At 54.0% G+C, this 53,327-nt stretch overlaps 2 protein-coding genes across 7 annotated transcripts; one reads left to right on the top strand and one right to left on the bottom strand.

Moving 5' to 3' along the window:
- Positions 1-20,761: 20,761 nt before the first annotated feature.
- EGFL7 (EGF like domain multiple 7) lies at positions 20,762-40,981 on the top strand. Of its 6 annotated transcripts, none has more exons than XR_008452978.1 (10): positions 20,762-20,916; positions 25,633-25,704; positions 31,099-31,284; positions 32,936-33,058; positions 33,289-33,401; positions 34,098-34,193; positions 35,534-35,698; positions 36,565-36,629; positions 36,725-36,834; positions 36,951-37,090. XR_008452978.1 is itself a non-coding variant. In XM_054083939.1 (10 exons), the coding sequence occupies exons 3-10, from the start codon at positions 31,205-31,207 to the stop codon at positions 38,840-38,842; spliced, it is 828 nt and encodes a 275-aa protein (XP_053939914.1). In that variant the 5' UTR covers positions 20,764-20,916; positions 25,633-25,704; positions 31,099-31,204; the 3' UTR covers positions 38,843-40,981. The 6 variants fall into 6 exon arrangements, 5 of the variants coding, with proteins under 5 accessions (XP_053939918.1, XP_053939914.1, XP_053939915.1 ...); XM_054083939.1 differs by lacking the exon at positions 36,725-36,834 and adding an exon at positions 38,820-40,981 and having other exon boundaries at positions 20,764-20,916; positions 36,951-37,113; XM_054083940.1 differs by lacking the exon at positions 36,725-36,834 and adding an exon at positions 38,820-40,981 and having other exon boundaries at positions 20,768-20,916; positions 25,636-25,704; positions 36,951-37,113.
- Positions 40,982-41,122: 141 nt separating this feature from the next.
- AGPAT2 (1-acylglycerol-3-phosphate O-acyltransferase 2) lies at positions 41,123-52,161 on the bottom strand. Its single transcript, XM_054083944.1, has 6 exons — positions 51,910-52,161; positions 46,143-46,276; positions 45,435-45,610; positions 45,144-45,239; positions 43,244-43,316; positions 41,123-42,364 (listed from the first exon to the last, which is right to left on the bottom strand). Exons 1-6 carry the CDS (start codon positions 52,095-52,097, stop codon positions 42,213-42,215), a joined length of 819 nt encoding a protein of 272 aa, XP_053939919.1. The 5' UTR covers positions 52,098-52,161; the 3' UTR covers positions 41,123-42,212.
- Between the last annotated feature and the right edge of the window lie 1,166 nt (positions 52,162-53,327).

Genomic DNA, 53,327 nt, shown 5'->3' on the forward strand with positions numbered 1-53,327 from the left:
ACTGGGTCACGCAATCAGCCCGGAGCTGCAATGACAAACTGGCTCAAGGATTAAGTGTGTTGTAACTGGAGATGTGAGCCCAGCGTACTGGGAGGGAGAGACTTTTATCTGGCTGTGATTGCAAAGCGGGAGCAGGGGTGATCTCTGCTGACCTGTGCTTTGCAAAGCACTCAGCCATGTGTGGTTGGAAGGCATCTCAGAGGATTGGCCAGAGCACCGGAGGCAGCGTGTCCTCATGAGCACTGCGTGAGAGCTGAGCCCTTTTGCAGAGCTGTCTCTGAAGGATGGCCTGGAGTTGCCAGGTGGTTGCCCCGAGCTCTGTTGGGTTAAGAGGAGATCTGTGTTTGCAAAGCCACCCTTCAGCCCCAAGAGAAATCTTTGTCACAGTCCCTCTTTGCAAGACTGGTCGCAAGCGCTAGGTCTGCTTGGTACTGGCTGAAGACTGGTACCCACTGCCCTCCTGGCTCCCTTTCGCCAGAGTCCTGCTTACGTTTCTTGTTCTCTGGCTTGTCCTCATTGCAGTAATGTGTGTGGGGAGTTTCCTGTTCTGAAGTTGACTGAGGAAGAATTGTCTGTGGATTTCTGACTCTTGACACTCCTGTAGTAGATGGGAAATGAAACCCAGCACTGAAATGGCATGTCAACCAAGAAAAAGAGAGTGAAAACCACATCACTACCAGTTGATCAACATTCACTTTACACTTTGAAGTCTTCAAAAGTTACAATAGCATAATTTCAGTGGAGGATTATGTGCTAGAAAGAGAGCTTGGAGCCAGTAGTGGAGAAAGCTCTTCCATTTGTATAGGGACAGCAACAAGCCCTGAACTTTGGACAATCTGGCTCTGTATGCTAGAGCCAAGCAGGAGATCTAGAATCATTGCAGTTGGAAAAGACCTCTAAGATCATCGAGTCCAACTGTCACCCCAACACCACCATGCCTACTAAACCATGTCCTGAAGAGCCATATCTACATGTCTTTGAACCCCTCCAGGGATGGAGACTCCACCACTGCCCTGGGCAACCTCTGTCAGTGCTTTACCACTCTTTTGGTAAATATCTCTTTCCTAATATTCAATCTAAACCTGCCCTTGCACAATCTGAGGCCATTTCCTCTCGTGCTATCACTTGTTACTTTTGAGAAGAGACCAGCACCCACCTCGCTATAACGTCCTTTCAGTGAGCTGCAGAGAGCGGTAAGCTCTCCCCTCAGCCTCCTCTTCTCCAGGCTAAACCAACCCAGTTGTCTCAGACTCTCCTCATAAGTCTTGTTCTGCAGACCCTTCCCCAGCTCCCTTGCCCTCCTCTGGACATGGCCCAGCAACTCTAACTGCAGTCATGGGGAAGTGCAAGTAAAGAAGGCAACACTGTTGTCTTGCTCAAAGAGGGTAAAAATAGGGCTTGAATCAAAGGCTCAGGTTTGCTTTTCTGTGCTGGCCTTTGCTTTGTTCTGTGGCTCTGCTTTTCCCCCTGGGCTATCAGATCCCCTCCCCAGAGGAAGCTGGCAGCCATGCCTGCTCCGGAGGCATCACACGGCAATTGTGTCTGCACAGATGGACAAACAAACAGGCTATGGGCTTGGGGTACATGGGGCAGCCCCCCAGCCCTGCCCTGCATGCCTAAGGCTGGGGGGGCAGTTTGTCACATCCTTTCTAGCACCCGTTCCCGGGGTCAAGGACTGCAGGGAATCGTGATCCGTTAAAGCAGGAAAACAGGAAACAGCACTGGTGGCAGGAATTTGTTTCGTTTAGCGTTTCATGTCCCAGGGAAGCGTGAGGCTGAGGCTCATTGCATCACGCTGCTGGAGGCTGGGTCTTGAGCAGCCACGTGCCGGGCAGCCCTTATCCTCCTTCATTAGCTAAGGTGTCTTTGCAGGTGTCCTCACACCCCATGCAGGACTTGGTGACATGGGGTCCGCCATCACCCCAACACGCCTGCGTCCCGCTCTGATGGGGGCACTGTGGATGCCACCAAGGAATGGGTTAGAATATATCCAAGTGGGAAATAATGCCCACTGCATGTACTGCTCCTCCGACTCCAAAATAAACATATCCTGCTGGTGCTGATACCCCAGGGCTGGTGCATGACGCTCCATGCTGTGCCCCTAGCTGCCCGGTGGTCCCTGGGCACCCAAGCTCTCCACGGGGATGGGGTGCTGCTGGTCTGGATGCCCCATGCAGTGCAGATTGGTTCCTTGCAGTGTGTGCCAAAGGAGAAAGGGTCGGGAATTATTCCTGTGGCCAGTGGCCACAGTGCTGCGATGGGGAGCAGCGCGTGGCTGGGTCCAGGAGGATGCCTTGTGTTATCTGTGCTCAAACATCTGTGCCGCACTGTTACACCAGTGTTCACTCTGTAAAGACACACTGTGACAGCCGCAGGGTTTGTTCCAGGATGTCTTCCTGCATGGCAGGCGCTTGAAATCCCTGCTGCTGCCAGGCTGTTGCAGTGGGAAGCGCCAGGGCTGGATTTCTGATTCCAGGCTCTGAATTGCTGCCTGTGGATGCATCAGCTGCTCGCGTCCTGCCAAGCTGCACCTGGGGGTGCGGTGCCCACCAGGAGAACCACCTGGGCCCGTGTAGCACCTCAGATGTTAGCCCTGGCCCTGCTGCACACACAGAGCATCTGTGGCTTCACTGGGGCTGCCGGGCAGCCACTGCCCCAAGGCCCGGAAAACCCTGCCTTCATTTGCTGATAATCTGCCAAACTTCCAAGTGGCCCTTGTATAAACCATATTTTGTGTTCCCAGGGAAACAATGCTGCTTGCTTTATTTAGGGCTGAAATAGTGTCCTGGAGAGCCTTGGAGCCCTTGGAAAGCTCTGGCTTTCTATAAATATAGAGAAGAAGCTGGGAAGGGGTAATGAGCTTGAGACAGTTGGTAAAAGGAAGTTTTCTGTCCACCTCCAGGTTGTGTCATACGTGCTTGTGGTCCGGGGTTACCTGGATCGCAGGGAGCCATGGCCAAGTGCCAGCTTAGCATCCTTTGCATGCGACCAGACCTGGGCGAGCCAAGAAAGGGCTGTACCTGCCTGGGAAGAGCTTTGTGGGGTTCCCGGTTTCAACCTGTATGCTTCCCCGTGTGCACACAGCAGCGGTCACATGCACACGCGCCCCGCTCCTGGCCCCGCTTGCACAGGCTCCCGTTTCCTCCCTGAGGCAGCCGCAGCAGGCGGGATTAGTGATTTATTAATGAAGCGGAGTGACTGTGCTGCTGGGGCGTGCCAGGCGGAAATGTCTGCTCGGAGAGATTGGATAACCCTCTGGCCTGTTTTCCTTCGCAGCCTTCAAACGGCCGCAGCTCCCAGAAGCACCATATCCTTTTCCTCTTGCTGCCAGCTCCCTCCCTCCCTGGGGCAACCTGGCTGCTGCCGAAGGCAGACAGGGGATGCAGTGACATCTTTACTCAGCCCAGGATGGCGAAAACCCCACGGTGGGAGCTGCTCAGAAAAAAGACAGCTCCATCAGCTCCTTTTGGAAGTGATGTGCAGGGTGGTTTGAGCCCTCTCTAATGCACCCATAGACTATGAGGGTCCCATTGCCTCCAGCAGCCTCTCTGGGTACAGTGTTTGTCCCAGGGTCATCCAGACTTGGGGAAATATAGGGGATGTGGGGAGTGACTTTGCTGCTGGGCTGGGTGGCAGCTAATTCAGGCTTACAGGTAGGGTTTCAGAAGGAAAGATGCAAACTGCAGTACTTTTGATAGAATTTCTTGGGGAAATAATTTCATTTATTGTGTCCTGTGCATTGCATGTCTGCCTTGGGGTCACAAGCATTTGCAAAAACAGTCCAAAACCACTCAAACCCAAACTGTACAGACAATTTTTGCTGCCCTCCAGCCTAGGAGACCTGAGTTTTGCTTTGCACCCACAAAACTCAAACCTCAAACACCAGGCTCTGAGCAAGGTGTTCAGAAGGTGGTCAAATGCTCCCTGAAGCCCTTGTCTGAATGTTCAGCCCTGACCCATACAGAGGGGGCAGGACCCGTGCTCTCTTGAGTGTAGTGTCTGACCAGTGTCACCAGTTACAGGATGATTTTTTGTTATTTGCTTGCCACAGGATCCATAATTGTTTATTATAATAAGTGATGATAATAGATATCGCCATTCCAGTTGCTCTAGGAATAAAGCTGCCTTTAACTCTGGGGAACTCTAAAAGTCAAAAAGCAGGGAAGAATTCACTCTGTAAGCAATTGCTCTTGAGCTGAAACCTTGCCTGAGAAATCTTCAGCCAGGAGCAAATATTTATGGCTGAACTGTAAATGTCTGTGAGGAAAGGTTTTAAAGCAGGAGCCACTGGCGTCCAAGCACACACTCTTCACCCACGCCAGGCAGACTCTGGGCTGTGTACACCAGGAGCTGTCTGCAAGGTGCTTGGGCCTCCACTTTATGATAAACACTAGAAAAAGTCTTTTTCCAACAAAGATCCATCACATTTCAGGCATGGAGAGCGGGTGGTCAGAAGCAGTGCAGCATGCTCCCCTCGCAGCTGTAACCCCGGGGCCACTGAATGTGGAAGGAATGTGTGTGCATCCACGCACATGCATGCAGCAGCTACGCTACAGCCCACAGCCGGCTCCTGCTCACCTCTGTCAGCACCAACTGCTTCCAGGAAACGGGCTGGGAGAGGAAACAAGCACTAATGAAGGATTCCTTGATGAAAAATATGTTTCTACGACCGTTATTTTGTCCTTGAAAGGTGGGGGAGGATGATAATAAAACAGCTTCTCTGCATTCCAGCCTTGGCTTTAGGAACACTGATGCTGTGCTGTCTGTCTGGGGGTGCCCCATTGCCCCCTTGTTCCTATCAAGGCCTCTCTTGTCTCAAGCTGCTGTGGGAACAGAAGTATTGCTGTGGGGTTGCTCTTCTGCAACTGCAGCCACCCTGCCTCATCCTGGCTTTGCGAAATGGGACTCCCATCTCATCCCCAACACGCAGCATCCCTGGCAGGTTCATCCTGCCTGGTCCTTGGCTCACAGCAGATGCAGCACTGGCTCCATGACTGGCAGCGGCCCTGAGCTGAGCGATCAGTCGATTGATGTTATCCTGCACTGGGGAGGAAGGGGCATTGACTTAGGTCCTTACGGAACAGAAACAGAGGTAGTCATAAGGTGAGTTGCATCCAAAGAGCCAAACATAGAGCCTCCTTTGAGAAGGATCCTGGGGAAAAATATAGCCTAGTGCTCCCTCCTTTCAGATCAGAAGGGTTCCTCCTGAATTTCTGCAGGGGATGTGTGTTGCCTGCCAGGGATGGGGGTTCCTGGGGGTTACCCCAGGCTCAGCGGCTGCCAGGCCAGGGACAGGCAAGCGTCAGGGACTGCCACAGCCATGAAATGCCCTGTGGGCACCCTCTAGCCACGGGCTGGAGTGTTTGCTGAGTCTGGCAGGGATCTGTGTTGTCCCAGTTGAACGCACGTGTAGGACAGTACTCAACAATGAGGCTGTCCCGGGTTCCTGAGTGGCATTTTCCCCGTCTGCCTTTCATCTCCTGCACCCTGGAGTGACCCAGGCCAGGAAACCGAAGGTCACGGCAGCCTTTTTCCACTATGTTGGGGTGGCTTAAATGCCTTCCTCAGGCTCCCATGGAAGGTCCTAGCCTGGGACTGCTGGACGCTTGGCACTCCGCGGTGCCCAGGGCACCCACGCCCCAGCTGAGCTGGCAGCGAGTCGCAGGCAGTGCAGCCACCGTGTCTTTAATGGGTGGCCAGTGGCAACGACATTCCTTTGGAGATGGGACGTTTCTGCTCAGGAAGGCCTGAAAAAAGCCAGGGACAAAGGGGGGAAGTGATGGCAGCCGTGTCTGGAGTTATCTTGCCGCTGCACTTGCAGGGGCCGCTGAGTGACAGCGCTTTTCTGTTTCGTTCCTGAGAGGCAGGAAACACTCATCTCCGCTGGCTCCCTTCCTGCCCTGCCTCACCCCATGCTGCCGTTCGGCTGCCTCGGGAGAGGGGACAGAGCCTGGCCATTTCTCCTGGTGGTGCCCAACATCAGTGGGCACTGCTGAGTTAGCCCTGTGGGTCCTCATGGTCAGTACATCCTAAATCTCCTAAGCTACAGCTGAGTGGACTTCTTGTATGTGGAGCAGCTCATCAGCCAGGGTGGCAACGGAGCATAAATGCCTTTTACCCAAACCAGCTTGCTCCAGCGGGTGGGAGATTGGTCACACAGCTCCAGAGAGGTTAAAGAGTCCCAAACCAGCTGCTTTTCACGATTTCCTTACTCTATTTTCTTGTTTAAATCATATAATTTCTCTGATTCAGTTTCTCAGCAGAGTGTCCGGTGAGGAAAGCTGGTAGCGGGGCAACAGCGAGGGCAGGAAAAGGCAGGGCATTGTGCATGGGACAAACTAACCTGGCCATGCCACAGAGCTGCAAGAAGCCAGCACATCGCAGGGCTGCAGGAGAGAGACACAGCCCCGCTCCTGCAGCCAAACGGCCCCTGGGGGGACCCGGGATGACTGCGAAGGGAGGGGATCCCCCAGCACAGCTTTAGTGCACAGCGCAGGACCATTGAGTCATCTTGCCTGAAATGGGAAGTGAAAGAGTAGCAGTAAAAGGATGTTTAGCTTAACCCTGTCTGCTTTGGACTGTCCTGTGCTTCTATGTTGCTTCACAGCTTCTTCCAGAGGCTGCTCTGCTATGGATGCCAGTGATGCACCTGGGACTTCAACAGAAACAAAAGAATCTGTTTTCTCTCCCTTTAAGTGTGGAAGAATCACAATAATATTTCCAGTAGGAAGGACTGAGTTTTTTTCCACTGTGAAAAAAAGTATTTTCTCTTTGCTAATAATACTTAGCATTTCTTGAGCCAAAACCAGCCCCAAAGGTGTTGACTGGACTGAGCGATGGCTTTTCCTGCTCTCTTGCTGCCTGTTTCAGCAAAGCACAGTCTGCCCAGCCTGGTGTTGTAGGGTACCAGTGGTGGGACGGGAATGAGGATTTCTCCTGCCCATGTGCTCAGAGCCAACACACAAACCCCAGGTCTTGCTGAGGAGACCTGAAGGAATGATTTTATACATCATAACAAAACACACTGGGAACCAGGTTTATCACTTGAGCCAGGTTTCAGTGCTTGCCCAGGCTGTCCTGGTGCTTGAGGTGCCTTTCAGTATCCCTTCAATATGGTTGTTTTATAGCTCACTTGTCAGCCAGGTTCTTTGCTGGCGCTGCCCTGGCCTGGAGCTCCCACAGGGCCCTGGTGTGGTTTCAGCCTTCCTTTGATTACTTTTACAACCCTGTTTGGTCTAATTCACTTTGCTGTTGCAAACAGCAGGTTTGACAAGGCACAATTTGCAGCACCTTCTCCAACACGTGGGACTGATAAGGAGCAGAGGTGATAGCTGCGAGACCTGCGAGAACTGAGCCACCAACTCTGAGCGAAGGGAAGAGCAGCCGTTAAGAAACTAGCAGGAAAGCTGCTGGTGGTTTCTGTCACGGCTGCTGCGTGTCTTGGCTCAGCATGAAACTGCAGCGGCCACAGGGGTGAGGGAGCCCTGGGAAGCTGTGTCAGCGTGTCCCCAGGCTGAGCAGGACAGGGTGGAACACTGTGTGTGCTACACCACTCTTCCCACGGTGATTTTTAGGGGTCTCCATTCCCGGGGCAAGTTCAACCAGAGGGTCTGTATTTGAACACACAATGTTCAATAGATTCAGAAATGTGGGTGTTGTGTTTTCAGTGCTACTGTGGACATCAGCAGGTTACCGTGTTTCGGGTCCAAAATGAAGACTGGGATGCACAGAGCACTGTTAACCCTTCTGTGTCTGGGGTCCGGTCTCCTCTGCTGCTCCCAGATGACCACCTTGCTTTGAGCTGAAATCTGCTCCCTGTGATGGAAGTGGCTGCAAACCTGTCCCAGTCTCTGGGCTGAGCAGTTCTTCACTAATAACAGATTTTTCTAGGGCCAAGTTCCTGAAGTCCTGCAAAAACAGGGCTTTGTCATGGAAATGCTGAGATGACATTAATGGCAGTGTCCCGAACACAACTCTAATTAAAGAGAGGAAGGAGAACTGAAGCAGGATGTCCTGTTTGGCTGCCCAGGATGGAAAGCTTGTCACAAATAAAGTGCATTCTCGTACTTTGTCTCCGTCCCTCTGCACAAGGCTTTCCCAGATTCTGCAAACATTCGTTTTCTTATCTCTCCTGGATTCTTGTTTCTTTTCTTTTGAAATAGCTCCACACAAGAATGTTTTTTTCTCTGCTGTATTCCCCACCGAGCTCTCAAACACACCAATCAAACAAATGTCATCTCCTCCAACACGAAGTGAATGTGCTTTTTATTCCTTGAACAAAATCACTTGGGCACAATAGCTGGTTGGCTCTGTGCAAAGAAACTTTCCTATTAACATCACAGAATAAGCTCTGGCAAGCGAGCAGGGACAGGCAAATCAGAGCTGGGAGCAAGATGGCAAATGTTTCCCTTTGAAAGCAGGCTTTCCACTGAATTAGCCCAGGGTATGTCACAACCAGTCTCCGAGCTGCTTCCTATGATAGCAGAAAAATAAATCAAAATCAAAACAAAGCAAATAAAAAAAAGGGAAAGAAACAAATTCAGAAATAACAGACAAGTAATTTAGTTCAGTGTTTGCCAGAGGAATCCTGATCCAACTGATTTTTGTGTTCATATAGAACCTGGCAAGCATGAGTGGCTTTGTACCTGGAACCTGTCTCTGTAAAGCTCAGGTTTCAGGCTGATCCTTGATCTCAAGGCACTGTCCCAGCGGCGCTGTGCTGCAAATCTGGGATGCAAAAATCTGTATGTTTATGGAGAATAAGACCCATGATCCAAACTGAAGTGCAGCAGGAGGAACTGGGCACGTGACAACGTCCTGCTCCAATGACTTGATTTCTCTGCTGCAATCTGGCTGATGTAGATGTTATCACTCCTGCTGTGACATTAGCTGTGGTGCCTTTGCTGACCTGCTTGTTTGTTCGGAGCACAGACACCTTCTGGGCTGGTGCCAGGGAGGCAGCAGCTGCAGCGCTGGTGTGCAGGGTGGGTTTCGGTAAATAAAGCAGCTGAAGGCTCCCTGCAGTGTGCCGGGCTGCCATGTCCTCCAGCAGTCTCACTGGGCCCTGGATCCTCCTGGAATACAGGGCAAGTGCCCCTTTGCCGCTCAGTGAAAGCTGGATAGGTCCCTGTATTTCTGCTAGATGTGTTTTCTCCTCTTTGTTGAGGCACTTGGGTGACACTCATGTGCTTCATGTGTCACACGTGACACTCATGTGGGGCAGAGTCCTGATGTCTGCACACAGCCCTGGGTGGAATTGATTTCTGCTGCCTTCCGACGGGCAAAGCAAGGAGTGGATGTGAAATGAGCTTAGTCCGCCAGTCCCAGACTTTGCAGCCCTGCAGGTGATGTGGAGCTCAGTGCTCCTTTCATTGCACCTCCAGCTCTGCCATGTCTCTGGCCTTGCACAAGCATTCATGATGCTGTCACAATGTGCCCTACCTTGATATTCATGGGGTACAGCATGCCTAGTCCCACCACTGTGGCGCTTTTCCTCCCAGTCTGCTCTGGAGTTCCAAACCCAGTGCTGTGACTCCACTAAACCCATCCTTCCCGTGAAGAGGAAGAAAATACTTCTTGGTACTCAGCCTTATGCATCGAACTCCACCAATGCCAGCTCCATGGCTCCTCAAATAACCCACCGTGGTCTTTATGCTGCAAACCAGTGGTGCCTCCACGTCACCAGCCTGATATTATGCAGCACTTTCTCTTGACCGATGGGGATTGCCCCATGGGGGAAATCCAGCAGGTATGAGTTGGGTTGAACTTGGATTTGCGTTGTCCTTTCCCTCACCATGACCTGGGGGTGCCTACGGGGTCTTGGACTTTGTGCCTTTGCCTTGTCTATCCGCAGCCCTTCCTCTTGCCGAGCCCCTGCTCCGAGGTTACATTCCTGCAGAGCTATGAACACATTCCCTGCATTGCTGGCACTGGGAGCCTGTCCCCGACGCACCGGCATGACTGAGCTGGTGCACTGACTAGAGGAAAGTTTAGACCTCCTCGTTCTTGCAGGTTAATGAATTACCTTTATGCACCGAGGTGCTGGCTGGGACCTCAAGGGGAACAGAAATAAGAATAGAAAATCACAGAGCTGGCAAACTCCTATCTATGTGTTGCACTGTAATCCTTGCCGGCTCCATACACCACTCACACCCTTCTTCTACTGTCGAGTCGCCTTCCCTGGAGGTGTTTAAGGAACGGGTGGATGAAGTGCTTAGGGACATGGTTTAGGGAGTGTTAGGAATGGTTGGACTCGATGATCCAATGGGTCCTTTCCAACCTTGTGATTCTGTGATTCTGTGATTCTGTGATTCTGTGATGGGTTTGCCCAGCTTGGTTCCCTCGATAGCAACAGACCCATATGCTGACCCTGAGTTACACTCAGGCTTGAGCAGGGGGGGGGCTTGGTCTGAAAGTTTTGGTGGTAAAAGGTAAAAATGCGTGTTGGAGCTGGCAACAGTGGTGGAAGTGAGGGGCAGCCCTGCTGCAGAGAGCTGGCAGGTGACAACATTTCCTCTTGCCATAAGTCACCACAGCCACGATGTTCCCAGATGCACCTTTGCTTAGTGCCAGGCTCTGCGGATGAATGACCTTAGCGGAGAAGATGTCCCTCTGGCTCTCTGTTGACTCCGGTTTCGTCCCTCTGAGTGCTGGCAGGGGCATCCCTCCAGCTGCACGCATTGAGGCCGGACAGCTTCAGAGAAGAAAAGTGGAAGCCTGCCAAGATATATTTGGAGAACTGCAGCTTTAGTGTCGAGAGGTGACTTCATCTGAGCCCAGCTGTGAGGTGTCTGTGAAGTGCTGTCAGGGAGCTCCGTGGCCGGGTTGCTTTGCCCCAGGATCAGTCACCGGAGCCAGACGAGTTGCCAGGCAGGCAGAATCACTCCGGCCGAAATCAGTGAAGCTGCCTGCCTGCATAAAACCGGGACAGGGGCAACAAGAGAGCAGAAACTAATCTATTTAACCATTAGGCCACATTCATCCTTCCTGCAGTGATTGCAGAGGGGCTCCCCTTGGAGAAATTTGGCCCATTTTGTCTAATTAGTTTCTCTCCTGCTGACGCTTGCTGACATTTGCTGCTGACATTGCCCAGCCGCAGCTTCATGTTCTGAGCAAATATTTTGCTTGGATGGGAGAAAAACTGCTCTGAGGAGCTTGTGTGAGTGTGTGGGAACCCAAACCGGAGCTGGATCCCTTGTTTATTACCTGCATCCCTGGAGGGAAACAGGCCTGGGAAGGTGATGCTCTGCTGCAGGGTGCACAATGTGAGCTGTGAGCCTGAGCTCTGGTTTTAGACAGAAACCCCTCCACTGGCTCATGTTGGGTTGCAGCAGGGGTTTAACAAATGTCTGATGGGTGCTGTGAAAAGCACTGAGATAGAGGGAAGGGTGATAAGTCCCTGTGGCTGCTGCAGTTTATTAGTTAATGCTTCTCACCCAGGATTGCTCTGGCGAAGTGCTGGGTACCACAGGGAGGTCCCAACTACAGCACTGACCTTGCTGGTGCTGGGGCTGATTGCCTCAAATGTCCTAAAATGTTTAGTGCCCTTGGAGACAGGATGCTTAAGCATCTTTTAAGGTCTCAGTTCCTGCGTTCTCCAGCGCTGGAGCTTGCTTGTGAACCTGCCTTGCATGGCAGATAGAAAGAGAGGAAAAAATGCAGATATTCAGGACCCACTAAAATAAAGACTCATAGTGAGGACTAAAATGGTTAGGGCTCACAGACGAGGCCACACAGATAATGTTTTGACACTTAGTCAAGCCCCTGAGACCTCAGTTCACATCGTTTTCCCAGGGAAGGTGGGAGAAGGTTTTGTGGTTGACCAAAAAGGGACCGAAAATGGTGGGGCCAATGTGAGGTCTTGACCACCTAACAGGGTGAGTGAGTTGATGCCCAGCCTGCTTGTACAGAGAGCTATAAATAGGACTTTGGGGGAGAAAGACAAGGGGATCCACTCAATCCTATCCACCAAATCTCATCCAAGCCAATAGACTGGCAGTGCCTGGGAGGAATAGAGAGAAAATAGTGAGTATGTTGTGGAAAACCCCAGGGACTGTCCCTCCTAGCCAGGAACTTCTGACAGGTCTTGGTGACGCCCTTCACCTAGGATTGCTAAGACAGGCGCACGCAGGGCAGCGTTCACAGTCAGACCCTGCGGCTGAAGGACGGCACAAGTGGCTGCAGGAGCCCTTTGTCAGGAAAAAGCCTTTATGACTATATTTGTGCAGGCAGCTCTAAATGCTCAGACCTTTATTCTTTCAGGCTTTTAAACTAAAGGTCATTTTCTCTTCCCTTCCAGAAAGAAAAAAAAAAAAAAAAGTGAATTCCTCTTGACGCAGATCCCCTTCCCCTCTGGATGGGAGTTCAATTGTTCTTGCAAGCAAACTCCAAATCTGCCCCTTGCATTCACTTCCTTTTTCCTGCCCAAAAGGAAACAGAGATTTCTGACTGTGTGAACTGGTCCTTATTTAAGGATACAAGAAAATAGCTAACTGCTAATTCAGTGGAGCGCTGTGCACTTTAGCATGCGGCACGGCAAAACAAAAGAAAAACACCGCCCCGCCCTTCCCAGCTGAATTGTAAACTGCGCACTGATTTGAGTATAATGGGTATTTATGAAAGTTATACTAAAACATTTAGCGGAGTCCAACGCAAACCAAAAGCCTTTAGTCAGGAAGCTTTCAGCTACCAAAAATAATCACCAGGCCCTGGTTAATATTTTTAACGATCATGCATTCTTGGGAATTTCCTCTTCCCTCCATGGAGATAAGTGATTAAAGAAAGTAAAGGCAGTGGCCATTTCAATACACTGCAACGTGTCAGCGAAGAGACAGATCAACAGTTCTTCTTTTGGATCTTTTTCCTAAGCCTTGACTTCTGCATTCACTGTCTGACTTTTAGGCTGAATTCCACTTCTCTATTATGGTGCTGAAGTCCAGTGAAGTCAGCAGAAAATGCAGTAGAGTTTCCTGGTAGGACTTTTAAGCCAAGGAACCAGATCCACTAATGGGGAGAGAGTTATCTATTACGTGCCTTATTAAGTTTATAAAATGACATTGAGCTCTACTCAGCTGCATGTTACTTGGCTTAATCATTCCCACAGAACACCGTTAGCGCAACGTCCTGTCCTTTCTTCAGGTCTTCTCCTTGGAGACCTCCTCTGGACTTGGTCCCTCACAATGAGATCAGAACCAGCCCGCTGAGTGCATTTTTCAATACAAATATTTTTGACGTAGAAAACTTTGAATCGGTTGCAAGCGCTCTGTTAGGCAACCAGGTGGTTTTACAATTTCCATTATTATTGTCTGTAAGGACCAGTAAGAGCTGCTGGGAAAGGGAGTGTCAGCTGCGGGCAGGGAGGAGGAGAGCGCTCAGCCCCCAGGATTTTGTTGGAGGATGGAGCAGCCCAGAAGTTGCCTCCCCAGCGTATAACACCATTTTGTGCCATGCAAATAGCTTTGTGGTGGCGAGAGGGAAGCAGTTCCCCTTTCAGTGCCTTCCCCCAGAAGCCGGCGTTGTGTGAGCTGGCATGAAGGTGCTGCTTCAGCCTCCAGCTTGACGTACTGGGTGGCTGATGCCTTTTGCACCACCCAAATCACACGACTGCTCTGGTGTGGTGCATGGCTCCTTCATCAGACCCTGCAAAGTGATGGCTTTTATTACTTATCCTCTATTTTCATGATTCCTTTCCCTCCCAGTCAGTCCTCGTGGTGCTATGTAAGGATTTCATAGAAATAAATGGTTGCTGAAGGTCTTCCAAACCAGGTCTCTTGTAGGGCTGCGCAGAGCACAAAGAGAAGAGCTGAACTCCCAGATGGTGATAGATCATCCTGGAGAAATCCAGCCCATCCTTTTCAAATATGCAAGTATGTCAGGGTCATTAAAGTGTGTGGCTTGTTGCAATAAGGCACAATTCTCACTGGCTCATTATAGCTCTCAAGATGTTTGTGTATCACCAAAGCAATCCATTAAGCTTTGAAACAGGGAAAGGACATTTTCTTTTTGCATCCTCAGGATGAAGTCAGGTCTGGGGTGATCCTCACTTGAATATTTGGTGTTACTTTGAGAGGATAATTCGAAATGCCTCTTTTGGCTTTTTGCTTAGAGAAAAGATCTGCGTTTAGGATTTGAACTCTCTTGTCAGAGGATCAGAAGAACAACTGTAAATGTATCTATCTGTACAGATGCTCCTGATGCAAGAAAGGGGCAGCTGGATTAACTGAGTGACATTTTGGCTACGGAAAAGGTTTTCTCACCTTTCTGCTCTGGTGGAAGTTGTCTCCAAGGCATACACCAGGGTCGTGTAGGGACTGCATCTCCTCACACCCCAGGAAATAGGGAGGGAACATTTCCCAGCCTAGCAAGGAGCCCAGGCACTCACATCCTTGTTCCATCTGTGATAATCCTTCTCCGTAGGGACTTGCAAGGAGAGAGGCCCTCACAGCCTGGTCCTACAAGCAGAGGAAACGTGATTTGTCCTTGCACTGATAAGGAGACACTGAAACCCCCGTAGCGTAGATCTAATCCATCCTGTGTGTCTTTCCATTGCATACGGGTTTCAAAAAGATATGGTCTTGCTCAAATATTTTCTGAATGCCTGATACCTTTCTGCAGCCAGGGGAGGTATCTGTAAGTGATGCAAAACTGCTCCGGCAGGACAACACTGAAACCTTATCTGACACCAAAGGGCAGATAAAGGAGCCCTTTACTGAGCTGGCTTGGCAAAAAAAAGAGGCTCTGGGCTTTTTTTCCTGTCTCTGTCCTTAATGCTATCACAATAGCAGCAGCAGGGCATGGCCATGTCCCTGACCTTGGGTACATTGGGGTCCCAGTGGTATCCCAGATTGCACTGCTGCAGAGCAGGGGTGGTCATCCCCCAGCCCAGGGTTTGCTGCCTGTGCACAAGACACCAACTCGTACGATATTAAGTTTCTGCTCCATGTCTCCCTCACTTCCACCCCCCTCTCTTATCAGGCTTTCCTTGAACTTTGTCAAGAGCAAGAAGAGTGAGAGGGGAGGTTAAGCCTGCGAGGTCATTCCAATGAAGCGCACCGGGGCTGGCGTGATGCTCCCCCTGCCTGCGTGGGAGCTGCCCACCACAGCTTTCACAGGAATGTACTCTGCATGGAAAATCACACACAAGCTCTCTTGGTAACCAGTATACAGTCCTTGGCAGCTACGTGTGTGGGAGTGATTCAGTAGTGTCTCGGAGCGGCTCTGATTGAGGGAAGCACAGGCGTACAAGGTGCTTTACGGTAAGGTCTGGCTGATCTTTTGATGCCAGACTTAATTTTGATGGAGTTGATTTATGAGTCTGGACAGGCTGACCTTGATGGTTTGAGCTCACTGGCGCTGAGGTCCCCCTGTGCCTCTGACACAGCACAGGGGTGCGTGCAGGGCTTTAAGCAGCACTCAGGTGCTGCTTGCAATAGAAACACTTCCCTGGCTGGGGGCTGTGTGTTGAGCTCCAGGCTGGTTGCTTGTGCACATAGCCTTTTCTCTGGGTTATTTTCACGTTAGAGATGTTGTGAAGAATCTGCCGGTCTTCTGTAGGAAGCAGTACTTAAAGTCAGCATTAAAGAGGTCAACCTCCAGCTTTCTGCCATCACAACCCCAACTCCTCGTGCAATGTGATGTTGACTATCCAGTTAACAAGTTGGTAGCAATTAGCCTGCAGTGTTAATGAGCAGCTATTAGTACCAGCGGAAGGGAGAGGAGGATTGTGAGTGTCAGGACACCCTGAAAATATCTTTATTGCACGAGTGGGGACTTTCGTGAGGAGTGAGAGAGCTGCACAAAGAGGAGGTCTTTGCCCGAACTGGGCCCAACTTGACTTCTCCGGGGGAGTTGCTCTCCAGGCTCTGCAGCTTCTGGTCCTGGCAGTGTCAGTGCTGGATCCAGCCATCCCGGGATGCTGCTGCATGGTGCTTCCCATGTGCTGAAAATCAGGAGCCTCTCTGACTCTTAATGTCAGAGGTAAAATAAGTATTTACTGTAAGATAAAAATTCTAGAGGCATAAAAAGCCTTGGGCAAGCTGAAACAACAGCGAAAGAGCTTGGAAGGAGCAGCATCTTTCCCTTACCTCTCTTTATAATATATTTTTTTAAAATTAAAAGTAAATAAAAAGACTAATAATCAAAGAGCTGAAGAAACAAATATTCCCCAAACAGCTCTCCAGTGCTGTTTCTCTGTGCCTGGTGAAAAGGTCCTGCTGGACACAGGCTACGCAGTGACCCAAAACCATCGGCCACCTCAGCTCCCCCCCTGCTTTGCCAGAATACTCTGCACGGTCTGTCCCGAACACCCATCGTGTGCCCCTCCTCACGGCCTTCCCGATACTTCACTGGCAAGGTTTTGTTTTAACAATAATGCTTTTTCTAACCCTCAAGGGAATTTCAGTGGGAAACAAACAATTTCAGCAGATCTTTCAAACTTCAGGTCTCTAAAGTTCAAAACTCAATTTTTTAACTTGGACGCACTGATAATTTCAGAAGAACTTTTCCCTGAATTCTGATTTCTCTGAAAACTTCAACGTGGATAAAATTCCTTTGCATAGATTTTCACCAGCAGAAAACAAATCTGTTTCCCAACCAGGCTGCGGTTGCCTGCCAGACTCTCAAGGCTCTGCCTGCACAGCGAGAAGCACTAACGAGGAATACAATCTCTGAACTTGATTAATTACGTCTGCACTAGTGGATATTCCCAAGGCACCCTCAAAACTTCTCTGTGCTGCCCCAGAGCAGGAGGTGCTCTGTAATCTCTGGGCTGGACTCTGCCCAGCGCTGTCTCCTATTGTTTTCACCAGCATCTTCACCTCAAGGACGGGCTGGAGAGTGGCCAAGTAGGGTTTAGAGGTGCCACTCCTCCCCAGGAACTCAGGAGACCTGGGCATGCAAGATTTGGTGCCTCACAAGGAATATCAGTGTGGGGATGAGTTGGGTGGAGTGCAGCTCATCCAGCGGATGGTGGGGTGCACAGGGTGTGTAAGGAAGGCTCCCGGTGCTCAAATCTGGCTGCTGGGGGTCTTGATGTGGCACTGGAGGCTCTAAGCCCCCAGGAAATGGCATGGGCACACTGCAGAGCGGTGCCAGGACCTGAATCCGTGTCCCCACAGATGCCCTGTGCATCCCATGTGCAGCATCTTCAGTGGCTGGTGAAATCTAAAGGTTGTTAAAGCATGAGGTCTGCAAGCTGAGTTCGGCAGAGGATGAGCAGTAAAAGGTTTTACTTTTACCTCCCTTGTTCCCTGAATAGATTGAGGTTTGAAAAACTGTTTCCTCTTTTGCCTTCAGGCTCAATTAAGCATCTGCATCTTCTGCTGGGAAGAGAATTAAACCCAGCGAAAAGTTCACACCACCTAAAATTAGGAGTTAAATTTACGTAGCAGGCTTCATGCAGGAATCTAAAAGCAGTTCAAGGGTGTTAGCTGAGCAAGCAGCACAACATCCCTGGAATGGGATTGGCACTTTTATTACCCACCAGTGAGAAAGCAGGCAAGGGATAGTAAATAGTTTTCTATAGAGAATACAGGTAGAGAGTGGAAAAAGAACTCAGGAAGCCTGGATCCCACACCCCAGCCTGATGGCATGGGATCATTCCCAGGTGGAGTGTGCACCCCAAGAAGCAGCTGTTGCTCGAGGATTTGGACTGACCCAAGCCCAGAAACACTTGGCATGGTGCCCCTAAACGCTACAAAGGTCTGAGCCAGCTCTGCAGGGGTGCAGCAGCAGCGCTTTCCTCTGGCTGAGGCTCTGATCCCAGTGCATTGCTGCCAGGAATGACCAGGCTGCCCTCAGCTCACGGTGCTGCCGAAAGCTGTACAAGCTGGTGGCGGAGTTCCTGCCATCTGATTTTGATTGCTGCTTGGTAATTGACTTTATTATTTAAAGTATCAAATGCTGCTGTGGGACACCATTTTCCCTGATACTCATTCACATGTTGATTAAATCCTGACTCATCAATCCAAAGAGCAGCACGCCAGCAGAAAGCTGCCCAAAAGGGCCAAGAAAACAAACCAGGCAGGACTTTAGCTTCTCAGGAGCCTCTGAGACTTGGAGGGAAAGCACACACTTAAAAGTTCCTGCAGCAAAACCATGGGCAAAACGCAGTCATAAACCAAATACAGCCTCAGACTTAAAGGGAACAGCGTGGGCAGGGGGTGTTCAACTGCAGCCACATCAGCTGACAGGCGAGCAGCATGCCACACTAATTGGCTAGGGCTAATGAGAGGCTAAAGCCCTCTCCTTGCCCCTACTCAATTCACGCCTGATGAGCCCTGAATGCTGCTGAGCCCTGGCAGAACGGTGGAGCGGGCTGCATGGCCTTTGGAAAAACACGTGTTCCAGCTCAGGGCATACTCTGCGTTTGGTGGGTTCCACTGCCACTTGCCACCATGGGCTACCAAAAAAGTCATCTTGTGGCAGGCTAGGGAGGGTGCCAGTGAGCCTGTGCCTCCGTTTGCGCCGGAGGGGACACCAGCAACAGATTTGGGGGCAACAGAAAGGTGCAGGCAGAGGTAGGGCTGCGGGCATGGCCACACGTGGCTGGTGAGTGGCACCAACACCCTGTGGCTCCCTGCCTCCTGCACACTGTAGCGGAGCCCTGGCTCACTTCCAGGTTTTCTCCAGCGCAGGAGAGCTGACGACGGCTTTGCAAGATGAAGTGTCATGATTTCAAATTTAAAAATACCCATTCATATGGCCCCCGCTGACGGCTTCCCACTCCAGCAGCTACTACTAAAGAGACTAAAGACTGGGTAAACAGGAAGCGTTTTCCACGCATCCCGTTTCACTCCCGAGGCCAGAGCGGTCCTTCTCCATGCTTGGCTCCACGTGCATGTGGAGGTGTGGGTGGCCGATGTCGCAGCCATGCACGGTGACCTGCGTCTACCCTGGGGCAGAGGACATGGGAGAGACAGCATAGGGCTGAGTGGGTGTTTGCTGCAGCAGATTCACTTTGTGTCTAGAGTTTTCCTGAATGTACACAAGCTTCAGTTTTGGAAGAGGTGGGGAGGGGTGTGAGGATATTGGGAGCTTTTGTGAAGGCTCTACATTGCTTGATTTACCCTGTGTGTCTGCTGATGGTGGGGAAAGCTGTCAGCTCTGGACCCGAGTTTTCAGTGTCCAGAATCTCTGATCAGAAAGGAGCATCCAGTGCTGCCTCTTCTCGCAGGCAGTGTGTGCCATCCATCCAAGCCCTCTAACTTTTCTCAGGGAGATGCTGCTTAAAACCCATCTCCTCACTGACCAGAAAACCAGACAGAGTCGTACCCTCCCTATAGGTTAACATAGGGTGCACACACGAACACACACAGCGTTTCATGCCCAGATGAGCAACAAACAGATGCCTTCCAGGGATTCCATCAGATGGCAATGACTGCAGCACGCAGTACAAAATCACCTACTGCTGGAGAGTGATGGGTGGCAGAAAACAGCCTTTCAAAATCTATCTGCCAAGGAAAATAAGCGAGGTCTTTCTTTAGCCATGCATTTATATAAATAAACACAGGAATATTTTGCAGCTCCCAGGAGAATTGCCCAGAGGAATAATTTGCTGAATAAGGGTGGGAGTAAGCAACTGCTCGCTGTAAGCCTGCGCACAAGCGCTCTGCACTGCTTGGACTGGGAGGACCCAGCGTGTGTGGTGCAAGCCGGGGATGTGGCTCTGCTTCAGAGGAGCCCCGGAAAACACACGTCCCCAGACCCGTGCTGCGCGCTCAGCTGAGACAGGAGGAAAATGCACTGGCTTTGGTAGGGATCTCAGTGTCCATAGCAGCAGGCAGCGATGGCCTGGCAGCCACGGGTCCACTCTTTTGGCAGCCTGACTCCATCCTCTGAGAGAGTCGAGAAATAATTACCACCTCCACAGCCCTCATGTTCCAGAACATCTCATTTCCTAGTGTAGAGTCTGGATCAAAGTTTCAAATTCCAATTAAAAGGTGTACTATTGCTCTTTCAACCACCCAGAACCAAGGTCATAGGTAGAGATCTATTTTATTTGAAAATATAATCAGCCTTGGACCAGAATGCCTTGAAAATTAGGGCACTAGGGCAGTTATTCCAACCCCCTCTTCACTGCCCATCTTTGCCGGGTGATGTCCAGCTGTACCTCGCTCTTTCCCGACTCAGAGACAGTGTGACAGAGGGAAAAGCCACCCAACAACCTGACCACTGCATTGCCACCCAGATTTCAGGGAGTCACAAATACTCCAGATTCAAATACCCCAGAACGAGCTACACATCAAGATAGCCTTGAGAAGATGTGCTCGAGAAGTTGTCCTCCAGCCTCGCTATGCTTGGCACGGGCTGAGAGGGAGACCCTGGCACGGTGGCAGTCCCCTCTGTCCCCCCATCGAAGGGGGAATTAGGGGTGGCTGTGGTGAAGGCTGCCAAAATGTGCCCCGTGTGAGTGAGGCAGGTGGACGGGGGGCAGCATCCGTCTTAGTCCTGGTGTGAGGTGCAGGCAGGGAGCCCAGCGGGTGTCTCTCCCTTTGTCCTTGTGTCCCCAGGGATGCACGGCTGCCTTGTCTCCATTTCAGCATCCCTCGGCTGTCCCCAGGGGGTATGGTGTGGGGGTGCCGCCCCGTGGCCCCTTCTCCCCCTTTGGGCACGGGGCGGCCGTGTTTTTTCTCTTCACAGCGCCCGTTATCAGTGCACAACACACACAGGAAGTCCTGTCTGGGATTGTCCATCCCCGGCCTGATTTATACAGGAAGAAAAGCATAAAAAGCCACCCTTCCACCTCTGCAGGCACCTCCTGCCTCTGCTCGGCCGGTGGCCGGACATGCCGGGGGTGCGAGGTGGGCGCACCGACTCACCAAAGCCGGGGTGGCTGCACGGGGATGGCTGCTGGGAGCCATCGGGGAGCACAGCCGTGGGGCTGCTGCCGGCGCGACGGGAGACAGCGGGGCGCCACAGGTACCGTATGGGCCATGGCCATCACCGCAGTGGGGATGGAGTGCATGGGAAGGGATGGGATGGGATGGGATGGGATGGGATGGGATGGGATGGGATGGGATGGGATGGGATGGGATGGGGAGCTAGTGCTGGGGCAGTGTGTCCTCGTCGTGTCAGACCTCATGGGCTCTGGGTGGGTTTTTGCCTTTGCTCAGGCAGAGATGATGCCTCAGTGCTGCTTCAACACAAAGGGCTGCTGGAGTAAAAGGATTTTTTAAAGCATCCTTCATCTGCCCCCAGCGAGGCTGGCTCTGCTGTCAGCCACATGTGTGCTGAGCCAAGGAGCATCTCCAGCGCTGGTTTGCTCGGAGCGGAGTCCAACCTGTAGCTCTCTTGCTTTTAATTCACCCCACTGGCACTCAGGCCGGTTTCCAGGGGTGGTGAACTCAGAGGGTAGATTTTACCTACTGTGCATGTAGCAGAAGGCTGCAAGCGCACAAATATCTGTGAGATAGCTGGAAATTTTTAGCAAATCCCCTTTCTTTCCATAACTCCTTCACTTTTTCCACCTGCCTGCCCTCTGAACACCTGATACATCGCTCCATTGTTCATCCTTCTGCCTGCACTCCCCCTCTCTGCTCTCGCTCCTGCGTGTGCAGCACGCAGTGATGCAGCGGGATGCTGAGCCGTGATGCTGCGCTGCTGATTCCAGGTTGCACCGCGCCAGAGTTAGGGGCTGGATGGGGCTGTGAGCAGAGATCATCCCTGCTTTCACGCAGACCTCAGGCTTGTATTGCCTAACCCCGAACCTGGAGCGTGCTGGTGTTTGCGTGCCAGGAGCTCAGCAAAGCCTCCCAAATTTATAAGCGTGGAACAGGGTGATTTGCTTGCTGCCTATTTTCAGCGCCCCGCAGAGCTGTGGGTCCTGCCATCCTAATCTCTGTGGCGTTACCCAGTGCAGGCAGGAGGCTTTTGGTGACGCACCTGTGGAATTTGGGGGTGAAAGGCTGGCTGCGGGTAGGAGCAGCTGGGATACCCAGGCACTGCTGCCTGTGCGAGAATAAGGAGCAGGACCGTGCCAGTGAGTGGCTCTCCCTAGAAATAACCAAGCATACTTTTTTCCCAGGGTCTAAAATTCATGGAATCAATTCACTGGGCAGAGAATCAAACATAAGACAAAATAACAAGGCTTTGTCAGCGATAAAACTAATTTAAAAGCGGATTAGGAAGCTCTGCCACTGCTTGGGCAGCTGTGTGAGACACAAGCCCAGATGCAGAGGCTGAACCCTGAGCCTCCTTTAAAATCCACCTCTCCTCTGGGCAGCGGCAGAAAACACCGAGTGTGCCCTGGCAGATTTTGAATGTCATTCCCTGTGATCAGGCGTTCATTCTGCCGATTGAGTTAGTCCTTTTCTATGCTGTTAAAGCACCAGCTCTGCACAACTTTCCCTAGAGGTAAGGAAGAGAAATTGAATCTGGGCTGCAGGCTCCTTTGAGCCATTTCCCAGACTCTATCACTGCAGATGGGGCTGGCTCTGGGGAGACAGATTTACAAACTGCAACAAATTAGAGTAAACGAACCTGACTCAGTCACATCAGCAGCAGAAGGGCACGGGGAAACACCAGGGAAGATTTTACTTGAGGTTTCAGACCAGACAGAGAAAGAAAAGGCTCTCTGCAAACAGAAGAGGGTGATCAGAAATGTCCTTTCACTCTCCATCCTCTCCTCCAAAGTTAACGCTTGGGATTCCCGTCCTGCCCATAGCCAAGGGGACTGCCGAGAGGAGCTCTGCTTAGTGTGGGTTTCTGCAATTGGAGACTTTGTCCTGATGTAGAACAAAAATCAGAGCAAAAAAATCAGTCTTGTTGGGCATGCCTTCTCGTGAAGCTGCTCATTGGGATGACCGGGATGAAGGGCCACGCATGCAACTCACAGCTATTCCCACCGCGCTCCTTGGGAAGTGATTCACTGGGAAAACACAGATGGGAATGGTGAGGCAGGGGACCATTCCCCACTGACCAATGCCACTTTTTGCCAGGGAAATTTCACAGAAAGCTGCAAAATTCAGTTTATTCCTGGGTGAGATGAATCACTTCCCAGTTTTTACGCAGCAACCATTACCTGCTTCTCTAAATATAAATAAGAACTCATCTGTGTGCACGTAAAGAACAAATAAACCTGGCTACAGGATGTTGACCTGCTCCTGCGTTTGTTTTTGCACAGCTACAGCCAGGCTGCTCCGTGTCCCTGTGGTCACATTAAGTTACACCAAACTGGTCCTGAGCCCCTTAATGCCTGCAAAGTCCTTAGTCAGGCAAAAGAAAATCACTTTGTGGGAATCAGATCTGGGTCATAATTGCATAGCACTGGGCAGCTGGTGACGGCAGACCAAGAGCTATGGGCCAAGCAGTTTTCTTGCTCTGACCTGCTTTGATCCTGCTGACATCAGTGGACTCCTCTACATTTCCACTGAGATAACTGGTCTGCAGCTGATGCAAATGAGAACAATATGGGACAAGACAGAGTGGTGGGAGGCCGTTTTCCTTAGGGTCCTGCAGAACAGGGGCTGCTCCAAAGTTTACAAACAACCTTAGAAAAAGCCTGAGCAAAAAAAATTTGTCCTAAACAAGGAAAAGCCATTCCGCCTTTTTTTTCAGAAGCACCAAAAATTTTTGATTTCTTTAGCGAGTTCTTCCAGCTCTGCGCCAGGGCCCCGCGGAGGCCAGCGAGAGCCCATTGTGTGCTGCAGGTATGGGGTCAGCCATGGCTTGTAGGAGCTGAAAAGCTTTGCATCTCTATGCGTGTCACTCTTCTGCCCTGTCTCCCCATCTATCTCCACCTGCCACTTCGGCATCTCTGTCCCCACTTTGGGGGAGCACTCGTGTGCTTGGGCAAGTCCTGTTTACTGCCATCGGTGGTAAGCACTCTTCTCTAAGAGATATATCCTGATGTGGGACCTCGGTGCTGGTCTTCTATTAAGTCTCCTCTGTTAATCATTCCTTTCTCACGCCTACAGAGACGAGGCAAAGCTGAGTCTCCCCACCCCAGCCCCAGACACCCTCACACCCTCCGAGCTCACCCGGCACACAGGGGACCAGCAGGAAGCCCACACCTCCAGCCCTCAATCCACCGCAGATGCTCTCAGGGTGATGTTGGAGCTGGCTGAGGCTCAGCTGGTCTGTGGGGTGGGCTCTAGGAAAAAGGGAGGTGGGTGAAAATCTCCCCTTCGCAGCCAGCCTAGAGACCTGCTGTGAGCCAGCGCTCAGCCTCGTGGCTCACACTGGTGGTAAAACCAGTAGGAGACAAGGAGATTTCAACATTGTTAAATCTAAGAGGGAGGCTGGGCAGAAACATTTCATTCTTGGCTCGGAGACAAGCATTAATATTAGATGTCGTGGGAGTACGCTTCTAGTGTGCAAGGGAGAAAGCTTTGGAGGAAATATGTAAAACACTGGTCCGGAGAGGACTTCAAATTCAGAAAGTCTTGCAGTCGAGATCCAAAATCTCTTACTGCCTTTGTCAGAAGCTCATCACAGCGATACTGACAGAGCCAACAGATCTGATCTTCCCCCACTCTGAACTGGCATCACTCTTGTGCTTCCAAAGGAACTTTGCCAGGTTGTGTCCTGGGGGATTTCCTCCCAGCATAATGGATATTAGCATATAAGACACTGAAACCTCCCTAAGAGCAGGGGATTAAATGCTCTTTTAATGGGCTGTATGTAGTTCTTAAGCAGCTGACATGGACATTTGCTTGAGCAAAGATTTGACCCAGTAAATGGAATTGAGAAGCAAACATTTTGCAGTTAAAATAACTGAAATGCTGCAGTGCACTTAGGAAATAATTGTCTAATGGCTGAGAAGGCTCTAAGTGAGACCTCGAATGTCGGTGTGCTTAGTCTGGGAGATGTTGTTCCTCAAGGAGCTGTAAGCTGAGGGCCATGAGGGACATTGGGGGTCAACGAGTCCAATCCCTTTCTCACCGTCAAATTTATACTTGGGTTCCCGGGGACTCATGCAAAGGTTTCCCAGGCATTTGGGGGTCCTCGTCCTTAAATGTGCCTGTGCAAGTACTGAAGATAGCAAAATGTGGTGTTAGGGTAGAGCGGATGGGATCACAAATGAGAGTAAGGGAACTTGGGTACACCCTGGTGAACGTTAGCAGGGACGGGGCACCCCATTCTCCTGGCTTCTTGGGAAATCCCACCCTTGGCCCCAGGGAGTCTGCTGGAAGGGATAGCTCGGTGTTCAGCAAAGCCCCAGAGCTGTGTTAGGTGGAGCCAGGGCTTCTGGTCTGCTCAGTCCTTGTTCGTAGCCCTGCCTGCTCCACCCCAAGGGGTACAAAGGCACAGTGGGTCTGCCTGGCCTTTGCAGCGGTATCACCGCAGCGTGACACCCACTGCAAGCTCGCGGAGAGGACCAGGATCCACAGGATGCTCCTAAACCAGCCACTGCCCGGTCTGCACTGCACAGGAGGGGAGGGATGGCGCTCCTCATGCCTTACCACTGGTGTCAGGGTGTCCATGCCTTTCTGGCACGCCAGCGAGCCTTGTGGTGTGAACTCAGAGACAGGCTCTCTGCGGCCATCACCCTGCCTTCATCCTCCACCATACTCCTCAAAGACCTTTGGGAGCATCCAGGGAGTGCCACAAGGGGTCCATCATGGGCAAGGGCTGCATCACTGGTCTCTGCCTGCGTGACAAGGCGAGTGTAACAGGGGGCTCTTTCTGTTCTAGCAGTAAGAAACAAAGATGCTCCATAAGGGAAGGATCTCTGCCCAGCACAAATGATGGAGCACCACGGATAAGGTGAGTGTCTCGGCCGTGAAATTAGATCCTGTGCTTTCATTATGGTCAGATGGAGCCGCTCTCCACTGGCTTCCAAATGCATTTTGCAATTATTAGACGAGTTGAGTATCAGGCTCTGTTCATCTCCCTCATACACCAGAATAAACAATAACACTCTCTGCATAATGAGATAATTACTGTCCCTTCAGGTCCTTTGGGAAAAGTTGCCTGTTCTTCGTGCTTATGAGATTAAGTGAGCTGAAATCCTTCCCCAGACATAGGCTGGATCCAGACAGAGTGAGCAAACCTGTTTGTGCCATGTGAGATGCTGTATAACATGGAGCTGCGTTTCCACCAGCATCTGATAGCCTTTGCCTTGCTGCTGGGTGGGATCTCATCTCCAGCACACTCCGTCCTCCCCAGCAACAGAGTACTGCCTCCACCAGCACATCCCAAAGCCAATTCCCCTCTGCTCTGCTCCCTTCCCCTTTGAGGATTTCACCAAAGCAGCTCATGCTCCTTTCACACCGGTCCACCTGAGAGCCCCACACCTTCCCTGGAGGGCACAGCACCACCTGAGACAGCTCTGGTTCAATCAGCAGCCTCAGCGTATCCATGAGGAAAACAGGGGACGGGCCAGTGATCTCAATTGCTCTTTTGGAGCCATTATTGTTTAACTGGTAAATATTTCCTTTAAATGCCAACATGCTTTCAAAAAAAAAAAAAAAAGGCAAATCTTGATGGGAACAAATATTCCCAGGGGGTTGTATCCTGCCATTCATTTGCACATCAGACCTCTGCTATCTTTAAGGCTGGTTCTGTGCATGGGCAGCCGCCTAAGTCGTTCGAAAAAACAATAAGCATCTGTGCCCTAATTTCCCAGGGAAAAATGTAGACAAAACAAGTGGCAGTTTGGCTCAAACCAAACCACGGAATATTCTTTGGTAAATCATCAGGCATTTAAGACGAGGAGCCTGCAGGCAGCTGGGGATCAGCCTGCCTGGTCTGCCCAGGTGTTGGCAACTGGTGGAGCTGTGCCCCATGGGGGTTTGGGTCTCTCCTGGTCAATCCTCACGCATCTCTGTGGCTGCAGAGGCATCCAAGGAATCCTTCAAGAATCCTTTAGGGCTCGCTGGAAAGCAGCCTCCCTGTCCTGACAATTCACCGCCTGCTTCTGGAGGACTTTGCTGATGTAATGAGCTCAGCGGGGCTAACGGGGCACGGCGGGAGGCTATGGACCAGCACGGTGTGTTGAGTCTCTAACCCAGGGAAAGCTGATGTCACCTCTTAGAATGTTGTGTCCTCTTGGTGAGTGCAGAACCAGTTAAAGTACTCTTTAGTGATGAGACATACATTTGCCCTGGGCACTGCGGTGGCATTGAATGATTTCACCTGGGACTTAAGGGTTGTTCTGGGATCTCCTGCTCTTGCCATAAATCCCACCTGGGTGGGTCAGGGATCTCGTGTCCTCGTAGCGTGGGGTGTTCAGGAGCAGGCTGGTGGGGCTGCGAGGCTCAGCCTGCCGTAGGCAGCCTGCAGGTAAGCCCCCAGGTCACTGCCAGGGCAGGGATCCCCTGCTGTCCCGGCTCCATCGGGGTCAGCGTGGCAGTGACAACACATGGGGTGCAATACCGGCGTGACCCCCACCCCGGGCTGGGCTTCTCTGGGGGTTCTGTTCTGCCCCTGTGTGCCCCTCCAGCCCTTCTCTGGGGCTTCTCTGGGGGGATTCTGCCCTGTCCCTGCATGTTCCCCCATCCTAGGCTGGGCTTTTCCAGGGGGTCCTGCCCTGTCCCTGCGTGTCCCCCCAGAATGAGGCTTCTCTGGGGGTCCTGCCCTGTCCCTGCGTGTCCCCCCAGAATGAGGGTTATCCGGGGGTCCTGCCTCTTCCCTGTGTGTCACCTGAGGATGAAGATTCTCTGGGGGTCCTGCCCTGTCCCTGCATGTGTCGTCCCCCCCCCCCCCGTCCCCAGGACGAGGTTTCTCTGGGGGTCCCGCCGTGTCCCCGCCTGTCCCCCCGGACGCTCTTTCCCGGGATGCTGCCCCTTCCCCGGGGCCGGCACGGCGGGGCGGGGGCGGGCGGCGGCCTCGTCTCTCCTCGCCTCCGGGAGCTCATCGGGTCGGGGGAGGGAAATGTGCGGCTGCGGCGCGGCCACCGGTGAGTGCGGGGCGCGGGGGGCACCGCCGCATCCTCCGGCGGGGAAGGGGGACCGCGGGGCTGGGGAGGCGCCCCCGGGGCTGCGGCTGCGGGTGGAGGGGGCTCGGCCCGGGGGGAGCATCCCCGCGTCGCGATCCCCGTGGCCCCGCTCCGTGGTACCCACGTCTCTGCACCCCCGCTCTGTGATACCTGTGTCCCCGCAGCCCACCCCGCGCTACCCACATCCCTGCACCCCACTTCGTGATATTCGTGTCCCTGCACCCTGCCCTGCGGTTCCCGCATCCCTGTGCCCTGCTCCGTGGTACCCGCATCCCTGCGCCCCACTTTGTGATATTCGTGTTCCTGCCCTGCGCTACCTGCATCCCTCTGTGCCCTGCTCTGAGGTACCCGCATCCCTGCACCCCACTTTGTGATATTCGTGTCCCTGCACCCTGCCCTGCGCTACCTGCATCCCTGTGCCCTGCTCCGTGGTACCCGCATCCCTGCGCCCCTGCTCTGTGATACCTGTGTCCCCTCAGCCCACCCCAAGCTACCCGCATCCCTGCACCCCACTTTGTGATATTCATGTCCCTGCACCCTGCCCTGCGCTACCTGCATCCCTGTGCCCTGCTCTGTGCTACCCGCATCCCTGTGTCCCTGCTCCATGATACCTACATCCCTGTGCCCTGCTCTGTGATACCTGTGTCCCTGCACCCTGATAAGCCATGCCCTTTTCCCTGCTCCGCTGTGCCCACATCCTTGCAGCCCGCTCCATGGTACCCACATCCCTGCGTCCTACTGTGTGACACCCATGTCCTTGCACCCTGCTCCACGGTACCCGTATCCCTGTACTGCACTCCATGGTATCCCTGCAGCCCCCTCTGTGGTACCCCTGACCCTGCACCCCACTCCATGATTCCCACATCCCTGCAGTCTGCTCTATGACACCCCTGTCCCTGCACCCCATTCTGTGACACCTGTATTCCTGCAGACTGCCCTGTGATAACCACGTTCCTGCACCCCACTTTGTGATTCCTGCATCCCCTTCTGTGGTCCCCGTGTTATCCCTGCAGCCCGCTCCGTGCTCCCTGCATCCCTGCAGCCTGCTCTGCTGTGACACCCATGGCCCTGCGGCGCAGCGCCGTATCCCTGCAGCCCGCTCCGTGGTATCCCTCTCCCTGCTCCATTGTTACGTGCTTTGCTTTACAAGAGGAGTGCTGGGCTAGGAAGTGCAACAGGTTGGAGGATCTTCAGTGGCTTTAAAGAGTCAGATTTACATAAACTCAAAATAAAGACAAGTATAGACTACTCCATTTTTCCATTTTTGAAACTTTTTCTGGTATGAGGCAACCATAATTCTACTGCCCAAAGGGATCCTCTGACCACTGAGGTATGGCAATGGTACTCCATTTCAAAGTGAAAAAACAAACTGTCTATATTTTAGGCTCATGCCCTGCATTTCTTGCCTTCCCCACAGGGAAAGCTCCCAGAGCAGTCACGGGAATCCTGTGGGAGGATGGAGATGGTTGGCAGAGTCTGACTTAAAGGCTTCTGAAGAAGCACCGCTAATCTGGGGATCTATGATTGTGAGGGAAATATGTGTCCCAGCACAGCCCTGGGAAAAGCCGGCTGGCTGAGCAGTAGGGAGTTGGGATGGCTCCGTACGCTGGTGTCCCTGGGATGACTCCAGGACTGCGGAGAAAGGAGGTTTCTCCACTATTGTTTTAAAACTTTCCTGTAGGTCAACCAAGATTTGACATCCTGATAGTGGAGAAACCGTATATTAATAGTTAGAAAATGGAATTTATCGCTGTGTTTGCAGGAGAATGCAGGACTGCAGGCTTTATATCATCCAAATCCTCCTTACATCCTCTAAGCTGGGCTTGTATGGAGGTTAAGATGGACCTTTGTGTCTGTGCTTCCCTGCTGGAATGTGGCTCCTTGGATTCTGCTGTAGGAGCAAGGTGGACGTGCTGCTATCCCCCTCTATCCAGGAGCCAGACCCTCAGCTCCTGCAGCACTGCTGAATTCAGGGGCCGAGGGAGGTCTCGGTTGTGTTTTATATGTGACACTAAACCTCCCTAACGCTCAGCCAGGCGGTCTCGTGTCCTCTGCTCATGGACCAAGGTGAGTCCCTGGCTGGTGAGGAGGGGATGGGGCTGCTCAGCCGTCTGCTTCGCTCAGCGCTGTCACTGCGTGTAAACACGCACAAGAGGTTTGATATTAAGGGACAGGAAGGCTCTAAGCTGGTTTATCTCCAGGTGCGGGTCTGCATCTCTCCATGCTTTGGTTTCTTCACCTGCACGAAGGAAAATACCATACCGAGTGCCTTGGAGAAGGGTGTTGAGGCCTGCAGGGTTTGTAGAGCTGGGATGGTTGTGCTGGTTATCCCCAATAACTTGGCTCAGAGTTGGGAACATCCTGAAGGAGTTTGGGGATGAACCTGCAATCCCCAATCCCGCATCGCCTTGGATTTTAGAAAGCTTATTTGCAGCTCACCGTACTTGCAGTTTCAGGATGTTTCAGTTTGTCTTCCCTGCCCACAAAGCCGCTCCTTTCTCAAGTTTTAATCAGAAAGAGTGATTCTTTTTTACTTGGCATGTATTTCAGCTGGGTTTCTTTACTTCTTCCTCCTTTAACTGCTGCCATCCAGAGGCCAACTGCTTTGTTTAAATTAGATACTGTTTAAATTAGATCTCGTTATTGACCTTCTTCATCCTTGTTTCATATTGGTCCTCTGCTAGGAAATCGGAGCCTCTTTATTTGCGACTTGGTAAATACTGCAGACAGTACACATGGCCCTCACAGCGCTTTTCTCTGGCAAGAACTTGTATTTTAAAGAGAAGAAGATCAGATTTCAGTGTGTTATGTGGTGGGAAAATACAGCTTTACAATGCTGTATAGATTAAGAAATTACAGGCCATTGTTTTGCCCTCGCTGCCTGGAATTGGCAACACATTTCACGCAACACAGGTCCCCTCCCTGCAACCGGACCACAAAGCACCTCCTGTGTGCCCTTCCTCTGGGGTAAATCCCGGATGCATCGGCAGCTCAAGTGGGACAAAGCGGGTTTGAACCTACAGGAGCTCCCACCAAGCAAGGGGTACACAGGTCCCTTGCGTCTTCTCTTACCCTGCATCAAGCGTGCTCCTTCCCCAGCCCCTTGTGCTGCCCTCGGAGGGTCCGTACACATGCGTCTGGCCCTGTCCCCATGGCTCCATTGGATGTCACCACCTGGGGACAAATGCCACATGTTCACACCACTCTTCTCTCGATTGCAGGGTTCACCGCTGAAGGACAAGACATGCAGTAGGTGCCAGTGCTTCCCACCAAAGCGTGAGACTCGGTCGTGCCACGCAGCCCAGGGTGCTGCGGGAGGGACAGGACATGCTCCGCATCGGCTGCCTCCTCTCGGGATTCCTCTTCATCCTCAGTGTGAGCAGCACGGGGGGCTTTGCCCGCACAGGGTAAGTTCCCTTTTTGTCTGCATCTCTCAGGTGTGCAATGGCATATGTCACGGTGAGGTGCATCCTTTTCATGCCTCCATGTGCACGGGCAGCTTGCCGGGCTCTTGAGGAGGTGTAAAAAGGCTCTGCCGAGTCCTCCTGGGACAGCCAGGGCTCAGCAGCCCTTTGCTGGTGTTTGTTTGCTTTGTGACTGAAGAAAAAAGCCTCTTGGAGAAAATGCCCTGGCTCCGTTTAGCTCCATGTACAGTACACAAAGCCACTTGGCTGGGAGAGTCGAAAGCTAATCAGGCCCTGAGCTGTTCGTGAGTTATTGTCATCTCTTTCAAGCACAACTTTGCACAAAAATAAGCATGCAATCTTACTATCGTGCCAACCAAACCATGCGAACGAGCCATCAAAGGAGGGCACAGCCTCCCAGCTTTGAGAGGATGCACTGTCCAAGGGATGCAGGCGCAGAAAGCCCTCGCAGGTTGCTGCCTGCTGTGCCCTCTGCTCCCTGCGATGCTGCTGTGACTGAGGTCCATGCTCCTGCAAGCCGGGGAGTGTCAGTTCCAGCAATTCCCTTTCTGGGGAATGGGTCTGGCACATTCCCCTGGATCCAAGCAGAGCCTGGGCAGGCGCAGCTCAGCTCCTACCGGGTCGGAGGAAGCCCAGACCTCAGTGCCCCTGTCACCTCCTCAGCCAAAAGGATTTCGAGCTCAACACCTGCCCCTCAGATCCAGCTCACGTTTTCTGCAAAGCTTGTTTTTACATCGAAATACTCTCCTCTAGCATTAAACCTCTCACATTCTGCTTGCAGCTAAAACCACAGGCCGAATTCCTTGCTCGCATGCTATAGCTTTGTTATAAATTTTGCAAAGCCAACAATTACCATTTAAAAAATGGCCTCTTCTATAGCATTAATCAGTGAGGCTGAAAGGAGTTTGCTGGAGTTAATGGAAGCCATCTGATGTCCATGCTAATTCCCAGGCTTTTTATTCTAGTTTCTAATTGGGCTGGGAGGCTGAGACGAGTAGATGAGTTCCTCAGTGGGGCTGACCTGCTTGAGCTGGAAAATGTTGAAAAAAGGAATTTTTAACCAAGACCATTTTGGCTTGTAATCTTGGCAAAGTTTTTGACTGGATCACAGTTATCTTAGGAAGACCGTAGCGTGGCTCTCCTCTGGCCTCTACGTTTTTTACGTGAGCCTGACCCTGCCTGTAAAATCATTAATTTATTGGTGACCACAGCAGCATTCGCTTCAGGAACACAAAAGGAAAAATCCACCCAGAAAGGGAAAGGTTTTCAGTGAAGGGAGGCAATGAATTGAAGGAGAAATGCTTTCAGTCAATCTCCCCTAAATCTGACGACTCTCCTGGGACAGAGGGACTGTGTGGGATTGAGTGTATGAGGAGGCATCAGCACCTTCGTGCAGGGCTGGGGAGGAAGAGCCTGTGCAGGGCACTGCGCTCACGCTTTGTGTTGCTGCCCCGAAACAGCTTGAAGTAACCTTTGGGGTCACTTGGGCAATTAGCCGCTGCCGTTTCAATAGCCTTCTGCGGAGAGGGACTGTCAGGCTGTGTCCGCTGTAAATCAGAGGAGCCCCTTAGCCCCGAAGGGAGAAGCCGTGGGTTGAGTTTTGTGGGTGTCTGACTCGCTCCTCTCTCCGCAGCCGCAGAGTCTGTGCCTCCGCGCCGCAGAGCCGGGCGGTTGCCTACACCGAGTCCCACGTGCAGCCCGTGTACCAGCCCTACCTCACCAGCTGCCAGGGCCACCGCCTCTGCAGCACCTACAGGTGAGGGCAGCTGCCTGGACCATGGATGTGATCCCCGAGAGGCAGCCGGATCCATCCCAGCCATCCCTGTGGAAGCAGGGAATCCTGCCCTGATCCATGGGGAAGAGGCTCCCAGCTGCCAGTGCGGGAGCTGCTGATACAGGGGGGGCTCACCCGGCGGCATGGGAGCGGGATGGGGGGCTTGGGGTGGATTCGTAGTCACCCAGCTCAGCCCCATCTTTGTGTTGCAGGACCATCTACAGGGTTGCCTACCGGCAGGCGTACAGGCAGCAGCCGCAGCCCGTGCTGCCATGCTGTCCTGGCTGGAGCAAAGCAAGCAGCCACGCGCTCAGCTGCAACAGAGGTGAGTGGCCACTGTGCCACCCCAGTGCTTCCCATTCCCCCCCCAGTTCCCACAGGCCAGGTACCTCACATCCCTGGATGCAGCCCTGGCAGCCGGCTCTCTCGTTTACCAGCACTTTGCCTGTCAGGCAGATCCTCCCCGTAGGAAAGCATTTAAATCTTCAGTGTCAGAACCAAATGCAGTTGAATTTCTGATTAATTCCCAGCCTTTCTCTGCTGCCTCACGGGCCTTTTTCCTTTGGGATTGCTTATTAACTTTATAGTTACCAGAGGATAAATAAAATGAGTAAGTCCTTTCCATATAAATCAGCTGTAATGGAAGAGAAATGCTTTCAGGAGACGCTCGTGATGTGCGGCACAAAACAAATACAATACACATCAGCAGCCAGTTTGTCCCCAGATGAGCTCAGCACCAAGGGCTTCCCAGGGCCCCTCCCTCCCATCTGTGCTGGTTTCAAACGCCTTGGCCTCTTTCCAGGCTGCAAAACCAAGGTCCAGTTCCTCCCACCCCTCCTGTGCCCCGTCCACCCTGGTCAGGTCAACTCCACCGCTCAGAGCAGAGCATCCCAACCCCGTGGGCTTGTGCTGGGGTGTGGGTGAGTGTGCGTGCACCGAGTGTCCGCAGATGCCCGTGGACGCAGGGGAGGGAGCTCAGGACCCTCAGAGCTGCCTGGTGACACTGTGTTTGGTTCCACAGCTCTCTGCTGGGAGCCGTGCCAGAACGGTGGGAGCTGCACCTTCGCCGGCAGATGCGCCTGCCCGCCCGGCTGGACGGGGCGAGCCTGCCAGACAGGTACCAACCACCACGCTCCCTTCTGGGCTCCCTGCATTGGCCTGTCCTGCTTCTGCGGGGAGCAGCAGGGCTGCCGTGGGGCTCAGGAGGTCCTCTGCCCAACCCCTTGGCTCCTCACCAAGCCTTGGCACATGCCTGGTGCTACTCAGACTGCAGAGGGGAACCTGTGTGTCACCCCCACTCGCACACATACACGCACCCTGACACACAGTGTTCCAGGGCAGCGATGCCTGAGGGTCTGGCCAGGAAAGGACTGGAAGCTCAGCTCCCAGAGGAGCTCTGATTTCCCTTTGGCTGCATCAGTGCTCCCAGCCCTTGTGGAGCCCTGGCATCCACATTTTCTCTCCGCTGCCGCTCTGCGCTGGGTCCGGGTGAGCAGAGGGCGTATTCTGTGCAGCTGGCAAAGGGCCTTCTGCAGAGCAGCTTACACTCGTGGGGTCAGCCTGAGATCGTGTGTTTGTACTGACCCATCTCCCAGGCTTTGTAAACTCTTGCTGTAAACCAAGACGCCCATTAGCTGCGGAGTCTAAATCTGTAAACCAAAAATATCTGGGAGCGGAGAGGAAGCCTGGCGATCTGCAGGCACCGAGCTCCTCTCCAGCAAGAGAGGAGCCCAAAGCTTCTCATCAGGCCAGAGGGAAATCAGGCAGTGTGGTGTACACCAGGGTGGTGCAAACCTCTCCTGTGGTCTTCCCGGCTTTCTGCCCTCCTGCAAGGCAGAAGGGGAGCGTGTGGCATTGACCCATGCTGGGCCAGGCAGGGCTGAGCACATCGCTGACAGCTCCAGCACAGGAGAGGGAAAGGATTTTCCCACTGCCTAAAACAGATTTGCCTGGGCGTGGGAAGCGGTTCAGCTCATTTTGCTTTGTGGGAACAGCTTTAATAACTCCCCCGTGTGAGGAGAGGTTACTGGGTTTTGTACACACTTGAAAGGCTGATAGCTCCTCGCCACGGCTGGCTGGAACCAAAACCCCGGCCGTAAATCCAGGATGAGAGCCGAGCACTGCCTGCGCCTGCCTGGCCAGAACTGGGACATTTCTGACCACAGCTTTTGTTTCCAGCTCTTTTGTGAGAGAGAGGAGGAGGCCAGATCCTCCTCAGGGTTAGCCCAGGTTTACGGCAGCTGGCTGCAAGTGGAGAGGCTGTCCCAGGCAGTGGTGGGTCTTATGCTTCCACCCTGCAGCACCCCAGCTCAGCCTGGGGGCCCGCTCTGCCCTCATCCTGGTGCTGGTGGAGGGATCAGGACCCCTGCTCGCAGGGCTGAGTCGTCCATGCCCCTCGTCCCTGTAAGCACCTCGTCACCCCCCATGTCCTCACTCACCCTGTGCCTGTTGTTTCAGACGTGGATGAGTGCGCCAGCCCGAGCCACGGGTGCAGCCAGCTCTGCGCCAACACAGCCGGGAGCTACCACTGCACCTGCTGGGACGGCTTCAGCCTCGCTGCCGACGACAAGACCTGCCAGCCCGTGGTGCCAGTCCCCGAGCCAGACACCTTCAGCCGAGCAGGTAACGTGTTCGCCATCCTTGCAGGACAGCCCTGGCTGCTCAGGGCTTTTGGTGCAGCATCACAGAGTGTCTGGTGCAGGAGTGGGAAGAGACAGGAGAGGGGATGACAGCCAGAACCCCTCGCCTTCGTTCCTGGTGACCCCGGAGTCCCTCTACCAACCAAACCTCCTCCTCATGCACAAGTCTAGCCACTGCTCCATCTGCAAGGGTGGCGGAACCCATGCACAGCATGCAGTGGATGAGAGACAGCTGCTCCCCTGTCATCGTCCTTCCCACAGAGCAAGCCTGGAGCCATGAGGAGCGGCGGGCACCGCTGGTGACGGCCCATTATTACTTTTGGTACGCGCTGTGACACTTCAAACTCGTACCGTGAGTAATAATGCGCTGTGGCCAGCACGGGCATCACACGGGAACCACCTGGGAGAGCTGGGCACCATCTGCAAGCCACTTGCCTTTATCCACTGTGCAGGGTCAAACCTTTGTGCCCATCGTGGGATAAGGCAGACCCAGGTGCTGACTAATTCGAGTGCAACACAATCACGGAAGGCTGGGCTTCGCCAGATGTCTTGTCCTTTAAGCATCACCCCACTGCCTGAAAACCTCCCCCACTTTGTTGCAGGTACTCCAGCAGCAAGGAGAGGCTTGTGCACATTAGCAGCAGGACTAGATGCCAGCGTTTGCAGCAGGCATGGATCCATATGATGTTCCAGGAGCTGCTCCCAGCAGGGCAGACCCTGAGGTCTCACTGGGAGGAGAGTGGAAAGCAGTGGAGCTTGGCCTGAAGCCTACATTGATGCGTTTTCCCCAGCACCTTCGACTGCACCTTGGGCTTTTACTAACTGTCCTTTTCTTGGTCACCTTTTCAGGGCCCCCCAGTGAAATGAAAGAAGAAATGCAAGACCTGAAGAGCAGAGTGGAAGTGCTGGAGGAGGTGAGACTGGCACACGCCTCTGCCCTGCCCTCACGCTCTTCCCACCCCAGGCTTTGCACAGCCAGGATTTCCCTCTGCCCTGGCTCTATTTTTAGCATCACTCTAGCCTCACGCTGCAGTGATCCCAGCTGTGTTCCACGCTGCAGGCAGCGCCCACGCAGCAGCTCTTCCATCCCGGTGGCCCTTTGAATGCAACAAAAGCCCTGTGAGCTGACCCGTGTGCTGCCCCAGTGAGGTCCATCCCAGCAGGCGATGTCCTAGATCCCGCTGGGTGCTCCTCGTGGCTGGGGATCTTGCTCACAGCTCCCCTTCTCCCTGCAGAAACTCCAGTTGGTGCTGGCCCCCTTCCACAACCTCATGCCATCTGCGCCAGAGGATGTCGGCACAGACCCCATCAGCCGGCTGTCCCACTCCCTCCAGCAACTGGACAGAATCGACTCCCTGAGTGAGCAGATCTCCTTCCTCGAGGAGCGGCTGGAGACGTGTAAGTGCCTGGAAAAAAAGCAGGGTTGAAGTGTTTCACTCCACCCACCCTGGCCACAGTGAGCAGATGTGGGCCAGCGAGATCAGTAACACATATGCCACTATTAATCTCTATCTCCCTCAAGCTCAGCAGCCTGTAATTAATAAAAGATGAACACAAACAGCCCATTAGCTTAATTTCAAAGCTGTTTCTACAGCTGCACCATCCGACTGCCCTTGTAGCAGCCAAAAATCTTCAGATTGGCCCATGGAAATGTGGCTCTGGGGCAGAAGCAGGGGGAGCCCACTGTGAGGAGTGGGTCATGTCCTGCAATCGGTTCCCTTGCTGGCTGCATTCCCTTCCTGTACTGTTATAACTTTGTCCTTAGGAAAGCAACCCCAACTCTTGGGAAATTAACAGTCCAAAAAGTAAATCAGGGAAGTTTAGGGAGCGTGCAGGAGTTGACAGATTTACGAGCCTGGGAAGTGGTAGGCATTTCTTTTTGAAGTCTACAGACCTGTCCTTTGCCAATCAGTGGACCCACGAGAGTCTCCTAAGCAGCAAACTCTGAACAAGAGCTGTCACGTGCGAGATGTGTCCTGAGCAGAGCGGGGCAGCATCCCCTTGGATCCCTGAGGAGCGCGCAAGCGCTCTCCCTGGAGCCCAGCAGCTCAACTCGAGCAGAGCACAAACCATATGAGCACTATTTTGATAGACAACTCTTTGCAGCTAGTTTTCCCATTAAATAATTCCAGTTAAACAAGTCCAGAAAGTAGGGATGGCTGGGCCAGCTCAGAAGCTGGTGTGCAGCAGCAACCTGGTGCTTATGGCAGAGGGGTGAGGGTGCTTGGAAAGACTTAAGGGCAAACTGTGTTTCAGGGCATATCCAGTCCCAGTTCACTGCTTGCAGTAATGGCTTAGACATAAAAGACTTCAAAGAATTTGTTTGAAGACTAAGTAGCTGCAAGTAGACACTTAAAAACCATCTCAGACAGGGGTAATCATTGGAGCGACTCAGTGTTCCAGCAGACCGAGTTTCCTTGTATTGCCCTGTACATATTATTAGTGACAGCATTGAGGAATGTGGGCGGTATCACACGGTAACATGGATTGATTCCAAGGGGTGACTCCTAAGTCTTGCAGTTAACTTCTGCCAAACCTATTCCGGCAAGAAAACTTGGTTTTGTCCTTCTCATGGTCTTGAAAGTCCCTGGAGGACACAAGATTGTCCTATCGTACTCCAGCAAGCACTGGGACTTGCAGAGCATCCCACGGACACTTGAGTAGCCACCCACTTTCTGTGCCTTGCAAAGCATTTCACAGTGGAATACTAAGATATAACTGCACCTTCCAATTATCTGCTCTGTAGGGATGTAAGGGCTAAAAATCATTTTCTCTTCCTTAAACCACAGGTGAAGGAGCAAGGTTGGCTTTCCTTAAGCCATAACCATTTCAGCCCCTCTCAGTCTGAACTACCCCCAGGTCAGCACAGGACCCTTTGAACGGGACTTCCTAGACCCAGGCAAGGCTGTTGAGGCCTGTGACACGCTAAGGAGAGAGTGATGCTCCCAAGTGTGGTGGGAGCCAGCCTAGATGTTCAGCAAAGGGAAAGCAGCAAGTGTAGGTGACGCTCACAGACGTTTAGGTCAGCCTTATCTTCCTTGGGGATGAGACAAGCCCAACTCAGGCTGACATGGCAGGATTGTTGTTTTTTTCCATCTTCACAGGCTCCTGCAAGAATGAACTCTAGGCGAACCCTCAAATAACTGGAGAAAACACAGTGCAGCTGTAGGTCTTACTGGTGAGGATGAAGCCGCATCATCTACAGGAAGGCACAGGGGAGCAGAAGGCTACTTTCCCACCAGCACCTTCTTCATTTCCTCTTCCAACTCACCTTACCAACAGCGACACAGTTACTTCCAAACTGGACTCCAAGCCCTCAGCATCTCACCCCCTTCCTGCTGGAGAGGCAGAAAATAAACACCTTGCCTCGTGCCGTCAGTGCCTGTCTGGCTGTGCCAGAGAGCCTGGCTGCACGTGTGGCCGTGTGGTGCTTAGCTTTGCCTGGCTCTCACTTACCCTTCCCCTGGGACACCATCCTGCAGGGGGCATGGGGACAGCTGTTCTGCCTGCCCTGGGGAGCACAGCCCTGGCCCAGCTGCCCGTCTACCTGTTCCCACTCAATAAAAGTGGGGAAAAGTCCTGCGTTTGGAGGACTATGGCCAAAAAAGGCCTGGTGGCAGAGGGGGCAGCCCTGTGCCAGGCATCGTGGCAACTGCTCGGTGTGAAGGTACTGCGCTGGCTGGGTAATGGGTAATGAGTGCCCAACCCTGCCACTCTCTCTTCTGCTGCTTCTGTCTGCGAGCTCTGGAGCTCAACTGATCCCTCGCTGCTTCTCAGCACGGCAGCTGCAAAGCTTGCTCTGAAATTGCCTGCTCACAGTCCTCTGTGGTGATAGAGGGAATAAGGATGAAGCTTTTCCCTCGGCCTGAAGATGCAGAATCTGGTTTTACTTGCTTTAATAGAAAACCTTCCCTTGCGACACTCCATCATTAGCACGGAGCAGCCAGGAACAAACCTCAGCAGAGCCCAGAGGCTGAGGCCAAGGAGGGACAGTCCTCTGCGTGCCTGGATGGGGGGCGGAGGTCTGGCAAACCCACGCATTTACCCTGGCGCGAACGCCGGCTGTTAGGACAGTTGCTCTCTCGCAGCCCACGGTACATGCACCTCCCTGCCTCTCGGCACCGCTTGCTCAAGCCCAAGGACACACTGGGACAGCAGAGCACAGGTGACCGACCTGGTACGACACTTTCCTGCTCACCTAGCATGGAGCCGCAGGAGCCGTGTGGGGCAATGGGGTCATACCAAAATAAAGCCTCTTGCTGCGCTCTGAGGCTGTGGGGTGGTTACTGGCTGGGAAGCTTCTCACTCCAGAGCCTTGCTTTGAGATGGGCTCCAACAAACACGGGCACCTCCTCCACTGCGAGAGGTCCCATAGGGATTTGTCTTCCTGGGACACATGGACAAGGACCTGCCCTTCCCCCTCAGTCACCAAACCCACCTGCTGAGGGTGCAGCACCCTCTTTCCTCCCGCGAGCAGCCCTCCTCTCCCCAGCTCCCACACACCACCAGGAGTCGCCTTTATTTAAATAACCAAAGGTGTACTTTTTAAAGCACATACATTAATCTCAACACAATTAACAGCGAACAGCAGACAACTGCACACGGAGGCGCCGCTCCCTCCTCCCTGGGAAGGACGCTGCAGGAATCACTCTGTAGATGTGATTATCCCCCCCCCAGGACCCTCCTGGGTTTAACCTCCATGACAGCCCTTTATCTGCCGCTCTTACAAGTGCTGGTTCAGTTCCACCCTCCCCTGACCCATCCCGCGGTGGGTCTGACCCCTGAGTCTGTACTGTAAGGCCCCTCCAATAAAGCCCCCCCCGGTCCCCACCAGCTCTTTCCCTTGTGAACCCCCAGCCCTTCCCAGTCGAGGCTTTAACCCTCCAACACTACATGACTGCACTTCCACCAACACAGCCCTGGACAGGCTGCAAAAGCCGGTTGTGTTGGTTACCCACGAAGACCCCGGTGGCTCAGCTCAAGGTGAAACACCCTGTGCCGCGAACAGGTGAGCCAAAGCCTCCCCGAACCCAAGTCAGAGGTGAAGGTTCCCCCCTGGAACCATGGACCTGATCCAGCCAGAGGGCATCGACCCTTCCGCAGCTCCCCGTGAGGGATGCAGGAGCCCTGCTGGTCTGCCAGCCCAAAGCACACAAGAAACCCGTTTATCTGAATGGGGGAAGGAGCACATTTGCCCCCCAAGGTGGGGCGTGGAGCCTTCTGAGCCCGTTAACACAGCAGCTCACCCACCCCACAGCTCTCCAGTTTTACCGTCCCTACAGAGTTGTGGCTCCACCAAGATCTGCGCAAAGACGTGCGGGACAGGCACCATCTTTCGGCCAATGCTGACCATGACAAGTGGCAAAGGGAGCAGGACAGAGCCCTTCACACCCGCAACAAGCACCACAGGCACCAGGACACCAGCTGTGACCACCACCAGGAGAGGGAGCATGGCTTCCTGACGCCAAGGAAGCTCTTAGCCAAGACAAGTCACGTCACACACAGCGCTCAGAGGTGTCACACGTGAGGTTTCCCAAGACTCCGACAGATCTGTGCACTTTTGAAAACAAAGCTGGTGGCTCTAAATGGTAGAAACGAGTGTGGGGTTTTGTTTGGGAGACGACTAAACTGGCGAGGCCGGATAGCACTCAGCTAAACTCTGCCCAGACCATAAATCCTGGCTTGGTCAGACCACAGCCTCCCTCTCCGCTGCTGCCCCCACTCACTGAGCAAGAGCACTTGTTCAGACGAGGCAATCAAGCCAAGGAGATGCTATAAGGCGGACCGGCCCCACACACTCCCCTTGGCAGCCCAGCTGAGGTTATTGGCCCCAAGTGCTTTTTCCAGAAGTGAAATACTTGGCTCAGAGTGCCTGGGTAACACAGAGCCCCAGCACAAGATGCTGCGGTGACCCAAGGGTGTCTCTCAAGGAGACAGGTGAGGCCACGTGTGAGCTGCACTGTGCCGGATGGCAGAGCTCTGGGCTGCCCGGGGAGGACATCGCACTCCCAGTGCTGCCAAAGGGTCAGAATCCAGATTTACACCCGATTCTCAGCCCTGTTTCAGCAGCATCGAGGCTGTACAGATACAAACTGCTGCCTGGGGGGTTGAATCCAGGCCAGCACCAGCTGAGCCTGCAGGAACACGGGAGCAGGAACACTCACATGAGGCAGAGCCCAACCTCCGGTCAGGCTTTCGTGGTCACCCCACGTCAGCTGCCTGAGCTGGGGGAACTTACCTCCCTGGTCATTGAGCCCTTTGGTAGCACAAGTTTGATGCCTGAGAAATTCAGAAAAAGGAGACGTATCATTGTGAGATAATGAACCCATAAGAGAAATCCACTCAACAGGGAACCTCAGCGCTGGCTCGACACCCCGTGCGTCCATGGTATTCCCAGAGTCTGAAGTCAACTGCACAGGAAGAGAAGTTCCTTCGGTATTTGGCAACAGACAGGTCCCTTCGGCCACCACCACGCGGTGACGCCACTGGAGAAGCATCTAGGATGAGTCCTTCGCCTCGCTAGGATGGCCAGACAGCCTGAAGAGGGTCTCCCTCATGGTGCGGAAGCACCTGTCGGTGAGGTCAGAGACATCGTCCGACGTCAGGCCTTTGGTCTCTATTGGAGGCAGAACCTCAACCTTGATTTTGCCTGGGAACAAGACAAGAACCTGTGAGAAACTCACAGGAGCACTGTTCTCCACCCTCCCAGGATGCCTGTGCCGGGGACAGCCCCACCACAGCCATTGTCTCCTCACAGGGCTTCAGGCATTCATCACTGGTTCACTAGCAGAGTCCAGACTGGTCTCAGGGGTAAGAGATTGCTCTAGAGATTAGAACCTGCCCTTGGACACAGAGCAGAACAGCGGAGTAATTCCCTTGTGCTCCAAATCAACATCCCAGCCAGCACTTGTGCCCTTCCTAAGCCGGTGTTGCTGCTCTGCCCTCACCTGCCAGCCAAGAGAGTACGGGGAGCCCACAGCCACGGACCCACTCGGCTCCAGGGCCATGCCAGGCAGTGCCTGCACCAGCTGCTCCCTCCATCTGCTTCCACCCAACCCTCCTGCCTTTGGCTGCCTCCAGCCACCTGGGTAAGGAGCACAGCAAGCACAGCTTCCTCCCAGAAATGAGAGGTCCTGCTCCGAGTTGACCAAAAGCCAACTTTCTGCCCACCACTTGTACCAACAGACTTCAGAGCTTTAATACCACCACCTTCTTTGGTTTGCTGGCAGAGGGATCCCTGCTTTGAAAGGTCAGGAGGCAGAGCACACCTGCTTCTTTCCCCAAGCCCTCACCAAATGACTTGGGCTATGTCAGCTATGAGAGGGAGAGGCGGTATCCAATTCTTAATGAAAATATCCCTCACCGTATTTGCATTCTTGCCCGAGTTAACCCAGCCCTGGCTCTGGTGCCAAATGCTTTGATCTGACTCCACAGGTATCCCAGAGGGACTCATTCACTCCCTTTCCCTCCCCCACCCTTGTGGAATCTCCACACAGGGGTGGCATCAACCCTCGGGGCAATTTGTTACCTGATGTAAATAGGTTCTTCTTTGGGTTATAGAAGGTGGTGAAGGAGGAATACACCACGGGGATCACTGGGACCTTGGGGAAGAAAAGGCAAAGGAGTTACTTGCACTGCAGCAACTCAGGGCAGGGCAGAGATAAGCAGCAAATCCCACGCAGCAGAGCTGCCCTGGCACAGCTCTCAGCCACACAGGGCACTGCCAGGCCCGCTGCCAAAGGCTGGACCAGTCAGGGGTCAAACGGGATGGAAACAACCCCCAGCAGCTCAACGCACAGGGACATCAGGGCACTAGGGACACGCTACGCTTCAGCCTCAGGTCAGCCTTGGCTCTCAGGGCTCCTCACCCCAAGCCAGGCTTCAAAATTCAGGTATTTTCTGACCTGCAGCCACTGGAGGATGCCTGTTTCGGCACGCCTTGCCCTGCTGTACAAGCACACATTCAGGACATGCCAGCTGGTGTGCCTGCAGCTTCTAAGAAAAGGAGTCACCAGTTGCAATCAATCGCTCCCAGGAAGCTTCAGACAGGCAGAGACACAGCCAGGGGGGCAGGCACAGAGTCATCATCTCACTGCTGATAACACAGACACCATCTCACTCCTGTCTCCAGGGGAGTGGCAGAGGCGGGCACCATTGCCTCCGCTGTCCTTTCCCGGCGGCAGCTGCCAGCCCCCGCCTTGGTTGCATCACCTTGGCAGGGATGGGGATGGTAAAACACAGGCAACACCCTGGCCGTGGCCAATCAAACCCAGCAAGAGATTTGGCGCCTACTGCCTTCGCTTGGATCCCTGCTAGAACACCTCCTTTAGGGAAGGGAGTTTCCCCTCAGGCCTCGAGTCACCCCACTCCTGACACGTGTAGTAGAGCGTGCAGGGGACATCAAGGCACCCATCTCCGCCCAGCTGCCTCTCCAGCACCTTGTCCCCAGCACCCGGGAGCCAAGCAGGGTGGCCCAGCTTCCAGCAACCGCCTGCGTCCACGCAGTTGAGCCCGGCAGACTTCAGTGTCCCTGGCACAGCACCTCAGAGCTCTGCCCAGGCAAGCTCCTACAGGAGCATTGCCAGCTCTAATGGTCCAAAGCCAAGAAGCTGTTCATCCACTGCCCCCCAACTGCTCATGGGTCTGGTCATTTAGGAGAGAGGAGGCATTTAAGACAGATCAAGAAGTGTCTTATGGCTGGGAAGCAGCAGCTATCTCCACACAGAACAAGCCGAGATGTTGCTCCACAGCACTAGCAGCATTAACAACCCTCAATCAACACTAGGCTATTGCAACCTGGGGGATTAAGAAAGGCATCAACAGCTTTGGGATTCCCCAGGCAAGCTCATAAAGCGCGGCACCCACTGGGCTCCCTGCCAGAACCGAGCTCTGTGCTGCAGCCATGCTCCCGGGCGCAAAGCACGAACGCTGTCCCATCGCGCTGCCATGCAGCTGCCCGCAAAGCATCCAACTAGAGGGTCAAGTGTGCCTGTTCCCACGCTCTGCCCTCCAGAGGGACACTGGGATTGCAGTCAGGAGAGAAGACAAGACAGCTTCTCCACTGTCTGCAGCCACCCATGCACAAGTAAGTATCAAGCCTTCAAGGCTAGGCTGGATGGGGCTTTGAGCAACTTGATCCAGTGGGAGGTGTCCCTGCCCATGGCAGGGGGTGGAACTGGATGGGCTTTAAGGTCTCTTCCCACCCAAACCATTCTATGATTCTGAGACGCTCCTGCAGGCAACAGAAAAGAGTCTCAGCTCCTGCTGGCCAACACTGATGACACCTAAGGGTGGTTTAGCTGAGGAGCTCAGCTGTGACCTGAGAACTGGCTCTTTTGAGAGCAAATAAACCACATCACTGCACAACCAGTCTGCAATGCCACTGCAAAAGCATTTAGGGTCCCTGCGCAGCAGCAAAGTGCCGTTACCTGTGCCTGGACAGCAAGGTGAAATGCTCCTTTCTTGAATGGCAGCAAGTCCCCTGTGCAGTTCCTCGTGCCCTCTGGGTACACCCACACCTTCACCTGCACATGGGGAGATAAGGCTCTGTTCCAGCAATCCACTTGCAGCGCTCCCTGCCCACTGCCCGAGCCACCAGCCAGCCTTGCCAAGAGGCTGTAGCTTCGGGCGAGCCAGCATCAGGAGGAACACATCCCCCGCGTGCCACCCCAGGACACCCCGACACCTGCCAGAATGCCAAGTGCCACCATCACACTCACGTTGTCAGTTGCCATAGTCTTGGCCACCTCTGCCATCACCATCTTGGCACTGCTGGTGCTCTTCCTGTTGATGAAGATGACACCACCGAGGTAGATGATGAGCCCCACGGTGCCGGCGTACATCAGCTCCTTCTTGCCCACCTGGACACAGTCGTCGGGCAGGACCTCCATCAGCCCTAACATGATGGCAGAGGGTGAGACCTACCAGCCACCACTCCCCATCCTGCTCTTGGGTTGGATAAGAGACGTGATCCGAGGGGGGGAGTACCAGGGGCCGGCCAGCATCTCATTTCTCTGCTGGCTTCTGCTGCCATCAACAGAGCAGAAGGTGACTTAGCACAGGGCAGAATTCCAGGAGCAGGGTGGCTGCAGGTCACAGCAAGACCCCTCGGGAGAGGGCTCGCTCCTTGGCCCCTCATTCCTGGCTGCCTGGCACACCAACACGAGCGCTAAGCCAGCAATGCCATCAGCGAGGCAGGGATGTAAAAGGGAGCTGAGAACATCTGAAGCTGAGAAATACGCGGGTGTCTGCACGGGGATGCTCAGAGTGAGGGGTGACCCTTCCTGCAGCCGGCATGGATAAAGAAGCCGGACCAGCGGGCTCCAAAGCACAGACTGACACGGGCAAGGGGCTGTCTGGCCAGGAGATGTGAGCAGGACTTCTCTAATGGCAAGCAAGAGAATTGCTCCCTCCCACCAGCTCCTCACCCATCATGTCGAGGACGCTCTGGTGGTTGGACACAATGATAGCAGGGCCCTCCACATTAAAGTTCTCCAGTCCCTTCACCTCAAACCTCAGGCCAAAGAAATACTTGAAGGTCTTGACGACAGTTTTGATGATTCTGCAGGAAAGAAGAGGAGAGGAGTCAGACAGCAGCAGGGCAGGGAGGTGACGCAGTCTGCTATACCCAGGGTGGGTGGAAGGGGACAAGGAATGCTCTGTGACAGAGAGCCTCCAATCTCATTTGCCCCGTAGTTCACCCAAAAGCATGTCCTGCGTGGTCCCATGCGCTCAAGGTGCTTCAGTTACACGCCAAGTCCTGTTCACACCCCATGTGGGAATTTTACTGGAAGCTTGGGGGAAGTTGACTGTAACTTTGAAGCCAGTACAGCCAGACTTGACCGTCCATGCTTCCTTTGAGCTGACAGCACCAGCTCACAACCCGGCTCACTATGAGCTCTTTGGAAGAGGCAATTCCAGCCTAGTGCAGCTGCAGGAGCCCTTCGAACAGAGGGAAAACTGAAAGCCCTCCAAAGCCCAGGAAGGAGAAACGCCGGCTTCAACCCTGGTTCAAGGATCACTTCTGCTGCCAGCCCTGCCGTTTGTTTCCCCTGTGCTGTTGCTGCAGTCCACTCCGACGATACCAACGGTTTCCTCCTGCAGTCAGCTGAGCCCTACAAGTTGCTCAAACAGCTCTCCTAAGAGCTGCCACTCCCCAGCACATCGAAATCACCCTACACACCCATCACCCAAGGCAGGGTCTGGTAATTCTTTTCCATGCAGTGCTGGAAAATGCTGCTTAATGATACAAACATGCATGGGGGGGTCATTACCCCTGGGGAGTCCAAGAAAGGAGGAGAACGAATGCGCGGAAGACTTTGTACAACACACAAATGGGGTGCTCCCCACGCATCCTTTCAGAGCCTCAGTGCCCCCGGCAAACCCATATTCCAGCAAACAGCTTTTGCCTGTTCATTCACTTCCCTGGTGGATCTACAGGTCTGTTTGCAAAGCTCCCAGGTTTCTCCCCCCATGCAGGAGACACCAGCAGCTCTGCTCAGCGATGCCAAGAGATTGAGCAGGCTGCCATGCCCTTGCTGAGCACATCCAGCCCCGGCCCATCAGCCAAGACCCTGCCAGCCCATGGGAACAGGGACCATCTATGCCACCCCCGGACAGGTGGGAGCTGGAGACCCTCCAACTGGGCCAAAGGACGTAGCCACAAGCTGGCAGGACACAAGGGCTATTTTGAGCATGGGAGCAGCCATTTGCCAGGACAGGAGGCAGAGGAGCTTGAACACGAACAAAGCCCCCAGGAGCAGCCACCAGCTCTGTTCTGCTCTCCCCTAGAGCAAATTCAGGAGCTGATCTGCTCAGGGTCCATCCTCTCCCTGGCAGACAGAGCATGGCTCTTTCCTCTCCACAGGATGAGACAGAGGGACAGTGTCAGCTTCTCCCCTGTGACAGAGTCCAGCTGGAGGGCTGTGCAGCACCATCAGCCTGAAAAGCATCCCTGACACAGAATCACGGAATGCTTTGGGTTGGAAGGGACCTCAGAGTTCATCCAGTTCCAACCCCTGCCATAAGCGAGGACACCTGTCACTGGATCAGGCTGCTCGAAGTCCCATCCAACCTTGAACCCCTCCAGGGATGGGGCAGCCACCACTTCTCTGGGCAACCTGGGCCAGGGCCTCCACAGCAAAACATTTCTCCCTAAGATCTCATCTCAATCTCCCCTCTTTTGGCTTAAAACTGTTCCCCTTCATCCTATCCCTGCACTCCCTGATCAAGAGCCCCCCCCCAGCTCTCCCGTAGCCTCTCTCAGTACTGAAAGGCTGCTCTAAGGTCTCCTTGGACCCTTTTCTTCTCCATGCTGTACAACTCCAACTCTTTTAGCCTGATCTCTTAGTGGAGGTGCTCCAGCCCTCGGATCATCTCCATGGCCTCCTCTGGACTTGCTGTAACAGATCCGTCCCTCCTGTACTGAGGACTCCAGAACCGAATGTAGGGCTCCAGGTGAGTTCTCCCAAGAGTGGAGAAGAGGGGGAAAAAATCTCCCTTTCCCTGCTGTTCCCACTTCTTTTCATGTCACCCTCCAGGGCTGGAGGTGAGCATTCAATCAGCATCTTATCCTGGCTTGGCAGCAGGTCCCAACATCAGTTCTCCAAAGCCTCCCCATCCCTGCTATCAACTCTCCAACCGCGTGTCTCTGTCAAAGCAACTTTCCCTGGCTTGCTCCTTCCCCCAGAGGGGTTCATATCTCTGTGGGGTGTCCCACCACGCAGACTGCCCGGGCCCTGGCTTTGACACTGGAATTCAGAGCAGGCCACCGTCCACAGGTGACACAGGGGACTCCGCTGCCATCCAAACTCGCTGCAAAGCTTCGAGCCGCACCCAGGAAAGCACAAGGGGAGGTACCCAGGCTACGGAGCTCCGGAGCTCCACGGGCCTGCTCCGAGGTTACCGGAGTGCAGCTCAGGTGAAGAGACGAGGACGCAGGTGAGGAGAGGCAGGGTGACACAAACCGCTGAGGTCACGGTGGTGCCATGCCACCAGACTGACCTAAATCCCACTTCTCCTCCCTTCAGACTGCCAACCAAAGAAGAGGTCACTGCTCTGGAAGCCATGCTGTTTGGTAGCTGCAGGGAGAGGCTGGTTACACATTACTCAAGAGCAACCATCCAACTTCCTTCTGCCAGTAGGGAGCCTGTGTTTCCTTGCACAAGATGTGGCCTGAGCCACCGAAGGAGGCAAAGGGGCAGAGCTCGGCGAGAGTGAAAAAGAACCAGGTGACCCGCAGCTCTGCTGATCTGGCCATGTCATCCATGGGGTTAAGCAGATGGGTCCTGCTCCCCTTCAGCCCTGCGAGCAGCTTCTCTGCCGCTATGAATGATCCTGACTTGGTGCAGTCAGAGCTGCAGAGAGCTGTAAATCTGATGAACTTACTGCCAGATACAAGGAGAGAGGAGAAAACTGAGAGGCAATGTGCTTTTCAGTGCATCCACAACAGCCCGAGTTTGAAATCCAGCAGCTCCGGCTTCACACGCTCTGCTCTGCAGCCTGGGAGGCCTTTTTAGGACTGTCTGATTTTCAAGGATTAATGAAGCGTGCTTACCAGATTGGAAGCTCTTGCAAGAGGTTTTGCCGCTAGATAAACAGCTCTATCTCTGTCAGACACAGAGGGCAACCTCTTCCAAGCCACACCAGCTTGGAGCCAGGAGCACAGCAAGGACGGGGTGTTCCGTGCCAGGCATTGACACTGTTATCGCTGTCTGTCCACCAACATGTGCTCTGCTCCAATCCCCTTCCCTGAGTCAGAATAAGCAGACTGGGATGTTGCAGAAATAAGGAGCTCACTGGATTACCTCAGCCACAGACCTCCCAGGGGCTGGGATACACGGCCAGGATCACCAGCCCATGCCAGCACATGGAAAGGATGAACTTAAATTACAGGAAAAGGATGGTTCTGGGCCAAAATTCAGCTCTGAAATTCAACAGGAGGAGTTGTCCGGTTCAAGGAGTTCCCAAAGAGTTCCTTGATGGTTACAGGGTATTTACAAAGTTTTAGGGGTGGGGAAGAAAAAGTGTCTCTGTAACTAACACAAACTCTCCCAGCTGTAAAGGTGGTTGAGCATCTGAAAGCTGCTCCTGCGTGAACCGAGGCAGCCAGCGCTGGAGATCCCAGAGCAGACTGCTGGTCCCAGCACCACAGTGGATCACAGGGCACGGGCTCAGGTGGGCAAGGGAAGCTCACGAGGCAACGTCACCGGTGCCCAGCGCCCCGCGAAGCAGCGCATGGGTGCCCAGCGCCCGCTCGCTCCACCCGGAGCCCTCCCTGCAAGAAACACACCACAGAGCAAAGTCCAGCTCCACCAGCTGAGATGCTCCCCAACCTTTGATCCAAAAGGATGTATCAAGGCAACAGGGCCCCCCTTTACCCTCCCATCTGTATAACTTGGCTCGCACATGGCTTGAGCAGGGAATAAGCTGCCTATGGGAAATCAAAGCAAGGAGGTCAAGTTTTCCTGGGCTGCCAGCAGAAGTCCAAGCTGAGCCCTTAACATGTGTCTTCACATGCAGAGGAGCTGCTCTTCTCCAGCAGCCGCCTGGTCACCGCCCGGGGCACCCTGTGAGGACACGGGCAGCAGCAAGGCAGCCCCACGGCCCCCACACCGTGGCCAGGACATTACCTGCCGGCACAGTGCTCCTTCGGGAGGGGGAAAACCCCCAGACAAGCTGCCACACAGCTCTCCCCAAAAAGCTACGTGGAAGTACAGCTGCTTGTCACCATGCTTACACCTTCCCAGCCTCTCCAAAGGGTGCTCATCCCCAAACGGGGCTCTCCACACCTTCCCAGCCCCTCGCAAGAGTGCTCATCCCCAGATGGGTCTCTCCAAAGGTGAGGGCACAGCTATGGGTGGGAGCAGCCCCTCACTGCAGCCCCCAACCCCTCCATGACCCAAGAGGCCACCTTGCAGCCCTTTATCTTAGGTAAAGGATGCTGGCAGCCTCCCTCCCACCCCCCACCCACAGCATGGGTCTGAAACCAATCTCCCCAGCTTCTGTTTCACCCTTGCACACCACGGCCCTGCCTGGTGTCCATGGGAATGGCCTGTCCCCCTCCTCACCCTCAAGTACGCCCCCTCCTAACCCTCATCAGCCCCCCCCATCTCACCCTCACGTCCTCCTCCTCCCCCTCACGCATGCCCCCTCTCACCTCTGTGTCCCTCTCTCACCTCACCCTTGGGTACCCACTCCCCTCATCATCTCCCCCCTGGCTTGGATACAGCCCCATCCTCTCATCCTCTCTTCCCTCTCCATCCTCGCCCCCCACATAATCCTTGGGTACCCCCTCCCATCTCACTCTCAGGTACCACCCCCCCACTCAATCCTTGCCCCTCCCCTAACCCCCTCCCCCCAACCTCCCCTCTCCATCCTCACTCCTTGCCCTAGGATACCAGCATCCTCATCCTCGCCCCTCAGCCCCCCTTCAACCTCAGGTACCCCCCCCTCACTTTTGTGTCCCTCTGCTCCTCACCCTCTGGTACCATCCTCATCCTCACTCCTCCCTCCTCATCATTGTCCCCCTCTCCCCTAGGGTACCCCACTCATCCCCCCCTATCTATCCTCACCCCCCCGCCCCTTCACTGTTGTATACCGCCCCCCTCACCCTCCTCCTCCTCCCTTCTCCCCCCTCCTCACCTCGTTCCCCCATCCTCTCCTCTTGCTCCTCATCCTTATCTCCCCACTCCTCTAGGGTACCACCCCGTCCATCCTCGGTCCCCCTTTTGGTACCCCCCTCTTCCTCCTCGCCCCTCTCCCCATCCTCATTCTCATTCCCTCCATCCTCTTCCACCCTCCCTCCTCACCCTTGTCCCCCCCCACCCCTAGGGTACCCCCCCTCATCCTCCCCCTCCATCCTCACCCCCCCCCCCCCGATACTCCCCCCCTCCACCTGACCCTCGGGTACCCTCCTCCTCCTCTTCAGTCCCCCACCTTCATCCTCTCCCCTCCTCCTTGTCCCCCCACCCCCTCTCCTAGGATACTCCCCTCCCCGGGTACCCCTCCATCACTCTCGTACCTCCCCCTTCCACCCTGGAGTACCCTCCTCCTCGTTCCCCCATCCTCATCCTCGCTGCCCCATCCTCATCCTCGCTCCCCCATCCTCTCCCCCCCTCCTCCTCCTCCTTGTCCTCCCCCCTCTCCCCTAGGGTACACCCCCTCCCCCCCGGGGTGCCCCCCCCCCTTCCCCACCTCATGTTCTTGACGGTGCGGCCGCCGTTGACGAGGATGCAGACGGGCGCGGTGAGCGCGGAGGACACGAAGAAGAGCAGGTAATAAAAGCCCATCCGCAGCGCGAAGTTGACGGCGGGGCTGACGGCCATCAGGACGTGCAGCAGCAGCAGCGCCGCCGCCCCCCACAGCACCCACCCCGAGCCCATCCCCGCGGCCGCCGCTCCCAACAACGCTCCCAACGCTCCCGGCGCCGCCGCCACCGCCTCCGCGCGGGGCAGCGTGGGCAGTGCCCGCCCAGCGGGGCGGAGCGGGGGGCTCGGGCCGGCCCCCCCCGGGCAACGGGGGAACGGGGTGTAGGGGGGGGCTGTCGGGGTCCCCTAGGGTGCTCTGTGGGGTCTGGGGATGTCAGGGTCCCCCAAGGTGCTCTGTGGGGTCTGGGGGCTGTCGGGGTCCCCTAGGATGCTCTGTGGGGTCTGGGGGCTGTCGGGGTCCCCTAGGGTGCTCTGTGGGGTCTGGGGATGTCGGGGTCCCCTAGGGTGCTGTGTGGGGTCTGGGCGCTGTCGGGGTGCCCTAGGGTGCTCTGTGGGGTCTGGGCGCTGTCGGGGTCCCCTAGGGTGCTCTGTGGGGTCTGGGGGCTGTCGGGGTCCCCTAGGGTGCTCTGTGGGGTTTGGGCGCTGTCGGGGTCCCCCAGGGTGCTTTGTGGGGTCTGGGGGCTGTCAGGGTCCCCCTAGGGTCCTATGTGGGGTCTTTGGGGTCACTTGCGGTGGGGTATGGGTGCTTTAGGGGTCCCTCGTGGCAACATGTGGGGACTTTGGGGGTCCGTACAGTGATCTATGGGGTCTTTGGGTCCCTCCTAGTGCCATATGGGGTCTTTGGGGTCCCATGCAGTGATCTATGGGGTCTTTGGGGTCCCTCTTAGTGCCATATGGGGTCTTTAGGGTCCCTTGCGGTGGGGTATGTGTGCCTTATGGTGACCTATGACTTATGCCTTATGGTGACATGTGGGGACTATGGGGTCCCATGCAGTGATCTATGGGGTCCCTTGCAGTGGGGTATGGGGTCTTGGGAGTGCCCTATTGTGCCATGTGGAGACTTTGGGGTCCCTTGCAGTGATTATGAGACATCGAGGCACTGGCCCAGGGTGCCCAGAGAAGCTAAGGGTGCCCCATCCCTGGAGGTGTTTGAGGCCAGGTTGGATGGGGCTTGGAGCCCCTGATCCAGTGGGAGGTGTCCCTGCCCATGGCTGGAACTGGATAATCTTTAAGGTCCCTTCCAACTCAAACCAGTCAATGATTCCACTCCCTATTGACCTGTCACCAAAGTGCAGGGGGGCTCACTGCATTTTCACTGCCCCTTGAGAACTTTAATGCTTGAAGCAGGAGACGAGTTCCTTCCCTACTGGAGGGGTCAAGGCCAACACTGCCCGTGGCTGCCAG

Source organism: Cuculus canorus, chromosome 19 (assembly GCF_017976375.1).
Source record: "Cuculus canorus isolate bCucCan1 chromosome 19, bCucCan1.pri, whole genome shotgun sequence".
Lineage (NCBI taxonomy): Eukaryota > Metazoa > Chordata > Aves > Cuculiformes > Cuculidae > Cuculus > Cuculus canorus.

Coding starts and splice junctions, on each gene's coding strand:
- EGFL7 (XM_054083939.1), top strand. CDS start 31,205: ATGCTCCGCATCGGCTGCCTCCTCTCGGGATTCCTCTTCATCCTCAGT. Junction 33,059..33,288: donor CGCCTCTGCAGCACCTACAG/GTGAGGGCAGCT, acceptor TTTGTGTTGCAG/GACCATCTACAGGGTTGCCT. Junction 36,630..36,950: donor GAGTGGAAGTGCTGGAGGAG/GTGAGACTGGCA, acceptor TTCTCCCTGCAG/AAACTCCAGTTGGTGCTGGC.
- AGPAT2 (XM_054083944.1), bottom strand. CDS start 52,097: ATGGGCTCGGGGTGGGTGCTGTGGGGGGCGGCGGCGCTGCTGCTGCTG. Junction 45,611..46,142: donor GAGCGTCCTCGACATGATGG/GTGAGGAGCTGG, acceptor CCATCATGTTAG/GGCTGATGGAGGTCCTGCCC. Junction 45,240..45,434: donor AGACTATGGCAACTGACAAC/GTGAGTGTGATG, acceptor CCCCATGTGCAG/GTGAAGGTGTGGGTGTACCC.